General features: G+C 33.7%; 1 protein-coding gene and 1 long non-coding RNA gene across 2 annotated transcripts; one reads left to right on the top strand and one right to left on the bottom strand.

Annotated features, from left to right (window-relative positions):
• The first annotated feature begins 58,015 nt into the window (after positions 1–58,015).
• LOC124897756 lies at positions 58,016–58,895 on the top strand. The gene is made up of 2 exons (XR_007054700.1): positions 58,016–58,215; positions 58,487–58,895. It is a non-coding gene; the product is annotated as an uncharacterized LOC124897756 (long non-coding RNA).
• Positions 58,896–68,014: 9,119 nt separating this feature from the next.
• Positions 68,015–68,485, bottom strand: LOC107871042. The gene has a single exon (XM_016717836.2). It carries the CDS (start codon positions 68,483–68,485, stop codon positions 68,015–68,017), a length of 471 nt encoding a protein of 156 aa, XP_016573322.1.
• Positions 68,486–72,089: the final 3,604 nt, after the last annotated feature.

Here is a 72,089-nt window from a genome sequence, read left to right as displayed (position 1 = left end):
TTCTCACTCTTCTAACCCATTATTATTTTCTCTCTCTTAGCGATTTTTGTTGTTGATTGTTGCTGCTGCTTTATTCATCATCTTCTACATTATCATCTTCATCTTCTTCTTGTTGACCATTTGTTATTATTGTTGTTACCGCTACTGTTACTATTTGATCAATTTCTTAGGTCAAATTTTATTTCGAACATCACTTTCCACTTTGGCATTACTTCATAGGAGACCTTGGTAAGTCAAATTATGATTTTTAGTTGAATTTTTCATCTGGGTAACTGCTATTGTGTTGTTGCTTTTCCAACAATGGATAGAACCCAATCATGAATCCAACATAAGATCCATCTGTTTAAAAAGATAAATCATCTATTGTGACAGATGAGACATCTGTTTCAATGAAAGAATGATATGTTGGATTCATGTTTAAACAGATGGGTCATCTGTTGCAACATTTGATACATCTATTGCAACGATTAGTTATCTGGTGCGACATGATAAATATCTGGTAATAGATTAGTAACCTATTGCAACAGAACCTGAACATGATTTCAACAAAAGCGTTATTTATTGCAACAAGGTAAATATCTGTTATAATAGATTACTAACCTATTGCAACAGGTAAGTCATCTATCGCAACAGGTTAATTATCTATTGCAACATATCACTCATCTGTTGGAATCAGCTTTAAAGGTAATTTAGTACTGTAACATCAATCCCAACAGGCTCTTCATTTGTTGTAATAGATATTCAGGAGTGTAACATGAATCCCAACAGGTAAGTAATCTGTTACGACTGATCACTTACCTGTTGTAATAGATTATATGTCTATTGGGATTCATTCACGGCACTATGAAATCACTATCAACTTTTTTTAACAAATGACTTTATTTAGGTACCACTAATGGAGGGATCAATAACAATAGGGATGGATTGTTATGGTCAATGCATCGAGAAGAGTAATCGATATGTATGGCATTGGAAGGAGGGTGAAATTCTAGAGACGATAGCTGTGACAGTCCAAAGTGATATTTTGTATGATGATTTTGTGAACTTAATCATCAGCTTTTGTGGACTGAATTATCAACCGAAAGAACTTGTCATCAGCTACATGCACTACTCCTTTGAAAATCAGAGGGTGCTGCCTTTTAAGATAACTGATCAAGTTCGGTTGCGTGCTTATCTAAGTGATTTAACCAGGATGGTGTTAAGAGTGTACATGGTTGAAAAGACGTGAGAGAATAAGAACCAAAACGCAGAAGTAGAAGAACAAGAAGACTTCTTTAATAATAGGTTGGATGATCTAGTCATGAATATTCCATATGATGATCAAACACCTATGCCCATTGATGCGACCAATATGATGTGCAGTTCTTCTCAATCGACACAGTCTGGAAATCTTGAAGACGATGGGACCGGCTTTTTAATTGGAATGTCATTCAAGGACAAGAATAAACTATCTAACACTTTGTTTATTTCTTTCTTGAAAAAAGATTTCAGAATAAAGAAGGTGATTAATTCGAGCAGTGTCTTTTGCTTCAAATGTGCTAATTCGAACTACAAGTGGTGGTTAAGAGCGGTGAAGTATACAAGTTCTGATAAATTCGTCATTCATAAACATGAAAAGCATCACGCATGTGGTTCAGAGCACATCTCAAGCCAAAATCCTCACGCCACGGCAAAGGTCCTCGGTGAATATTTCAGGAGTAGTTTCCCCGATGGCAAAGTCCCTTTAACAAGAGTCATGGCTAATCAACTCCTTACGGATTTGGGTGTCTTGGTTAGTTATTAGAAGATATATACTGCTATGGGGATTGCCAAGGACGTGGTTAGGGGGACACTCGAGCATGGGTATGCTATCCTAGATGCTTACCATTACATGATTGAGTCCATAAATCCCGAAAGTAAGACGGCATTGCATCTAGATGAAAATGGAAGGTTCAAGTACTTTTTTGTATCCTATGGTGCTTGAATCAAGGTTTTTGACATTTGAGAAAAGTCATAGCCATCGACGGTACCTTTTTGAGGAGCAGGTATAATGGAGTTCTGCTAGCAGCGGTGGCACAGGATGTGGAGAATCACATCTTTTCTGTCGCTTTTTGTGTAGCGGACACGGAATGTGATGCCTCTTATGGATTTTTTTAACAATTGCGAAGCTGCGTCGAAGATACCAAAGAGTTGTGTTTTGTATCGGATAGGCATCCAAGTATTCCAAAGATGGATCACTTTTCTTCACTTTAGCTTACTTTAGTTGTTGTTTTAGGCATCTTAGAGAGAACATTCGAAACAACTATCACAACGAAAGGGTCGTCACCCTTTTTTATAGAAGAAGCTAAAGCATATAGTAGAGAGGAGTTTTTAGATCATTTAAATCAAATAACGGATGTGAATCCCAAGATAGTAGAATTTCTCGCACGTGTCGATTTCGAGAGATGGAGCTGGGCATTCTGTCCAATAGATAGGTACATTCTTATGAATTTAATGTCCTATTTGATTTACAAGTTTAGTATGATGTCGTACAAAGTGATTCTTTTCTATAGGTACAATATTATGATATCAAACATAGCTGAATCGGTGAATTCATTGTTTGGGAATGCAAGAGAATTTCCAATCAAGGATATGTTTGAAAAAATAAGCAAGAAGTATAGAAAATTTTTTAATGAAAGGCATGTGTAGTTCAAGTGCCCAGAAAAAAAAAACCCGATTTGTTCTCAAATTTGAAAAAAAAATATCAATGAACGTCAGTTTGAGGAATGGGTTATTCTCTCATAAAATAGCAAATTATATTCAATATCACCGGTGATGGTGATGTTGCCACGATCTATATTCAAACAAGATCTTGTACGTGTAGAGTTTTTGACTTGGACAAAATACCTTGTCCACATGCTATGGCAGCGCTTCGAGCCCAATACGGTCATAAATATGGACTTGAAGTTTATGAGCACTCCTCTCAATATTATTAGGTGGAAAATATGAAATGGAATATAGTGGGCATATTACTCTGGTTCCTCTCGAAGAATCCTGGGTTGTTCCTGCAGAGCTTATGGGGAGATTAATACCTCCTCCATATATTGACCCAAGCACTATCAAACTGGTAAGAAGTCCATATAAGAGGAGGCGTGGAGTTGGAGAATCATTTTCATCAAGAAGAAACAAGTGCTCCATATATAAGTGTGTTGGCCTCAAAAGAACTACATGTCTAAATCGTAATCCACCATGATCGTTGTAATTGCAGAAACTTGTGTTGTTGTTTGTTTGTTGTGGAATTTTATATATTTAACTCATTGTTGTGAACCTATTTTTATCATGTATTATATATGAAATATCTTTTTTAATAACTTGTGCATCAATAAAAAGAGGCAAAACATGAACTAAATAATACAACAGAGTACAATTATTCTCAACAGTTCTACAAACTGGAATAGTTTCCTCCAACAGATGAGAAATCTATCAAAACAGAGGGATAATCTGTTGATAGAAATCCAACAGATGACCAATCTGTTCCAACACACGGTCCATCTGTTGAAAGAACTCAAAAGCTAGCATTGCTAATGCTACTGGATTCAACATTGCTCCTTGCCTCCAACCGTCGACATGTTAACATGTATATATGTTTAGATTAGAAGAAATAGACCGAATGAAAATTGAATAAGAATTAAAATTCCAAAGTCAACTAAAATTAATTTTTTTATTAAACGAAAAATAAAATACTTTATGTATTGATCCGATATAGAAAAATTAAAATACAGATGCTAAAGAAAAATACATTCTAACTATTATAATCATAATCATCATTAATGACAGCCAACCAATCAACTCGCAGCAGCAGGGCTCTCATTAGCCGCTGCATCTCTCTGAACATCGTCTCTCTCACAGCGACCAACTCCCTCTGCAGGTCATTAACCTGCCTCTGAAGTTCCCGCACTGTGTTGCGTAGAATAGCAATGTCCGAAATAGGATCAACCATATCTAGAACATGCATGAATTGACAAATATAAAGAAAAAAGCACAAAATATAATACAACATATATGACCAACTGGTAAATTTACACCAGAAAAAACTTACCTCAACGAGAAAGGAATATGCTGTTTGAAGAGAAGTGGTAGAATATGTCACACAAAAAGAAAAATTGCAACAAATAAATAAAGTTTAGTAGAATGAAGATTAAGGAGGGACATATTTATAGAGGATTGAATCTGGACATGTCTGGACAAAATGCACAACTGTTTAGCTCCATTGTATTAATTACATTCAAACTAGTGGCATTTTGTTTTTTGTGAAAAGTCATGACTTTTTCTTTTACATTAATACTTCTCACCTTTTCAAAATAGTTTGAGACTCGATAACAACCGTTATTATTGAGCTGTTGCAACAGATGGATTGGATGTGCAATAGATGGTCTGTCAAAATAGATTTATCATCTATTGCAACAGATGGTTTGTATGTGCAACAGATGAGACATCTGATGCATCATATGTATTATCTGTTGTGATAGATGGACCACATGTTGGAGGAGATGTTTTGATTTCTTCTAACAGCTGATTCATCAATTTCAACAGATGGAGTATTCGGTTCATTAGCTGTTTTGAATGTGTTAGATAAAAAGTCACGACTCTTCACCTCTTTTTAATAGTCCCTCTATTTCATATTAGTTGGGCCCTATGGGCTTGGTACACCAATTAAACAAATATAAATTAGGTGATTATTTTACCAAATTGGCCTTATTAATTATGCTTTGAAAGTATAAATGTGAATATACTTTATGTAGTCATTTAATAATAGGGGTAATCTTGAAAGAATATAATAAAATTCTCTTGATTTTATAAATAGGACAACTAAATTGAAACAAATATTTTTAGGAATTAGTAATCACATGCGTGCAAATGAATAAACACAGTCTGGTCTATCGCAACAATTCACCATCTGTTGCAACGTATGGATTATTTGTTGTGATAGATGGACCCATATGTTGGAGGAGATGTTTTGATTTCCTCCAACAGCTGATTCGTTAGTTGCAATAGATGGAGATTTTAATTCATCAGCTGCTTTGAATGTGTTAAGATAAAAAGTCACGACTCTTCACACCTCTTTTTTAATAGTCATCACATGCATGTAGATGAATAAACAACACTGTCTGACATGTCCTGATGGGGTAGGAAGAATAAGGTGCGTGCAATGGATCCCATTTTCATGCGTGCGAGTTATATATATTATTGATCAGGCTACCGTGATAGACACACATAAAGTGCAACGATTTTGTGAATGCAATTTTTTACCGATTAGACACTGATCCTTTAAACAAGATCCTGCATTGTACAGTTTAGTTTGATAGGTATGAACTGATAAGGCCGAAGGGTTCCAAGACGGTGGTGTCGATACCCCATTACAATTTAATGCAGGTTTATGCTCATGTTTTTGTGTCAAGTTTGGGGAAGGGTTCAAGTTTTTGGTGGCAATATAAATATCTAACAGTGATTCGTCCAGTTTTAATGGTGCAATGGACTTCTTGAAAGGCCTCCGAAGCCTTGCAATGCAGCAAACAATGATGGAACCAACAGAAATTCCCCTAGTCCAAATTTCTATGGATGGATTGCTAACGAGACTTTTATACAGCAGAAGGTGCTTGGGAGAATACCTGCGCACGAAGGGGGAGGTGGAGAAGGCCATATATTATCTCAAACCTTGTTTAAGAAGAAACACATAGTAGGAAGGAAAGTGTAGCAAAATTGGCCAATGAAATTGACATGAGAAATGAAAAAATTGGATGAGCTTCTAATGTGAAAGTGTATCCAAATATAAAAATCCATCAGTCGATGAAAAAAAATGGTCAATAAGACTGAAGCTGGACACTTTGCTCGAGAATGCAACTAGTGAGCGTGGCCTCAATGAAGACTCGCACAAAGTGCAGGACCAGAACTCTAAGGAAAAAGCTTTGCGAGCATGGAAGGTGGTAAGATTGTCAGTCAGAATTGAAACCTGAATCAACAACTCCTGAATTAAAAATATGGAAAGCCAAGGTGTCAATTTCTGAAGTCTAACTTGCATTCCATGCCTTCTGTTTGTCGCTATGATAAGGTCAATGGTAGTAGAAATAAAAAATTCTGAAGTTTGGCCGAAATCCCATGCCTCATTTTTTCCACTGCCTTTGACTGACCAAAGCCATAAACAGGAGGCATGGGACGCAAGTTTAACTTAAGAAATTGCCTCCATGGCTTGATCCCGTATTTTTAATGCAGGAGTAGTTGGTTCAGGTTTTAATTCAGACCAAAAATCTTACCACCTTCTATTCTTGCGAAGCTGTTTCCTTAGAGTTTTGGTCCTACATTTTGTGGATCTTTGTTGAGGCCACGCTCGCTAGTTCCATTCTCTAGCAAAGTGACTACCTCCAGTCCTGTTGACCATTCTTCTTTTTTGTCATCGACTGATGGATTTTCATTTTTGAATACATTTCCACATTTGCAGCTCATCCAGTTTTTTCATTTATCATGTCAATTTCATTGGCCAATTTCACTACACTTTCCTTCCCACCCCGTGTTTCCTCTTAAACAAGGACTGAGATGATATATGGCCTTCTCAACCTCCCTCTTCCCGCACAGGTTTTCTCCCAAACACTTTCTATTGTATAATAGTCTCCTTCAATAACCCATCTATATAAATTTGGACGAGGGGAATTTCTATTAGTTCCATCGTTGTTTGTTGCAGTGCAAGGCTTTGGAGGCCTTTCAACAAGTCCATTGAGCCATTAAAACTGGTCCAATCACTATTGGATATTTACACTGCCACCAAAAACTTGAACCCTTCCCCAAACTTGACACAAAAATATGAGCATGAACCATCATTAAATTGTAACGGGGTATCGACACCACCGTCTTGGTCCTACATCCTTACCAGTTCAAACCTAACAATCTTAACTATAAAATACCATATCTTATTTGAAGGATTAACGCCTAATAGGTAAACAACAAACATTCACAAAATCATTGTACTGGATATGTATTTTCAAGATAGGTTGATCAGTAATATATACCTCCTACATGTGAAGTGGTTCCATCTGCAAGCAGCTTATTCCTCCGAACCTAACTTTACTTTAGCCTTTAATGTTGGTCGGGCAAAAGTGGATCCAGTTTCACTTCCTTTTGTCTGCAAACAAGAGAAATACATTTGATGTCAAATAAGAGAAGAACAAAAAGAAAAAAAAGAACATTACAAAAGGGTAACACAAAATTGAGTGAATCAACAGACGACCAATATGATGCAACAGATTACCCATCTATTCAACGATGAGGTATCGTTGCAACGGATGGATGACATATTGTAGCAGATGGGTCATCTATTGGAATAAATCAAACCATCCTTGCTACTAGTTTGATTTCTTCAAATAGTTGCTCCGCTGTTGCAATAGCTGATTCATCAGTTGCAATAGTTGAGGAAACTATTAATACAACAGACATCAACAACAAAGAAACAACACCATATGTTCCAATACTATCCACAACACAAAGTTCACATATTCCAACACAACCACCACCCCAACAACAGCACCGCCTACTGACAACAAGGCTTTTTAAGTTCTCCCAATAGATGACTTTTTTTACATATTTTAATAAAAACAATGGTTCGTTCATTCAAGACTTAAAAGTCATCTTTCCTTCAATTTTCTCAATAAATAGGAAACTGGTGAAGGGTAAATCATTAATAGCAACAAATATAAATATCCAATTTAAATGACATATAAAAAAAGAAGATGATATGGAAAGAGCAATAGTGAACCGTACCTACAATGTCAAAAAGCAAAGGGATCAGAACATCCAGTTCAGTCGAGAAAAGATATTGATTGGTTCAGATCCGAAAGGATCCTCATCTAAAAGAAAGAAAAGAGAGGAAAAAAGGAAACAAAGAGAAATGAAAATAAAGAAGAGTGATGAATTGAGTCTTACTTTATGGCTGAAGGAGACGGTGACATTGAAAAGACTAGATAAGACTACTCACTTAGGAGATTTTTGAGTTATCCAAGTAGTATCGGGTAATATTTTTTACCGCCTTAGTATTTTAAATTTTTTTATCTTGGATAGGAAATACCTAAATTTCTTTTTATAAAAAGGATCTTAAAACATTTAAGTGCAACAGATGGCAATTTTTGTTTGGAAATTTCCAATGCTCGGTCACCTGTCGCAACAAATGACGTAATCTCTTTGATAGTTTACAATAGATGCATAATATGTTTCAATAGATTACCTAATATGTTTGATTTAATCCAACAAAAAAGACATCTGTTGCAATAGGTTGAACATTTATTTATATTTAATTTTAATTGAGTTCATATGTTAGACTAATACCTTAATTGATTAATCTAGAACTAGGGGTGAGTTCTCATAGGGTATAATACAACTTCAATTGAGTTTTTTGGAAATTGGATGATGAGATGGTATTGTGTTCCTCCTGACCAGAGTCATTGATCGCGATTACTCTGAGCCGAACCGACTTTTACTACCTCATATGTTTAACTAATACCTTAATTGATTAATTTAGGACTAGGGTACTAATACCTTAATTGAATAATCTAGGACTAGGAGTGAGTTCTCATAGGGTCAACTACAACTTCAATTAATTCTTTTAATAATAGCATGATGAGACGGTATTGAGTTCCTCCCGACTAGAGTCATCGATCAATCACTCTGAGCCGAACCGATTCTTACTACATCATATGTTCAACTAATACCTTAATTTATTAATCTAGGACTAGGGGTGAGTTCTCATAATGTCAACTACAATAGATGACAGTGCCTATTTGATAATTCACAATAGATGGGTAATCTATTGTGACATATGACTTAATCCATTTGATAATTTACAACAGATGGGTAATCTGTTGTAACCTGTTGATAGTGTACAACAAATTCATGATATGTTGCAACAAATGACATAATTTGTTTGATAGTTTACAACAGATGCATAATATATTGCAACAGATTACCTAATCTATTTGATTTAATCCAACAAAAAATACATATGTTGCAACAGGTTGAACATTGTTTATAATAATTTCAACTGAGTTCATATGTTAGACTAATACCTAAATTGAATATGAGTTCTCATAGGGTAAACTACAACTTCAATTTAGTCTTTTGGCAATTGCATGATGAGACGGTATTGTGTTCCTCCCGACTAGAGTCGTCGATCGATCAATCTGAGCCGAACCGATTCTTACTACCTCATATGTTAGACTAATACTTTAATTGATTAATCTAGGACTATGGTACTAATACCTTAATTGAATAATCTAGGACTAGGGGTGAGTTCTCATATGGTCAACTACAACTTTAATTGAGTTTTTTGGCAATTGCATGATGAGACGGTATTGCATTCCTCCAGACCAGAGTCGTCGATCGATAACTCTAAGACGAACTGATTCTTACTACCTCATATATTATACTAATACCTTAATTGATTAACCTAGGACAGGGTACTAATACCTTAATTGAATAATCTAGGACTAGGGGTGAGTTCTCATATGGTCAACTATTGATTAATCTAGGACTAAGGGTGAGTTCTCATACGGTCAGCTACAACAGATGGCGACGCCTATTTGATAATTTACAATATATGGGTAATCTGTTGTTACCTAATATGATTGATAATTTACAATAGATGCGAAATCTGATGCAACATATTGAATATTTGTTTTTATACAATTTCAATTGAGTTCATATGTTAGACTAATAGTACCTAAATTGATTAATCTAGGACCAAGGGTGAGTTCATAGGGTCAACTAGAGTACTCGGTCAACTACAATTTTAATTATTTTTATATAATTTCAATTGAGTTCATATGTTAGACTAATAGTACCCTTTTGGCAATTGCATGATGAGAGGGTTAAAAATTACGCATATCTTTTATAATTTTAAAAATAATTAAGATCAATTCAGACCAAATTAACATTTTCAAAACTTGTCATTCTTTTTCATAATACAAATCAACCCATACAAAATGTTTCAACATTTTAAATCTCAAGTTCTAGCTCTTTCTCTCTCATTCTCACTTAACAATACAATACAGACAATAACTACTCAATAAATTTGCTCAACCCTTCACAACGTATCTCTATTCTTCTTATTTCAAACCACATAGGTGTTATTTTTGACTTTATTCTTGCTTGTATCAGTCATTTATTTTGTCTTCGTAAGCAACAGAGTTCGAGAAGAGTTCTATATTTGTTATTTTTTCCTCAAATATAAGGAATTTTAAGTTAATGATGAAAAATTAAACTTTTAGTTGTATTATCTTTGAGAATTAGTTTACAATTTTGAGTTTTGATGGTAACGTAGGAAGAACTCGAGAAAACCCTAGTTTATGTCACAGTGTTCCATTGACTAACGCGGTATTTTTGGATGGTGTTTGTGGTATTGGTGGTGGTGGTGGTGTGGTTGTAGTGATGGTACTGGTGGTGGCATTGGTTGGTGGTGTTTGTGGTGGTTGTTTGTGGTGTTGGTATTCATGGTGTTTGTGGCATTAGTTGGTTGTAACACCCCAATATTCTGAATCAGAATGCTACACGGTGCTCATGACCCCGAAGGACCACAAGCTAACTCATGACTGATATCTATACCTGTACACTGCATAATATAACATGAAAATATGGAAACATGTACTGAATGGCCATAAGGTTCAAATCTAAATAAAAACATCTGATAAGAATAATGTCTGAAAATGGTATAACAATACCAAAACAGATCTAAAATAACTGTCTGATATGCTATAGTCTGGAAAAACTCTAAACTGTCTGAATAAGGAGTTGATGGAACATGTCTCCAACTAACTTCGTCTAGCAAAACTGAACTGAAATAATAAATAAAATAAAATAATATCATCCTCGAATGGATGAGGACTCACTGTAACTCTGCGACTGGAATTCTACTGCTGATCGGGAACACGTGCCTCTAAATCTATGGTGTAACATAAGAGAAATCACCATAGCACAAATGCGTCAGTACATCTGACTGTACTGAGTATACGAGTGAGGTAGGCTAAATGAAAAGGGTTATATGCATGAACAATGTTGACTAATATGAATGTGAGAATGCATACATGCATACGTAACTGTAACTAAACTCGTGGAGATACTGACTACTGAGTCTGAATACTGACAACATGAGTGTACTGATACTGAGATACTGAATAGATGAATGGCTATTTCTGACAGTTCAAATTATGAAGAACTGGTCTTGACTATGTCTGATAGTCCTGAAGCTAAATACTGATATCATGAATTTTGATAACTGATTTGACTGATACATGAGTTCAAAAAATTGATATAACTGATAGCATAAGTGACTATATCTAACAATTTATAAATCTGAAGGAACTATCTGAGTTTCATTCTATTTCTGAGTTGACTGTATCTGAAAGTCTTAAAATCTGAAGTACTATCTGAGTTCTTTTACTGAGACTGGGTGACTATAGCTGACAGTCCAAAAATCAGTAACTAAAATTGTGGGAGGTAGTTGTTTAACCGTCATGCCCTATATATGCTATAACAGTTGAGTTGAGGTCCAATTTGTTCCCTGATTGGAAGGGTGTCAATACCGCGCCACTGGTAAGGACAGTTGTGAGTGACCCTTAGCTGGTAGGTACTCAAATGAGAATGGTGGGAACCCTAAACTAACAGGTTAAGCCACCTCATCAACCCTAATCTAACAAGTTAAGATGTCTCAACCTACGCTAGCTATGCAGTTCTGGAACACAAGGATGACTGCTAAGAATCACACCCTGAACTGGTAGGTGAGTTCCCATCCTTAGATTCACTCGGTGCTAACTTCTACTCCTATCTGAAGGACACTAAACTAAATAACTAAGCTAAACTGAATAACTAAACTGAATTGATACTGATTAACTAGACTGATACTAGTGGTATTGTTTAGCGGAGCTAAACTAAGTTTACTAGATTTTGATGACTGACGGAATGTATTAAGTTCTGAGGACTGGTTGAGAGTACTGAAGTTACTGAGATTAACTGTGAATACTGAGGTTGCTGAGTTTACTGAGCACTGAGATTACTAAGATTACTGGACTACTGAGATTACTGAGTTTTCCTGAGTCACATGACTGACTAAATTCTATAGATCATGGCTTGACTGAGAGTATCATGATAACATCACATGGCTCTAGGCACACAGCTACATTTTTTGGGTACAAGTACCCCCAGGACTCTATGGAAAGAAACTGACACAACTTGACTTTCTTGAGTACATGACCATCAATTACAATCCATAATATATGAGTGAGGGATTTCATAAAGTACATGGTCATCATAATATCTAACATGAATAGGAATGCTTATAATCAAGTCATAAATCTCATATTCTAATATCATGGGCATTGCGACAACATATACTATTCATAACAATGGCATGGAAACCATTTAAGCATAAAGGAATGGCAAACATGTAACATTTAGTTCATATCATAATAATTTGGGGATAACTCATGTGATACTTCAAAATCATGATCTTGTTCATAGCATGGAAGGCATATAGACACACTATGAATCCATTCCTTAATCATCATGTACATTCCATTAACACATATATTGCACAACAATGACAAGTGAGCTCTTTCAACATAATAGACTAGCACGAATTTATCATATAGTTCCTCCCTAAGTTATAATACATGATTTTTATCATTCTAGGTATTTTTTCAAACACCTTACATGCACAATATTGAGCATAGGTGTACTTAACAAATTTAGAAATCTTGAACCACCTAAATTCATGGGTTTCCAACTAACATGCCCATACACTTCTTGGAAACACATTTAGATACCATCTTGAAACATAATTAACAACCATCAATATGAACATAATCACACAACAACATAAAGATCATAATTTACTATTTAAAACATGGTTCTTGAGCTCCACGTATGAAAGGGATCCGTGGATGAACACTACACATACCTTAGTTATTGAATCTTGAAAGAGACCTAATGTTTATGAAGGTTCTTGAAGAAATCCTTAGACTTGCTCTTGAGGAGATGATCTTGAGAGAAAACCCTAATCTTATGGTTGAGAGGGTATGAGAGAGCTTTTTGAGATGTTTAACTAAAGAGAATGGAAGATAATATGTTTCTTAAGGGTTATAACTCATGGGAATTTAAGGAAAAAAACCAAAATACCCTTACTAAAATTTCCCTTAATTGCTGGGAAAAATAGCTGACGACATTCTTGACAAGCCGTCATACTGGTGATAGGTTGTCACGAATTATCGTCAGAAAAAGGTGAGATCTTGGTTTTCTGGTTAAGGTTGTCGACATTGGTGATAGGCCATCACGGGCGGGATGGCTTGTCACAAAATATCATCACTGGGGTGAAAATCTGTCCAGGGCTAACGTCATTGGTGATAGGCTATCACGGGCGTGACAGCTTGTCAGAAAATGTCGTCACTGGGTTTCCCAGTGTGACATGCCGGAGTAAAATGGGCATAACTCCTTGCTTTGATATTGGATTTAGGAGAAATTAGCATCGTTGGAAATATAATTCAAAGAGATTTCATTTGATATATAGTAAGCCACCCAGTTCATAATATTCAACAAGTTATGGTTAATTGAAGTTGATCCAAGTTTTGAAACTCACTAAAACTTGAATGATAGGAAAGATTTCAACTTGTACTTGAGTTAGGGTACCTCTATGATCTAAATTCATGATCAAATAGATTCTCACACTACATAATTGATTAACACACTAAATTTACATAGGATTTGAGGCTTTTGAAACGTTTACGCATAGAAATGATGGATTTTCATCCTATTCCAAAATGTGGGGTATTACAATATCTCCCCCTTGGAAACATTCGTCCTCGAATGAGACTGGCTGAGATGAGAGAAAAGACAACTGACATGGATATAGAGCATGAACGATTGATCATGATTTTATGGCTGACATGATTGATAATCTGAACATATCATACTGAACATGCATATCTGATGCATGCATAACTGATTTAAAAGTACATGAGGGAGAGTACTGATAAGTTGATCACGCATATCTGATGCGCGAATGTATGACTGAACTGGCTCATGATCATGCAAATGATTATGCAATGGTAAAGATACCAAGTTTGAATTGGGAACTGAGCATGGAGCAGAATACCAAGTTTGTACTGAAATTTGAACATGAGAATAAGTAAGCTCAAGGAAGACTGCTACCATGAATTGAAAATACCGATGAGTCTGAGATTGATTACTCAATATGCATGAGCGGAGATATAAGAACATAACTGAGTCTGGAACATGATACATGAACTGAACTGAGTCTCTAATACGTGACATGGACAGAGTATCGTATCGTGGCTACACTGAGCCATTGAGTACATGGCTTACTATTGATTTTTGAAGCTAGAGGGTCAGGTCATAAGTAACACTTCCTCTAAGATAGATTCATCAAAGAAAATGACATATCTAAATCAAGGAAGTTTAGGGGCTATAGTGTATCTCCCCCTTGGGACACTATGTCCCTTGAAGGATACTGGAATGATCTTGCTGAGATATTGGGGAAGTTGAGGTGATGCAAAAGGCACCTAGGTACGAAATTATGACTGATTATTTGAGATCTGAAATTAAAGTGTGATGCACGAATGCATAGACATACTAACTTATCTGATTAATTAAGTAACTGGTAACTGAATGCTGGGTATGCAAGCCTGAATTGTACTTAATCTGAGTAGCTGGGCTGAGGCTATAAAGTATTATGTATATGAGAAGGGACTGACTGAGTAACATGAGGTAACTGATCATGGATTTCATAAAAGCTATATTTTTTGAAAATACAGGACCAAGCGTATTACATGATTTAGAAATATTCCATAGATTGAGGTATTGGAATGCCTATAACTGAGTAGCTGATAACTGTATGCTATGGTCAAGCAAGTCTAAAACTAAACTGAATTTCTGAGCCGAATATAGATCTAAAGCTGACACTATAACTTAAGACTGTTACTGGGATCCATACTGGAACTAAATGCTGGGTCCCGATAACTGAATACTGAAACTGAGGTTTTGACTGATACTGAAGTGCTTAATTTTGAGACTAAGCACTAATTAACAAGTGTTGAGTACTGAAACTATAACTGAGATGGCAACTGAGTTATGATAGTCACATAATGAAGGCTGGCATAAGTCAAGGATCTGAATATACATTCACACTCTAATTTTTTTTTCAATTTCTAAGTACTACCTCTTGCTAGCCCTTTGCTTGCATATTAATAGGATATTCAAGACTATCTTCGTATCTACACCCTCATATAAAACAGGTATACAATAATCTGCTCTTAACATGAAACGTTAACTCTCTCCCATCTAAGAAATTTCTCAACACTACACTATTCTCATAAAGAGAGCTCATGAAAGATTAAATTAGGAGTACCTGAAACATGAATGTATACTGACTAAACTTGACACATGGCTGAAACCTGAGGAATAGAATATCAATAACATGGATTTACCAAAAAGGTCTGCACTGAGTATATACATGATATAGTCTGAATTTATTTGATCAGTGGGGGAGTAGCATGGGTCATGGAAACTGAGTATACTGGGGAGCATGACACGTGTACATGAGTCATGAGCTGCATGACCTGAGTCTGGAATTTTTGAGTTTATGGGACACAATTTGTAATGTTGAGTGATATAGAACTGAACTTCCTATACTAGGAACTAAAATGACACACAATTCTATGGAATAGAGTAAACATAAGCTATATCCATGGAATCTGAGACATAAAGCATGCATAGGCACTATGCTGATTGAAGTAAAAAGCTTTACACTGAGATGAGGATGGGTCGGGAATCGCCTAACCTAACTACTTTTTTGTACATACTAACACTACTACTGGAATCTGAGAGCCTAACTTTGGTACTTGATCTACCATCTCCCCCTTGGCTTTAAGCCATCATCATAAGTCTGTGAACACTAAACTAATCTCTGAACTACACTGAAATCATTATCACATACTTATACTCTAATCAACACATGCTTGCCTTACTACACACATCATCTGCCTCTGTTTCCTCACATACTACTAATATCACATCCGCACCTTCATGCCTAATTTCAAGTCAATAAACTTAAATTTCTAAATCCCACTGTTCAAGCCTACTAATTTATTCTGGAACAACTACCCCCACGAATACATAGTCTGTTCAATCTGGATACATTATCCTAACTTGTCTACTACTAAACTCCTGAGTTTATGCTTCTAACTCTGAGTCACATGCTATCATAGGATTCTAAGAAGGGATCTGATGGCATATCTTAATCTGGGTTCAAGAACGAGTTCTCATGATCATGAATGAGATTCGTACAACTTTGGAACATAACTTAACTGATGGGATACTGTCTGAAAAAGCCCTATATTTAGGACTTGAACTTCATAGTTTCTGTTACCTTAAAAGTAAGGTGGAATTAACTTGAGTAAAGCATGATCAAAATCCATATGAGTTTCTTAGAGAACCTTGCTATAGCATGATCTAAGACATGAAAGAAGGGACACTATTCCTAAAACACCTCATAGCCTCCTGCACATAAGTGTGATGCACAATACGCGCATGTACAAGACTCTACTAGATGCGGCTTTCAGACTTCCTAGGACTCTATTGAACCTTAGGCTATGATACCAAGTTTGTAACACCCCAATTTTCTGAACTGGAATGCTACCCGGTGCTCATTACCCCGACGGACCACAAGCTAACCCATGACAGATATCTATATCTGTACACTGCATAATATAACATGAAAATATGGAAACATATACTGAATGGACATAAGGTTCAAATCTAAATAAAAACATCTGATAAGAATAATGTCTGAAAAAGGTATAACAATACCAAAACAAATCTGAAATAACTGTCTGACATGCTATAGTCTAGAAAGCCTCTAAATTGTCTAAATAAGGAGTTGATGGAACATGTCTCCAACTAACTCCGTCTAGCAAAACTGAACTAAAATAATAAATAGAATAAAATAATATCATCATCGAATAGATGGGGACTCACTGCAACTCTGTGACTAGAATTTTACTACTGATCTGGAACACGTGCCACTGAACCTATGGTGTAACATAAGAGAAAGAACCATAGCGCAAATGCGTCAGTACGTCTGAATATACTGAGTATACGAGTGAGGTAGTCTAAATGCAAAGGGTTATATTCATGAACAATGCTGACTAATATGAACGTGAGAATGCATACATACATACATACGTAACTGTAACTGAACTCATGGAGATACTGACTATTGAGTTTGAGTACTGACAATGTGAGTGTATTGATACTGAGATACTCAATAGATGAATGACTATTTCTGACAGTCCTGACGCTGAATAATGATATCATGAATTCTGATAACTGATGTGATTGATACATGAGTTCATAGAACTAATATAACTGATAGCATAAGTGACTATATCTAATAGTCCATAAATCTGAAGAAACTATCTGAGTTTTATTTTATTTATGAGTTGACTGTATCTGACAGTGCTAAAATTTGAAGAACTATCTGAGTTCTTTTACTAAGACTGGGTGACTATAGTTGACAGTCCTGAAATCTATAACTGAAATTGTGGGAGGTAGTTATTTAACTGACATGCCCTATATATGCTATAATAACTGAGATGGGATCCAATCTGTGCCCTGGTTGGAAGGGTGTCAATACCGCACCACTAGTAAGGACAACTATGAGTGACCCTTATCTGGAAGGTACTCAAATAAGAATGGTGGGAACCCTAAACTGACAGGTTAAGCCACCTCATCAACCCTAATCTAACAGGTTAAGATGTCTCAACCTACGCTGTCTATGTAGTTCTAGAATACAAGGATGACTGATAAGAATCACACCCTGAACTGGTAGGTGAGTTCCCATCCTTAGGTTCACTCGGTGCTAACTTCTACTCCCATCTGAAATATACTGAACTGAATAACTAAGCTGAACTGAATAACTGAACTGAATTGATTAGATAAACTGATACTGATTAACTGGACTGATACTAGTGGTATTTTTTAGCGGAGCTAAACTAAGTTTACTGGATTTTGATGACTGACGGAATGTATTAAGTTGTGGGGACTGGTTGAGAGTACTGAAGTTACTGAGATTAACTGTGAATACTGAGGTTGCTAAGGTTACTGAGCACTGAGATTACTGAGATATACTAAGTTTTCCTGAGTCACATGACTGACTGAATTCTATAGACATGGCTTGACTGAGAGTATCGTGATAACATGACATGGCTCTAGGTACACAACTATATTTTTTGGTACAAGTACCCCGAGGACTCGATGGAAGGAAACTGACACAACTTGACTTTCTTAAGTATATGACCATCAATAACAATCCATAATATATGAGTGAGGGAGTTCATGAAGTACATAGTCTATCTAACATGTATAGGAACGCTTATAATCAAGTCATAAATCTCATATTCTAATATCATGGGCATTCCGAAAACATATACTATTCATAACAATAGCATGGAAACCATCTAAGCATAAGGGAATGGCAAACATGTAACATTTAGTTCATATCATAATAATTTGGGGATAACTCATGTGATACTTCAAAGTCATGATCTTGTTCATAGCATGGAAGGAATATAGACACACTATGAATCCATTCCTTAATCATCATGTACATTCCATTAACACATATATTGCACAACAATGACAAGTGAGCTCTTTCAACATAATAGACTAGCATGGATTTATCATATAGTTCCTCCCTAAGTTATAATACATGATTTTTATCATTCTAGGTATTTTTTTCAAACACCTTACATGCACAATACTGAACATAGGTGTACTTAACAAATTTAGAAATCTTGAACCCCCTAAATTCATGGGTTTCTGACTAACATGCCCATACACTTCTTGGAAACACATTTAGATACCATCTTGAAACACAATTAACAACCATCAACATGAACATAATCACACAAAAACATAAAGATCACAATTTACTATTTAAAACATGGTTCTTGAGCTCCACGAATGAAAGGGATCCGTGGATGAACACTACGCATACCTTAGTGATTGAATCTTGAAAGATATCTAATGTTTCTAAAGGTTCTTGAAGAAATCCTTAGGCTTGATCTTGAGGAGATGATCTTGAGAGAAAACCCTAATCTTGTGGTTGAGAGTGTATGAGAGAGCTTTTTGAGATGTTTAACTAAAGAAAATGGAAGATAATATGTTTCTTGAGGGTTATAAGTTGTGGGAAGTAAAGAAAAAAGACCAAAATACCCTTACTAAAACTTCCCTCAATTGCTAGGAAAAATTGCTGACGACATTCGTGACAAGCCGTCATACTGGTGATAGGTCGTCACGAATTGTCGTCACAAAAAGGTGAAATCTTGGTTTTCTGGTTAAGGTTAACGACATTGGTGATAGGCCATCATAGGAGTGACGGCTTGTCACAAAATATCATCACTGGGGGTAAAAATCTGTTCAGGGCTGATGACATTGGTGATAGGCCGTCACGGGCGTGACAGCTTGTCACAAAATATCGTCACTGGGTTTCCCAACGTGACATGCCAGAGAAAAGTGGGCATAACTCCTTGCTCCAATATTAGTTTTAGGAGATATTGGTATCGTTGGAAAGATAATTCAAAGAGATTTTATTTGATATATAGTAATCCACCCATTTCATCATATATAATGAGTTATGGTCTATTGAAGTTCTCCCAAGTTTTGACGCTTACTAAAACTTGAACGATAGGAAAGCTTTCAATTTGTACTTGAGTTAGGGGACCTCTATGATCTAAATTCATGCTCAAATAGATTCTCAGACTACATAATTGATTAACACAATAAATTTACATAGGATTTGAGGCTTTTGAAATGTCTACGCATAGTAATGATGGATTTTCATCCTAGTCCAAAATATGGGGTATTACATTGGTGGTATTTGTAGTGGTGGCTGTTGGTGTGTCAGTATTCATAGTGTTTGTAATGTATTTTTTAAAATTTATTCATACATAAATTGTAATGTAATTTTTGATTTTTCTGTTGTTTGTAGGTAAAACATGTCTCCTAAAAGAAATGAAAGTGAAAGTGGATCAACGTCTGACCACCCAAAAAAAAGGCTATAGTACAGAGAGATTCGGAGTAACTTCTTGAACAATCTCAGTCAGGAAAAAGTGAAGCCAAGGAGAGATATAAAAACAATGTTGAGGGAGGTCAACAAGGGTCTGTAGATGGTGATGAAGAAAATAAAAGTGAGAAAGAGGAGGAATTAGAGAGTGAGAAAGAGATAGATGATGATCATCAACATGATGATAATAGATCACCAATGGGGCGTGAATTAATATTGACATCCCAGCCTGATCTTGTTAAAACTTTTAGTATTGACAGGTTTCAAGTTGCGATGCTGATAAATGACCCAAAAGTAGAACTAACTGGTCAAATTGTACTTAAATGTCAAATGGGAATTTTTTTTGAATATTTTAGGAAAATTATGAAGAACGAAAACATAGACGGACTTTTTAAGAAGAGCTGCTTTGGATGCTTTCTTGAGCTGCCTTAGGACCTCCCTGCCTATTTTTGTTTCCCTATGACGATGGTATATGATCTTCTCAAGCGCAGGATCAAGTACGTGGAGGATGATAAAGATCCATAGGAGGGGGAAAAAAAGAAAATGGATGAAATTTAGAACAACTACTGTGACATGCCTGTTTGTTTTGGCTTGTAAGAGTTTTCCATAGTGAGAGGCTTGAGATGCCATCATCCAAAAGAACCACCACCCCGCAAAAGATTCAAGGCAAGAAAACACAAGGAAAAAATAGATGGGTTGTTTGACATTGCTTGATGTGGCTACAAAGCATCAGATTTGTTGATATATCTTGAGGATAAAACCATACCAGAGCAGTACAGGGAGTAATTATGCTTAGTTTGATTTGAACATTTGGTTATATTGGCAAGAGACGTCGACAAGATCATAGAAGATGATTTTTTGGCGCGTGCTGAGGATTTTGATAAATTCAATAATTATCCCTAGGGATATGACAGCTTCTACTTGACTGTCCAATATTTACTGACAAAGCTATCCTCAGGGACAACCACATTATACGGCTTTCCTTGGGCTTTCATGGTAAAATTAATCACTAATTTTACTCATCCATTAATTTATATTAAATATAGTTATTATGATTTTTTTTGCTTGCTTCCTGTTTATATTTTTTAGGCTTGGGCATTTGAAGCCATTCCTCCCCTCCAAAAGTAGGTAATTGATTACCCGGATGAGGTTTCTCATCCAAGGATGTTTAGGTAGTTAGCTGCAAAGAGCAACACCAATATTAAGGAGGTTGATCTCTTTAACCCTCTGGATGATATAGTACGTCTTCTTTAAGTAAAATAATTTTACTCAATGAAAGATATTGAACAGATGTTATATCTGGTGCAACAGATATTATATCTGATGCACCAGATGAGACATCTGTTGTGATAGGTTACCTGTCATGTGCTAATTGGTGCAATAGATGGATAATTTGTTGTGATAGACGATTGGTATCTTGCATCAGATTACCCATTTGCTTCTTTAGTTCTCTGAACTAGACTCCTAACAAATTAACCATCTACTACAAATTATGCAACATATGTGTAATCTGATGTAATATATTGTTAAACTATTACAACATACAAATCATATGTTGCATAATATATTACCCATCTTGTGCAACTGTTACAACAGATTGGTAATCTATTACGACAGATGATTGATATTTTGCATCAGATTATCCATGTGTTTCTCTGTTTCTCTGAACCCGACTCAAACGGATTTTAACCATATACTGCAAACTATGCAACAGATATGTTTTTTTAAATGTAACCCAACTGTGAAAATTATTATCTTATATGATTTAAATGTATCTGTCTTTTTTTTCTTTTTTATAGGTTATCCATCCATGGATCATGCCTACTGAGAAGGAGTCGATGATGACTTCTTATATTACTCTAGGTCATGTTGATACTATAGCAGATCCAACGGTGGAGTTAATAAAGAAGCAATTGCCTAGAGCAACAACCATAAGAAGAGCAGTTATGCAAGGTCAGCCTAATGTTGAGGCTCTTCATGACCAACCTACTAAGGCAGATCTGGGTGCTTCTTCTGGTGGAGTTGTTGGTGTTGGTCACAGGCATGCTGATACCTCTACCACTCATAATAATAAGCATATTGATGCTCAAGATAAAATAAATATGTTAGAAAACACCCCTTTCACCCTTACACAGGTCCCTCTCACCCCTCTTCACCCTCGTGTTCTCGTTGCGAATATGAAGAGTGCAAGGACAGCCAGGATAAACTTTTTGAAAAAGTAGAGGCTATCTCTAAAGCTGTCGAAGAATTTAAATCCAAGAGGTGTGTCATACCATCCAAGAAGGTAAGGGAGTCACACACTCCTACAGTGTTGGTTAGGAGAAAGAAAAGAGCAATTAGAGATGTACTCTCTGGTCGAAAATAAAAAAAATTATAATTCCTCCCTCTCCAAAAGCTGTCAAAGTTCAGGGGCCAGTTAAGAAGGTGGATATATACGTGGAACTTGGCGTCGAAGAGAAGAGGGATCTGCGACAGGCCAAGAATGCCAAGCCAGGCGCACCAGATTACCCCAGTCCTCCCCTTCTCCCCAAGACTTCCAGACTATGACTGATATGCGTATGCCGTACGAGGAAAGACAAGTTTACTTTTCCTAACCTAGCCTTCTAATCTACCCCATGAAGAAGAAGCTACGCAATAGATGTAAAATCTATTGCAACAATTGGGTATACTGGTGTAACTGGTAGTGGTTCTATTGCAACTTATTATCCATCTATTGCATAAATTGTGTTGGTTTCTTGATTCAGAGAACCCTATGCAATAGATGGACCATCCGTGGCATCTTTACAATTACTAATCTATTTAAAAATTGACTGCTTATATCTCATCATGTTGAAAAAATTCTTTGCCTCATGAGTAAAAGGCAATTAACGTACCGAAAAGCTTATGACGCTGCCGATAGGATAATGGACCTTGACTTCTACAAGAAACTCAAGGATAGGTACGATCAACTCAATGGGGAGGCGTCAGCCCTTGGCGTGGGACTTGATTTCATAGTTTCTACGTTGGACTTTTATGAAGAAGAAATAATAAAATATGTTAGAGGGAAGAGGCCAAATCGATATGAAAAGAGTTGGACCGAGGCAAAGAGGATTCTTGAAGTCATTAGCGTGAATGGTATGGATTATTGGGTTGTTGAGATACTACTCGAGGAGGGAAAGATCAACGGTAACAAACCTCTCATCGATGATTTCTATCTTTTTCTCCTCGTGGAGCCACTGATGGAGTTGTTGCCCATCTTGTTGAGGGAGAGTAAACTGATGAATCATTTTCCAAAGGAAGTGTTGATGAAGAAATCATGGGATTTTGAAGGTCGAAACAAGGGAATGATCCTTCCAAAATATGATGTCGGTTATGCGAGCGGCTCGCATGCTCTTGCACACATCAAATTTTGCTGACCGACACAGAAATAGCTGAGCCAATGACTTTTCTGTGCAACAACATTGTGGAAAACCTGCAAGAGGTCTGGGATAATGGGGTACTAACTGGACTCTTGGAGCCGTGTATATAGAAGAGCCTGTGAAATAGCAATTTTTAATTTCAAGTCACCCTTCACTTTATTACATGTACATGTAGTGGCAATAATTTTTTTCTGATGAAAGTTGAATTTTTTATAATGCAATAGATCGTCAATCTATTGTAAAATATATTAAATCTGTTCTGACAGATAGTTTATCTGCTGCAATAGGTTGGCCATTTGTTGCATTATGCCGATGTTATTTCTATGTAATCTAAGTCTGGTTTATTGCAACAGTGAGAAGACTTGTTTGATAATTTCCAATAGATGACCTAAATTGTACAACATATGCCTAAATCTTTTTGATATTGTTCAACACTTACGCTTAAATATCCATGTGCTCGACAACACTAAACCAATAGCAAATACACACACCACCATGAAAATTTCAGCAATTAGGCTTGAATATCCATGTACCCAACAACACCAAACCAGTAGCAATAAAGGCAACAATGTAGTATCTGCTTGCTCAATTTTATTTCTCTTCAGAAGCCTTGAGTTTGTTCAACAAACCCCAGATTACATGATTTGCTTGTGAAGGGTGTCGTTCTTCATACCAATCAAAGCAATTGCATCCACCCAATTTCTATAAAAAATAAGAACACAATTACAAAACAATTACAAATCAATAATTAATCAACTAATTAAATAAAAAAATATTACTTTTGAAATCTTACAAGTAAAAAACCTATGACCTAGATTTTATTGAGCCCAAGAAGTCTTTAACAGAGCTTCATGACCGCACTTACAATATCAAAAATCTTTATCACAAAAAATAGTGGAAGATGCGCTCGACATTGTTAAGCACAGTTGGAAAAAAAAATAAAGAAAAGAAAGACCAAATGCAAATAATTTGAAGAATTTGGATAGATAAAAGAAGATGACGATGAAGAAGAAGAATTGGGAATTTAAGTTTAAATTTTAGGAGGAACATGAATATATAAGACAATGGGGGGATGACTGTTGGGGGCCAAATGACGGCGAGTCAGAAAAAGTGCCAAACTGATACATTTGATGCCTATTTTATTTTACGTGTTTAAAATGAACACTATCTACTTGATGCCTATTTTATTTTTGGTGTTTGAACTGAACACCGTCAATGGGTTCTGACTTTTATATTTTAATTCACTTTAACTTTTTTACACGTAGTGACAATTTTTTATGTCCAACGAAATTTAAATTTTTATAATGCAACAGATTCTCCATCCATTGTAACAGTTACTCTACCTGTTCTGGCATATAGTTTATCTGTTGCAATAGGTTGGTCATCTGTTGCATTATCTCGATGTTTCTATCTAAGTCCATCTGTTGCAATTGTGGGAAGACCTGTTTGATAAATTCCAATAGATTACCTACCTGTTGCAACACATGTCTAAATCTGTTCAATTTTTTCCAATAGATATGTCGTCTGTTGTAACAGATACATTATCTATTACAATATTTGAATATAGTATTTCTTTTCAATTAATAAGTTCAAATCAAAGAAAAAAATAAAATTCATAGACAAAATAAAATAAATCAAAGCCTTCAGAAATTAGCTGAAATAAGTCAACGAATAAATGAAATGTAAAAAAATTATTATAGGTACAGATATAAACAAATACATCAACAACAATTTAAGTATGATTCCAAAGATTACTTTGACAAACTCAAGCTATAAAGATCTACTCAATATGGACAAGTTGTTCTTCATCTGGTGCTATGGAATTTGGGTTTGCTCGTCGTGGATCTTTATTGTCTCTTACGTATGGTTTCTGCACTTTCTGTTCTCTGTATTTTCATAAAATAGTAGCATATTGTCAATGTTGTTCAGTAGTAGCTTCTACATCCACCTGAAAATCCAGAATTGGTCAATACTAATCACAGAGATACAATAAAATAGAAAAGGATAACTATCTGTTCTAGCAAATCAAACAGGTCTTCCTTCTATTTTAAATTATCCCAAACAGATTATATTTTTGTTGCAAAAATAAATCAACTGTTGGGACAAATTTCTACATGAGGAAGACTTGCATGTTACTTTCAAACGGATGAACCATCTGTTGCAATGTATAAATCATCTATTGTAGCAGATAGGTCGTCTGCTGGTACAAATAAAAGTGGTACAAAGAGCTATTTGACTTGGTAAAACAGATAAGACATATGTCACAATAGATACTTTATCTGGTGCAACAAGTTAGTCAACTGTTGCAACAGATGTATATATCTGTTTGATAATTTTTAGCAGATGTGTCATCTATTGAAACAGATATGAATTTGTTTGCTTTGTTAGTTGGAAGATAGATATATTCACCTTTTTCAGCTCGTGCTTCTCTCCTTTGGACATTGTACATTGCTCAGTGCAACACACAGTTAGAGGAGTTGCAATTTTACTTTTTTGGATGCTTGATAATGCCTTGGAAATCACTTTCCTTCTCCTCTTAGCCTAATCTATAATTGAGCGGATGGAAATAAAATCCTCTTTGATGGAATGAGACCCCTCTTAGATGTCATTTCCTTTACAGAAGTAGTTAATGCATTAATAGCATTAATCACTACATCATATTTTGCCCTGCAGTCTTGACATTTGCATGCAGAACATTCGCTGGGAGAGGCAAAATCTATAAAACCAGTATGATCATACTCATAATGGTTCATTTTAAATACTGTAACAGGAGCATTATTAGCACCAACAATAGCACCACTACCACCACCAACAGCTCCATCACCACTAAGACCATCAACAACAACAAGCCCACCCTCAAAAATTATTTTTCTTGTAATGGTTATTGCACCAAATAATTCCATTTTTATTCTGTCACCTTTGGGTTCGATAAATTTGCACTAATTGTAAAATAAGAAAAAATGGCATCTTCAACTCTCGATTGGTCGGAACTAGCGACGGAGGCACAATCTAACATAAATCATTACATATATTAGAACGATGATTAGATCATTCAAAAAAATCATTAATTAAAAGAAAAAATTAATTATAATTTACTTACTGCATCCTTTAGGGGTTGAAGAGATCAACAAATTTTTCATTTTTATCAGTTTTGGCCGACAACCATCTCAAGATTCTAGGACAAGAAACTCCTTCCTGGTCGTTCACTTGTTGTCTCAAATAAGGAATGGCTTCAAAAGTCCAAGCCTATGAAATAACGTCGATAAATCAAAACCATTATTGAGTAAAAAAATGAATGATATCATAATAAAAGAAAGAAATATTTACCATGAAAACCTATGGGAAGCTATATAAGTTGACTGTCTTTGGCGCTAATGGAGTCAACAAATATTTGACAGTCATTTTGAAGCTTTCCTAACCCCAAGGATAGTTGTTAAATACCTCAAGATCCTCGGAGAGATTTATTAAACCGAGGCTTATGTTGTTGCTAACGTCTCTCACCCAAAGAACATTATGTACAAATCAAACCAAGCACAATGACTGTTTGTGCTTCTTTGAAAGTTCTTTTACCTTTCAAAGCTTCTATTAAATTTTTGTTTTTGAAGCTTGGACCGATAATGGACACCAGGTCATCACGATCACACGACTTGCCATTGCCTTTTTTGGGTGTGCGGGGTACTTTTTTGGGATTAGAATAGGTATAATTTGAGAAGGAGGATAATATTTTAGTCCAGTAACTATGAAAAACTCCTTCCAACCAAAACAAATAAGTATGACACAGTAATTTATCCACACCTCATCCATCTTATCTTTGTTTTCATACATAAACCTACGCTTGAGAAGTTCATATACCATTTTCATTTGAAAATGAGCATTGTTGTCCTCCGACAAATCAAGATATTTCCCAAAGTAGTTGTCCCTGTAATAAGAATCTAATTTTTATTCTCGAAGTATTTTTCTAAAGGCGTCAAAAGATTTTCCCATGGATGACTTAACCATGAAATCACCCGTTAAATCTGTGGCACCATCGCACTGCATTCTCATAGGATAACGATCAATGTTGAAGGCTTTAACCAACTCTTCGGTGGAAGGGCTATTAGAATTTGCATCATCTCTTTTGAAACATTCCTCCTCCCTATGTTCATCATATTCTACTCCCGATTGAGATAATGCTTGTAAAGCAAGCTCATAGAGTAGTGGATGTAGCCTAGCTGCTTCACTTATTCCTTTACTTGGACTTGATTCGATTTCAGTTCTTTTGGGAATCATATTATCTAAAATTAACAAAAATATAAAAAAAAATATATTATAGTTGATTAATGCATCATTAAAAAAGGATAATAGTAAATCAAACAAGCAAAACAGTGAAATAACAGTTGTAATAGATCACTAATCTATTGCACTAGGTAGTATATTTGTTATAGTATATTACCAACTTATTACAGTAGATGAGTAATTTGTTGCAATAATACAAAATATATCACTCATCTTTTAAGACAGATGAATGGTTAGTGCAACAGATCACATATTATTGTGACACATGAGTGATCCGTTGGAACAGTTAAATAATCTGTTGCAACGGATGAGTAATCTATTACGATAATACAAAATAAATCACTCATCTGTTGAGAAAAATAAATGGTCTGTGCAACAGGTCACACATCTGTTGCAACATCATCTTATGCAATATATGAGTGATCTGTTGGAAGAGTTAAATAACCTGTAGCAATGGTTGAGTAATCTGTTGCGATAATACAAAATATATCACTCATCTGTTGAGAAAGATAAATGGTCTGTGCAACAGATCATACATCTGTTGTGATATCATCTGTTACAATATATGAGTGATCTATTGGAATAGTTAAATAACCCATAGCAATCGCTAAGTAATCTGTTGCGATAATACAAAATATATCACTCATCTATTGAGAAAGATGAATGGTCTGTGCAATAGATCACACATCTGTTGCAACATATAAGTGATCTGTCGGAATAGGTAACTAACCTACAACAACAACTGAGTAATATGTTGCCACAATACAAAATATATCACTCATCTGTTGAGAAAGATGAATGGTATGTGCAATAGGTCACACATCTATTGCAATATATGAGTGATCTGTTTGAACTATTATCAATGATCAATATTATTTAGATTTCTTCCAACATAGGGTCATCTATCATGGCAGATGAATGATCAGTTGGAAAAATCAAGTCTTAGACATTTCCTATTGGAAGAGTTGATAGGATTTTATCCAATAGGAGGGTCATCTGTTGCATCGAATCATTAAGCTGATGGTTCTTCTGTTGCATCAGATGGTTAATTAGTTGCATTAGATTTTTTATATGATACTTTATCTGTTGCAACATATGGTTAATCTATTGCATAGATAGTTAATCTGTTACATCAGATGATTAATTTGTTGCATCAAAATTATAATCTAATGGTTCTTTTGGTGCATTAGATTGTTGATCTGTTGTATCATATGACAAATCTATTGCACCAGATGGATAATCTATTGGAGAATACAAAAAATAGTAGCACGATGATACGGGAATAATCATGACCTTAGATATTTTTTGAGAAACTTGAATACCAACTAAAGAATGCACAAGCCCATGTGTGGATGAGGCCCAAATCAGGTTTTGAATGTACTCCATGGGACGGCCTTGAGGCCTTTTTAATGGAAGGGCCCTTTTGTTATTTATCTATTATTTTGAATTGTAATATAAATATAATATGGTAGGGTTTATTGTCTTAGTTTATGCTTGATATTGAAGAACACTACTCTTGTGAGAGAGAGATCTCAAAACTGAAATTAGGGCATAGCATAAGGGTCGATTCTCTTGTGTGTTGCAAAGCTTAAGACTTTGGTGATTTGAGAGGTAGATGCCTCTCTTGTGTCATTGTAAGAGTTAGGTGTTTGTTGTATGAAGTGTTAAAGGTCCAAGAGTGGAATATGCTCTTGGGTTGTTAAGACTACATCAACACTTGTTAGCTATCTATCTTTGTTTCCTGTCCTAATCTTGTAGTTTGTGTTGTTGTTGTTCAAGCCGTTTGGTTATTATTATTGTAACATTGTTGTTCTGCATTTTTATTGTCATAATATAGTTTGGTTTGTTGCTGGAAAATAGGTGTTAAAAACCTCATTACATGGTCTTCTTATTGTGTTCTTGAATCCGAGAGAGGTCACCAAAAGAGGTCCATAGTTCCTTGAACTAGTGGACTATTTTGGTGTTTGTTTTCTTGAGTTATTGGGCTGTTTTGTATCATTTTGTATCAAATCCATCTTTGATTTTGTTACAACAAGATCTATCTTGGGCTTGAGACTTGAAAACTACAAAAAAAAATTGAAAACTAAAAAATTTCAGAAACAGTCAAATCTGTCCATCTTTGTGTTCTTGGCCAAAAATTGTATTGTGTTGTTGTCTGGGCCAATATTTTCTTGTTTTCTAGACTAGATATTGTAGTATTTTGCTTGTCTAGAGTGTTTCAAGTGTTGGTTTCTTTCTCACCAATACTACAAGTGTTTACATCTAAAGGTTGAGCTTATAATATTGACATTGTTGTTGTGAACTTGAGTTGGCTGTGTGTTGGGTATTGTTGTTGAAGATTGAAGGAATATTGGTGTTGTGTTGTGTTCTTGAAGGTTGTTGTGGTGTTCATCTAGTTCTGCATTTTTTATTACAACTTAAGACAATAAAAGGGGTGCAATATAGATTCAAAAAGTGAAGGTGAAAGTTGTAAAGCTTGTTTTGAGAAGACTTGAACCCAACACTCCCTAGACTTGACTTCTACTTTTAAGCTAAATTTCCTTGTTTCAAGAACTTTATTTTGTGGGACAAGCTATTTTCCTTTTTTCAAGAACCTTGGTTTGTGGGACAAGCTACTTTTCCTTGTTTCAAGAACCTTGTTTTGTGGGACTAGTACAAGACAAAAGTCATCCTTTTGAGAGTGGACTTGTGGAGATTCAAGACTTATGTTTTTCCTCCAAAACAAATTGTTATCCTTTCCAAATTGTGTGGAGATTTAAATTTCAGAATTTATGATTAAATTGTGTAGGACCAAGACCAACTGCATGCTGCCACATCACCCATTTGCTACTGTTCATGTCATTAATAAGCTCAAAGTTTAGATTTTTCTTAGTTTCCTATTATTGTTTCATAGTTTCGTTTGTTGACTCGACACTAATCGACACCCTAGTAATATCTTACTAGTTCGTAAGTTAGTTTTGTAACCATTCTTCATGTTTACTATCCTTCGTGTGTTCTTTTGTTATTGTTTCTATACTACTCCGTATGTTTCTAAGCTAGGAGACGAACCATTTTTTCCTACATATGAAATCTCCTATCCTGTGATTCATACTTGAGTACATGACTTACAATGAGTATTCTAGCGATAAGATAGCTTATGATACATTAAGCATGTTCATATGAGTCACTTAGGGTAATACAAGCTAAGAGTTTTTGAATCCACCAAGTTTTAGTGTTCGATTTCGTAAGGGTCATATTTGAATGAGTATAACTCGATGTTAATGTGGTATTTCTGCATCAACGATACCAATTTCGCCTTAATCCAATACCCGAGCAAAAAGTTATGCCCATTTTTGTGAGAGACAGTAAGGGTATGTGATTGGTTAGGCGTCGCCCAACCAAACTTAGGCGATTTGTTAGGCGCGGCCCAACCTGGCTTAGGCGATTACTTGGGCGCCGCCTAAGTCAGTTCCAAGTGCCATAAACACTCTGGTTTGAGTTATTTTGAGGGTAATTAAGTATTTTAACACTCCTTGCATGTCCCTAAACTTTATCCTACAAAATATATAGCTTCTAAACACATCATAACCCTATTATCATCTTAAGTTAATCATCCAAGAGCACTAAAAGATAAAAACAACTAGGGTTGCATAATTAAGCTTGAAGATCCAATTTCAAGGAGATTCCTCCGTCAATCATCAAGAATCTTCCTTCTAAGGTATGCGTAAGTTGATTCATGGACTCCTTTCATCCATGAAGCTCAAGAACCATCTTCTAAATTATGTATTATGATGTTTATGTTGTCGGTGGTTGATGTTCATGTGGTTGGAGTTTGATGATGCCTAAGATGGGATCTTTGTATGTTTTATGTGAGGATATGATGGTATTTAATGTATAAATATGTAAAATTGGTGGTTGAATATTTGTTATCTTGATGAATCCACCTATGCCTAAGATGTGCATGTAAGGTGTTTGTGAAAATACCTAAGGGAATAGAAATCATGCTTTTATGACAGAATAAGTCCTAAATGACTATTCCATGTTCTAAGTTTATGTTCAATGTGATTCCCATGCTATTGTCTTGAATTGAAGATGTTGTATGAGATGCTCATTATATTGTTGTGATATGGAATGACCATGATATTGAAGCCATGCAAGTGTATACATGTTGTGTGTATTCCGATCATGTGATAGTTTGTTGAGAACCATTTTTATTATGAAATCCTTACTTATGATATTGTGAATTGTGGACTCTACTCTTATGATCAAGTCAGTCATGTGTATCAGTTTCCTTCCATCGAGTCCTGGGGGTACTTGTACCCAAAAACTATAGCTGAGTTCCTAGAGCTAGTGTCATGTTTCAAGACATCCTCAGTCAAGCTATGCTTCATAGATTTCAGTTAGTCACGTTACTCAAAAAAACTCAGAAATCTCAGTAGTTCAGTAGTCCCAGTAGTTTCAGTACTCTCAGTCAGACCTTAGAACTCAAGTAGCTTTTTCGTCAGTTAACGGAACTCAGTGAATTCAGCTTAGTTCAGCTAAGAAAATATTATCAGCTCAGTTAATCAGTTTATAAATCAGTTCAGTTTAGTTAGGCAGTTCAACACATTTTAATCTTTTTTAGAGTCTTTCAGTTGGGAGTAGGGACTAGCATCAAGCGAGTGCAGGGACGACGGTTTTCTCGTTATAAAGGCAGATCCGTCAGAAGCAATCCCTATACTCCAGAACTGCGTAGCCAACGTAGGATAGGAGTCACCCATCAGATTAAAGCTATAATTAAATTTTATATTGCCTTAGGCTTGATTTCTTATTAGGGTCACCCGTCAGAGAGACTTGACCATAGTAGAGGTCTCTACCTGTGGCACGGTATTGATACCCTTCCAATCAGGGTAAATATTGGACCTCACCATTACAGTATTGGTTTATGTCAGTTAGGTTACTACCTCTCACAGTCACAGTTATAGTTTCAGTATCAGTCTTCAGAGAAGAAATTAGGAATCGAGACTGTCAGATACAATCATCGATCTCAGTAAGGAACTCGGATAGTTCCATTGATTCCTGGACCATCTCATCAGATAGGCTTGGTCCCATATTCAGATTCTTATTATTAGATCTAGAGGTCACCTGGTAGACAGGCTTGATCTCAATCTCAGATTTAGTCGAGTATTCTCATTATCAGTTTCAGAGGTCACTCATTAGCTAGGACTGATCTCAGACGTAGATGTTCAGATACAGTTTGGAACTCACATAGTTTTCCCCAGAATTAGGACTGTTAGATACAGTCATCCATGTTATCAGTCATTCCATATCTCAGTATCACGAAACTTATATTGTCAGAGTTCAAACTCAAGTAGTCAGTATCTCCACGAGTTTAGTAGCAGTTATGTATGTATGTATGTGTGTATGTATATATGTATTCTCACATCCATATTAGTCGGCATGTTCATGCATATAAACTCCATGCATTTAGCCTACCCTCACGTATACTCAGTACTTTAGTTGTACCGATGCATTTGCGCTATGGTGTTTTCTTTTATGTTATACCATAGGTTCTGAGGTGCAGATTCCAGATCAGCAGTAGCAGTTCAGTAAGTAGTGAGTCCTTATCTTTCGAGGAAATGATCGTTATATTCATTATTCCAGTATTTCAGTTTATTTTTAGTTTAGGGAGTTAGTTGGAGACATGTTCCTTCAACTCCTTATTCAGATAATTTAGAGGCTTTCAGAAGATTATAGAGTTTTAAAATTTAGACTTTAGTATTTTTAGTTTTGTTTTGGTACTGCGATACCACCTTATTTCAAATATTTTATTATTTAAGACTGAACCTTACACCCTCTTTGTTTATGTCATTTTATATGTATATTATGCAGTTACAGGTACAGATATCAATCATGGGTTAGCTTGTGGTCCTTCGGGGTCATGAGCATCGTGTAGCATTCCGATTCAAAAAATTGAGGCGTTACAATTTCCTTGAGCCATTGTAGAGTCTTGGTTCACCTCTCAAGTACGGGACTCCACCAATCTTGCACACTTGTAAGGTACATTTGCCAATGGAACCACCACACATGGAACCTGAAACTTCCAATGCACAAACTATGGATCATAATGTTATGAATGCCCTTGTAGCTAGTCTTGAGTCCTTGTCTCAGGACATGGCTAGAGTGAATGCTACGGTTGAGAAGTTGGGAGTGGAAGTGGCTTCTATTAGTGGCCGAATGGAAAGGGTAGAAAGTCAACGGAGTTCTTATCCCTTAAATCCCCAAAACACATACCCAAACATTACTCTCGAAGCCACACACCAACAAATGTACCTACCAAATGCCATACTTCAAGCACACTATTATTCATAAGGCCGAGGCCTTGAAGTACCTATCCATTCTACACATCACCAAGCCCCACATAACGGATTTGGAACCCAAATTCCATCCTTAAATTGGACTCCTCCAAACAAAAATCATCCAATCCAAAGACCTCCACCACTAAATGCCAATCCCCTATACCAAATTCTAAATATCCAAAACCCATCAATATAAGAAGAGAGAGTTGGGAGAGAGAATCAAAAGGGAGGGTATGGAATGTATGATGATCCTTATTTGATAGAAGATGAGATGAGAGGTAGAAGGGTAGAACCTAGGGATAACCAAGGGCTTGAAGGTAGGGGCAGCCAAGGTGTTCAGGAAAGGGATGTTTGCCTCAACACCATAAAAATAGGGCTTTCGATCTTTAAAGGAGAAAGTGATTCCGAAGAGTTTATTACATGGGAATCCACATGCGAGAGAGTCTTTCAAGTGATTGATCTAACAGAGGAGAAGAAGAGTTGCTACGCCAATACTTATTTTGAGGGATATGCTACCACGTGGTGGGAGTATGGCAAATATTTTGGTAATGTATTGATTGAGGGGCAACCCCCTCCTTGGTTTCGGTTAAGGTATATTATGAGGCAAAGGTACCTTCATGAAAGCTATCAACATGAACTCCTTTCAAAATTGTACAACTTGAAGCAAGGAAACAAAAACATGGCAGCCTACTATGACGAATTTCAACAACTCATCTTGAAACTTGATCATAGAGAAGAGCAAGTGAGCAACGACATCATCTGGTTCTAGGTTAGGTTAAACAAGGACATCTCCACTCACATGACGCTTCACAAATTCAACACCATAGAGGGCATCTTCGAAGCAGCTTTAGAGGTGGAGTGGGAGCTCAAAGAGGACTCTTTCGTGGCTTCCCAAACCGAAATCCCCAAGGCTGTCCAAAAACATCCTCCAAGGTATGAAGGTAAATTAAATTCTACTTCTAATCCCAAAGGGTTTCAATTCTTCAAGTGTCAAGGGTGGGGGCACAAGGCTAGTGAGTGTCCAAATTAGAGGAATATGATCCTAAGAGAGGGAAAGTTATACTACCTAGGAGAGAAAGTGGTGATTGAATCGGCTAAGGTTGATGGAAATCCTCAATATGGAGAGAACGAAGAGGTTGGGATTCAAGTAGAGGAGGAAGTATAAGATGTACGGCCATGTGAGGGGCTGTGTGAAATACCTCTCTAAAGAGGTGAGGTCGTGAATTTGTGGACAAATTCCTCTCAAGATGGAGAGGATGATATGGGAATGATCATGCCCTTAGATATTTTTTGAGCAACTTGAAGACCAACTAAATAATGCACAAGCCCAAGTGTGGATGAGGCCCAAATCAGTTTTTGAATGCACTCCATGGGGCGGCCTTGAGGCCTTTTTGATGGAAGGGCCCTTTTGTTATTTATCTATTATTTTGCATTGTAATATAAATATAATATGGTAGGGTTTATTAACTTATTTTATGCTTGATATTGAAGAACACTACTCTTGTGAGAGAGAGCTCTCAAAACTGAAATTAGGGCATAGCATAAGGGTGGATTCTCTTGTGTGTTGCAAAGCTTAAGACTTTAGTACTTTGAGATATGGATGCCCCTCTTGTGTCATTGTAAGAGTTAGGTGTTTGTTGTATGAAGTGTTAAAGGTCCAAGAGTGGAATATGCTCTTGGATTTTTAAGACTACATCAACACTTGTCTAACTATCTATCTTTGTTTCTTGTCCTAATCTTGTAGTTTGTGTTGTTGTTGTTCAAGCTGTTTGGTTATTTTTGTTGTAACATTGTTGTTCTTCATTTTATTGTCATAATATAGTTTGGTTTGTTTCTGGAAAATAGATGTTAAACACCTCATTACATGGCCTTCTTTTTGTGTTCTTGAATTCGAGAGAGGTCACCAAAAGAGGTCCATAGTTCCTTAAACTAGTGGACTATTTTGGTATTTGTTTTCTTGTGTTCTTGGGCTGTTTTGTATCACACGATTTTGTTCAACAAAAAAATAGCACTATCACAATTTTTACCAAGAACAAGAACAGAACAAATTTACCCAAATTGTTGTTTTGTTTTTATAAACACAAACAATAAAAATCAAACTTCAAAAAATGTAACAAATAATAAAAAAACATAGTTCACTTCAAAAAGAGAAGAGAAGAAATACCAGAAATTAGGATTTTATTTAGACCGCATTTCAAATTAATACAACAAATATTAAAATTATTAACCAATACTATAAGAAAAGTTGGCTCAAGTTCCTCGTTTTCTTCAAAACTAAAAAGGCCATAAATTTTTACCTGTGAAATAAGAAAAGAAATGATGAAGAATTTGAAGTAGTTGTGGACGGAGAGCAAGGTTGTCATGTCGTTTGAAGGTTTAAGTCAAAAAGGAACTAAAAACCCAACTATTTATAGTCTGATGTTGAAGTCACCGAGGATTAAAATGAGAAATTTGCAGAACAGTTGGTTGGGAAAGAGTTGAGAGAAGTTGTCGAGAGAGAGATGAGAGACAGGTTGATTTGAAGTGAAGAGGAGAACTCGAAGCCCAACTATTTGTCGCCGAAGGTGGAATTCGCCGGGGGTTAAAGGAAGAAATTTTGTAGTACTGTCAGTTGGAAGAGAGTTGAGAGAAGCTGTCGAGAGAGATGAGAGAGTGGTTGATCTGGATTGAAGAGGAGTGTGGGTTGATTTGTATTTTTGAAAAGATTAGAAAGTTTTGAAAATATTAATCAAGTCCACAATTAACTTAATCAAGTTTTCTAATGATGTTTGACCCTTTAAGTTGGTCAATGTCACCAATCCTTTATTCAAGACTTAAAAGACACCTTTCCTTCAATTTTCTCTACTAAGTATTTACTTGTGTACATTCAAAGTTATATGATGTTGATGTCAGTTGAGACCAAGTTGAAGGACATATTATTCTTAAAAATGAAATATTAAATATTCATGATAATTATCATTAATGTCATACACACAATAAATATCAATTATGAATATCTAAAAGAAGAAAAATTGTATTTAAATGATGCCATTCAATTATAGTCATAATTTCATAAGAAAATGCTATTAATGTTTGTCTTTTTTTACATTCATTTTTTTCTACTTTTTGATTAAATTGATTAACAAATTCATTCTTCTTTTGGTACACAAAATATTTGAACTAATTTTCTTCAAAAGTTATTTATAACAACTAAATGAGATTTATATGTCAACTATTAACGTACATGTATAACAACACCTTATTGTAGCAATCATAAAATTTTTATACAAACATCTGTCACTATAATAAGGTTCGTTCGTATATTATGATGGAAATAAAACATAGATTGGTGACATTAATAACAAAGACATTTTCTATAATGAGGTTTGATTGATTTTGAGAGAGGATTTTGGAAAAAAAATTGTGGGGTTTGTCCAAAACAAACAATATCACACTTTGTCAAGAGTATATGTGAATTATTGTAGCTCAACTTATGATCTGAGCTCAATTTCAATGGGACAAGTATGACATAGGCAGATAATAGCATGGGGTTGATTTATTTCCCTTTTGCGAACTAAGAAACACATACAATTAGAAGCTACTTAAGGGCTTCGGTTGTCATAACATACTTATATGATGTGGATAGCATGTAGAAAGAGAATAGCAGAAGAGAGGTATGACTAGGAAAATCTTCTGCTAATCAAGAGCGTTAACTAAGATCGAAAATTTGAATTAAAGAAGAGGAAGCTATGAAAGGAGAAGGAGAATTTTAGATTAAAAAAAATCTTTTTCTATGAAAGAAGGTTTTTAGAGTTGAATTTATTTTGTGCTTAATTGGGTTGACTGCAAATCATGGTTCTAGATGTTATTCTAGATCTATCTACAAGAACAATTCGGTTAAGTTTATCTTTTAGCTATCTAAGAAAAATTTATATATTATACTAGAGTATTCTTAGAATTTTACTAGAAAATTTATGATATTCAAAAAATCAACTTTAATATTTTCACATAGCTGAGTTTATTGAGAAACTACAATACTCGGTAGTGGTGTACAAAAATTAAATCAAAAAAATGTTATTGGGTTATTGGTAGGGGTGGGCATGGTATGGTATGATATGGTATTTGAAACTTCGATACGGTAATTTTGGTATTTGGTTTTTAAAAAAATTATAACATTACCATACCATATTAATTTGATATGATTTGGTATTTTGACATTTGATTTCAGTATTTTGCAGTATGGTAATTGGTAAACACAGCTTATTTAATTTTGACAATATATACCCGTATACTAGAGTATTATTACTTCGACTTTTCAAAAACATGTTTTAATTGTATCATAAAAATGCATTACACATGTATAAATATTGAAAAAGAAGTACAAACAATTTCTTTTATTAACCAATTACACCAAAAAGACATTTCAATCAAGATAGAGTAGCGAAAGTTTCAAAGTCTAAATATTTTTATAGTAATACTAATTTTTTTTTTGTATATAAATATATATATATATATATATATATATATATATAAGTTACTTATGTAACTATATATACTTCGGTATGGTATTCGATATTTGGGTATGTCATTTGTAAATATCGAATACCATACCATATACCAAAAAAATTTAAAATGTATACTAGATTCCTGTAATACCCCGTACTTCTACCTAACTTAAAATCATCCCAGAAATATTAAAGACTTCTTTCGAAGATGAATCCACTTTATACATGTGGTATTTTCAATATTTTCACTTTTATCATGTTGAAAATTGAATAAGCTTTTCATCGATATCAAATTCGCCCAAATCTGACACCCGGACGAAGAGTTAGAGTTATTTTAGTAAGACAGTGTGCCACTTGAACCATCAACGAATTGCAGAGCCAGCCAAAATGGCAATCGTCAAAATGCAGTGAGCTTCCATGAAAATGACGCATCACGCCAAGGCTCAAATTTAGAGTTGTCAAATTTCAGTGACACGACGCGATAGCGCTGCGTCGCACCAGGGGTCCAGGTCTGGAAATTTTTATAGAATTAAAATACGCATTCAAGGGTTAAAAGAGTCAATTTCTCACCCCTATATATACCCAATAACACATTATTCAGCCATAATTCACCAAAAATATATTGTTTCTCTCAAGAACAAGCTAGGGTTTTCAATTGGGAATTCAAATCCAAGACTCAAATTCAAGAATCTCTCCGTCAATCTTCGTAGAATTAGGAACTAAGGTATGCACAGTGTTCATTCATGGATTACTTTCATCCATGAAGCCTAAGAATCAAGTTTTAAATCTTGTATTGTGAATATTTTATTGTGGGTTGATTATGTTCATGTGATTATAGTTGTATGATTCCCAAGTTGGAATCTTTATGTGTTGTTCATGAACCTATGCGAGTATGTGGTCCGAAACATGTGAAATTGAGTTGAAATATGAAGTTTTTTGTATTAATTTGATGTTCATGCCTATGCCCTAAGTCATGCATCCTAGGTGTTTGATAAAATGCCTAAGAGAATAGAAATTATGCATTATAGCTTAATTATGACCCAAGTGATAAGTGTGTGCTTTACCCTATGACTAAGAATGACTTCCATGATATTGTGTGCATTATGAATGGTGGAGAGAATGTCCATGAGATTAGGTTGATGAAAGTATGACATGTTTATATGCAATTCCATTCATGTACAAGACTATGATAACCATGTGGTTCATGAAATCCCCAAATTAATGTATTATGAATTGTTGATATTGGTCATATGTTCAAGAAGTGTCATGTCCTGTTAGTTTCATGCTATCGAGACCTGGGGGTACTTGTACCCAACAATTTAGTTGTATGCCTAGAGCCAGTGTCATATTTTCACTATACTTTCAGTCAAGCCATGATCCTTAGAATTCAATAAGTCTCATGACTCAGGAAAACTCAGTAAATTCAGTATCAGTCTAGTCCTACTCAGTAATCTCAGCGACCTGAGTGGTCTCAGTAGCATCATTACTCAGTAATCTCGGTAACCTCAGTATTCCCAAAAATCTCAGTAACTTCAGTACTCTCCGTCAGTGCTCAGATCTCAGTAGCATTCCATCAGTCAACGAAACTCAGTGAACTCAGTTTAGCTCCGCTAAAAAATACCATTAATCTCAGTTTATTTCACTTAATCAGTTTAGTGTCTATTCAGTTGGGAGTAGGATTCAGCATCGAGTAGCCAGTAGAGGATGTGATCCTTAGTAGAAATCCCCGGATTCTAAAACTACGTAGCCAGCGTAGGTTGAGATGTACCCCTACGAGTATAGGGACTATACATATCCTTTGAGTTTTCCTTATAGGATGGGTTTATGGAAGAGCTTTCTATCAGAGAGCGTTTACTCACAGTTTGTCTTTACCTGAGGCACGATACTGATACCCTTCCAGTTGGGATAACAGGTTGGACCCCACCAATTTAGTTTCAGGGCATGTCGGTTAGATGATTACCTCCTACAGTCTCAATTTCAGATCCAGTTTCCGTAATAGAACTCAGTCCAGTTCTACAAACATCTAGGACTATCAGATACAGTCAAATTAGTATAGTGCAAAACCCAGCTAGTTCCATCAATATCAGGACTGTCAGATAATAGTATAATAATAATACGAAACCCATGTTATCAGTATTCAATTTTAGGACTGTCAGATACAGTCAATCAGACCAGTTTTTCATAATCAGAACTGTCAAAAATAGTCATTCCTTTATTAGTACTATGACATTAGTTCCTCAGTTTAGTAGACTCAGTTATTCAGTATCCCAGTATCAGTACTCAGATATCAGTAAATCCACGTTATCAAAATTCATGAGTCAGTGTTATCATGATCTCAGTTATAGTTACGTATTCATGCATGTATTTTCACGTTCATGTTATACAGTCAATTATTATTATTCATGCATATGAACCCTTGCATTTATCCTACCTCCATAGATTTAGAAGCACGAGCTCCTGAGCATCCTTAGTAGATCAGACGTTTAGCAGCCAGACTAATAGTGAGTCCTCATCATTTGAGGATAACATGATTCTTTTATTACTTTATTTTTTCACTAGTTCGGAGTTACTTGGGGACATGTCTCATCAACTCCACAGTTTGTCAGACAGTTTAGAGGCTTTCAAACTATAGCATGTATTCAGACAGTTTATTTTAGTTTTGGGTATTGTCATACCCCAGTACAGACATTATTTTATATTCAATATTAGTTCAGTTTTGAACCTTATGGCCTTACAGATTATAGTTAGCATATTTACAATGTATTATTTAGTGCTCAGTTACAGATATCAGTCATGGATTAGCTTGTAGTCCTTTGGGGTCATAAGCACCGTGTAGCATTTCGAATACTAGATTCGGGGCATTACAGTACCATACCAAATACCATAATATCAAAAATCATGTATTGCAGAAAACTCACTCAATAATTAGATGATTATGCGGAGTATATTTTTAGAAAACAAGAAGAGTTTTATTGCAGAAAAATTTTCGTTCCTAAACCTATAGATAAATGCAGGTTTGTATAGCCATCAAGTGCCCCTTTCAAAAGGTGACAATGGTTCATCTGAAAAGGTGTATCCTTTGGAAGAGTCATGTCTATTCATTCGAAACATTGTGTCTTTTTCTGAATAGACACAACTATTTGAACAGTCACTCCTTTTTCAAAACAATGTCTTTTTCTCAAAGGTTGTGTCTATCAATTTTTCATTCACACCAATTGAACCCAACAATCCCCCACATGAATGGGAAATGTCTATTCTTTGTAAAACTTTGCGGACAAGTATGTGATCATCAAGCAAACATAGATTGCATCTGGATAAGTGGGTTTCCCTTTAAACTTTTCATAGTGAACATACATCGGATGCACTTGGTCAATTGGTATATTTGATATCTTTGAACTTTCGAGCATTAATGTACACCTACACAAGACATGTCATACAACCAGCCTTTTACTATTTATGGTTCTCACGATTTTGTTTGTTTCAGCCATGAACACGTCTCGGTCTCATGAGAGCTTAGAGAATAGGCCTTTACTAACATTCTCCTTGAAGTGGCTTCGACTTCACCCTCACATAGGTTATTTCTTGACGTTTAATCCTATAAATTAAACTATTTGATCAAATATGCCAAATTTAGATAATTATTAAAAGACTTTTCCCCTTAAGTCGTATCATTGTTTACTAAACATTGTCTACATCATGAGAATGGGTTGGGTATATTGACAATGTTTAACCTGTCAGACACAACTTTGTTTGATCTCCTTGAACTTGGCTCTTTGGATCTCCAGTCTTCTAGGTAGAGTTACCGCCATGCTGACTTGTCCTAGGCCGTAAACCTATTCCCTTAGATGTCCTCTCAACTCCTTCTCTAGATATGCCTTTTGTAAATGGATTCGACATATTATACTTTGACTTCACATAGTCAACAGTGATAATTCCACAAGAGAGAATTCTCTAATGGTATTATGTCTCCGTCTTATGTGATAAGATTTATCGCTGTACATTATGCTCCCTACCCTACCTATTGCCGCTTGGGTATCACAGTGTATACATACTGGTGCTATTGGTTTGGGCTAATAAGGAATATCTTTCAAGAGATTTTGGAGCCATTCTGCTTCTTCACCATCTTTATCCAATGCAATAAATTCAGATTCCATTGTAGAGCGAGCAATACATGTCTATTTTGATGATTTCTAAGAGACCGTTCCTCCGTCGATAATAAATACATATCCACTTGTGGATTTCACTTCGTTCGATCTGGTGATCTTATTTGTATCGCTATACCCTTCAAGTACCACGAGATATTTATTATAATGCAAATCATAGTCTTGAGTGTATTTAAGATACCCCAAAACTCTTTTCATTATCTTCCAATGAGTTTTGTTGGGATTACTCGTGTACCAACTCAACTTTTTAATAGTGTATGCTATGTCTGGTCATGTATAATTCATTATATACATTAAACATCCCAATACTCTTGCGTACTCCAACATTGAGTCACTTTCACCCTCATTCTTTTGAAGTGTGAAACTCACGTCCAAAGGAGTCTTGGCAATACCAAATTCTAAATACTTGAATTTATCAAGTACCTTTTCTATGTAATGAGATTGTGACAATGCCAACCCTTGTAGAGTTCTATGGATTCTTATTCCCAAGATCACATCCTTAACTCCAAGGTCTTTCATATCAAACTTGCTTTTAAGCATTCGTTTAGTAGTATTTATGTTTGAAATGTCTCTACTGATGATCAACATATCATCCACATACAAACAAATAATGACTTGGTGATTTCAAGTGTCTTCAATGTAAATACATTTGTCATATTCATTAATCTTGAACCCATTTGCCAACATAGTTTGGTCAAACTTTGCGTTCTATTGTTTAGGGGCTTATTTTAATTCATAAAGTGACTTAACAAGTTTACACTCCTTATTTTCTTTTCCAAAAACCACAAAACCCTTAGGTTGTTCCATGTAAATTTCTTTCTCTAATTCTCCATTTAGGAATGTTGGTTTCATATCCGTTTGATGGATTTCAAGACCATATACTACCACCAAGGCAATTAGCATCCGAATTGATGTTATCTTCATTACTGGCAAGTATGTATCAAAGTAATCAAGGCCTTCTTTTTGTTTGAAGCCTTTTACGACAGTATTGCCTTGTATTTGTCAATAGTACCATCAGCTTTCATTTTTCTTTTGAAGATATATTTAGAACCTAAAAATTTATTTCCTGGAGGAAGATCAACCAACTCCCACATATGGTTGCTTAAGATTGAATCAATCTCACTATTGACCGCCTCTTTCCAAAAGGATGAGTCCGAAGACGTCATTGCTTCCTTAAATATTTGAGGCTCATTTTCTAAGAGAAATGTTACAAAATTGGATCTAAATGAAGTTGACATTCTTTGACGTGTACTACATCTTGGATTCGCATCATTACGTACATCCTCACTTGATTTATCTCGAGGTATTTTAGATCCCCCCAATAGACTGTTCATGCCTAGTTTTATACGAATAAATATATTCAAAGAATTCAGTATTATCTGATTCAATTAGCGTATTTTCATTAATATCCAAATGTTCGAATTTATGAACCAAAAATCGACATGCTTTACTACTTTTAGCATATCTTGTGAACACGTAGTCCATCGTCTTAGGTCCTATCTTTACCCTTTTTTGTATAGGTACTTGGACCTTCGCTAGACACTCCCACACTTTAAAATATTTCAAGTTGGGTTTCCTTTCTTTTCATTTTTCATAAGGAATTGATTGTGTCTTACTATGGAAAACTCTATTAAGTATACGGTTAGCTGTAAAGATAGCCTCCCTCACAAGGTTTATGATAAACCTGAACTTATAAGTAAGGCATTCATCATTTTCTTCAAATTTCAATTTTTCCTTTCTACAATTCCATTAGACTGAGGTGAATATGGGGTTGTAGTTTGATGGACAATTTCATTCTCTACACATATTTCAGCGAAGGGAAATTCATATTCTCCACCCCGTCACTTCTTATCATTTTTATCTTTTTCTCTAACTAATTTTCAATTTTAGTTTTATATTGCCTAAACACATTTATTGCTTCATCCTTACAATTTAGAAAATAGACATAACAGTATCTAGTGCAATCATCAATAAAAGTTATAAAATACTTTTTCTCACCGCGAGATGGTGTTGACTTCATATCACAAATATCACTGTGGATTAAGTCTAAGGGATTAAAATTTCTTTCAACAGACTTATACGGATGATTAGCATACTTTGATTCCACACACGTTTGACAATTTGATTTATTGCACTCATAGTTTAGCAAAACTTCTAAGTTAATTAGTTTTCACAATGTATTGTAATTAACACGGCCTAATCATTCATGCCATAAATCATAAGACTCAAGCTAGTAATAAGAAGAACTTCTTTTGATTTCAATAGTCATACAGTTCTTCTTTGTTGATTAAAACTTTTTTGGAAACAGTTACACAATTGTATCTATTTTTATCTAGAACTAATACAGAAACCAAGTTCTTTCTCAACTCTGGCACGTACAGGGCATTGTTGAGTGCCAACACTTTGCCTGAAGTCATTTTCAAGCATACTTTTCCTATTCCTTCTACTTTTCCTGTAGCAAAGTTAACCATAAAGATATTTTTTTCTCCTTGATTCGGAGCGAACGTTGAAAACAACTCCTTATTAGCACAAACATGGTGGGTGGCATCAGAATCTAACCACCATTCTCGTAGATTTTCCACCAAGTTGCATTCGGAAAGCATGGCACACAGATCATCTATTTCTTTTTTGGACTCAGCCACATTTGCTTGGTCCTTTTTATTGCCTTTCTTAGGGACCTGACAATCTATTGATTTGTGGCCAATCTTGCCACAGTTGAAGCACTTTCCCTTGAATTTCTTCTTGGGTTGATTGCTTTCATTTCCAACTTTCTTGCGCTTTTTGGAGCTATGGTCGTCTTCTATAAAATTTTCTCCATTCATTGTAGAATTTCCTCTTGACCTTCTTTCCACAACCTTATTGTCTTCTTCATTACGCAATCTGATGATTAGATCTTCGACAAATATCTCCTTACGTTTGTGTTTCAAATAGTTCTGGAAATCCTTCCATGTGCGTGGTAGCTTCTCTATTGTTGCTGCTACTTGAAACATTTAATATATGATCAAACCTACAATACAGTTTATGTGAATATTAAGAACGTTTTTCAATTGTTCAATAAAGGTATTTGTCAAAATCATACCTTCCGCAAGGAGATCATGGATGATCACTTGCAGTTCCTGCACTTGGGAGACAACCGAATTGTTGTCTATCATCTTATATTCCAGGAATCTTGCAACGAAGAAATTTTTAGTTCCGACATCCTCTGTCTTGTACTTTTGTTCTAGCGCTCCCTACAATTCTTTGGCAGTCTTTGTTCTAATGTACACATTAAAGAGGTCATCTTGGAGACCACTCAAGATTAGGGGTGTTCATGGATCGGTTTGGGTCGGTTATTGGTCAAAACCATAACCAAACCAACTTAGTCGGTTTTAAAATTTCTAAAACCAAACCAAATAAAAAAATAACCATCAGTTTGGTTCTTGTCAGTTTAGTTCAGTTTGGTTTGGTTTTTTTGGTTTATAACTTTAGCTAATGATAAAAGCTGAAAATTTAGAAAACAAATCTAATTTAACATATGAGATGTCAACTGAGTGTTGTATATCAACCTTGAAACTATGATGTCAACTGAGTGTTATACTTCGGCAAAGCCATGACAACACTATATCAACACTTCTAAGAAAATATTAAAAAATAATATTTAACAGAATGATATTATAAACCCCCCAAAAGGTGAACACATAAACTTCTTGCTCAATAAGGTTCAAAAAGAAAGTTATAATTAGTGATTGTCTATAGTCTAATGAATCTCAGCTGTAAAATTCAATATACAACAAGATATTATTTTCATAATTAGTATCATTTGTTATTCAAATGAGAAATTCATTTAGAATCTCATAAGGTACTGTCAATTGGATGAAGACATATGACTGAATGTGTTACGACTAAAGTTAAATCATGATTAAAATATAAAATGTAACAAATATTTAGATTGTGTTTATGAATGATATATAAATAATTATAATATATATATATCGGTTTTATTTGGTTATTTTGTCGGTTTTTTTAGAGTAAAACCAAACCAAACCAAATTAGTATCAGTTTTTTAAAATTTAAAATCAAACCAAACCAAACCTAACCAAATATCGATTTTTTTAATCGGTTTGGTTTGGATCGCGGTTCGGTTTGGTTAAAAACCAAACCATGAACACCCCTACTCAAGATGTAGTTCCTGCAAAGGAAATTGGAGTGTTTTCAAGCCTCCACAATCACAAATCGCTTTTGTTCAGAGGTTTCCTCGGGCACCTCTGGAGGTTTCTCAAATGTGAACCTTTGAAGATAAAAAGTGGTGAGGTAGAAAAACATTTTCTGCTTCCATCTTTTGAAGTCAATACCCGCGAACTTTCCGGGTTTCTCCGTTGGTGTCATAGCTTGTGAAATATTATTATAACTTGTTGTGGCCATACTAGTTGCCGCCAAAGTCATTGCAGTATCATGTACTTGACTATCATTAGTCATTTTCTTGTCACAACAAGACAAAAAGTTTAGTATATCAAAATACTAATCAATAAAGTTGCAGCAACTTTAAACACTAATTATTTTTAGTTTAACGATGAAGTTTTTATGACTTTCAATCGTCAACCGAATGCTATTTAACTTGTGATGAACATTTTATTTCTTCAAATCACTAGTTAAGTTCAAATGGAGTAGAAAGATAAAAGCTTCAATCTCTAGAAACCAAGCTATATAGATTCTGAAAAGGAAAAAAAACTTTAGTGAAAAGAAAATTTCACCAAACAAGCAAAAAAAAAATTTCAAATTTATTTCTTTAAGATTGTTGTTTGCAATATTTTCGGATACAAGAATTTGTATTTAGGCACAACAACTTCAACACAAGTTCAAGTCTAAAAATAAGAACACCTATGAAGTTATATAACACCCTCAATACGAGATCAAAAAAACCTTCCAAAGAAGTGTTTTTTTTAGAAATTTAGATGAAACAAAAAAGGTCAAGTCCTTCGACTTCACGAAGTGTCCTTAAGGAAATAATTCCCGAGGTTGCAGAATTTCCCTCCCAGGATAAAACGGCCTAACAATCCAACTGTAGTGGTACCTCAAACGATTGGATTCTTTTCAAACTCAATCAACGATTAGATGATCACACAGAATATATTTTCAGAAAACAAGAAGAGTTTTATTGCAAAAAAATTTTTGTTCCTAAACCTATGGATAACTGCAGGTTTATATAGCCATCAAGTGCCCCTTCCGAAAGGTTGCAATGGTTCATCCGTAAAGGTGTATCCTTTGAAAGAGTCATGTCTGTTCATTCAAAACATTGTGTCTTTTTCGAACAGACATAACTATCTGAACAGTCACTCCTTTTCCAGAACAATATGTCTTTTCCTCAAAGGTTGTGTCCCTCCATTTTTCATTCACACCAATTGAACCTAATAAAATCACAGACTCAGCTATCCCTTTTAAGTGGTTGATACAACAATGTTCATTTTTCTTTTTTTTCACTCAGCATTTGATATTCACATTGAAGCCTCGAATAATTCGAACGCACAGTGCAGGGTCTGGAGATGGCAATCCCAATAGAATTTTAACCATACCCAGGGCTCAAACCCGAGACCTCTGATTATGTAAGACCCCACAAAATTTCTAAGCTTCACTCAGTCCTTTAAGCTTGTCAAGGGGTCCCAGACTTAGAAAACTCTAGCTAAGTTCCCGGACTTAGTTTATTTTTTGCCTTTGAAAGTTGGCAATCTCATTTTTCTACCTTAATGTCCTTTAATGGTCCGTATGTTTGTTAATTCATGATCATAGAGGTCAATAGATGTTCCCGGACAAGTTTTAGATTTTTTGAACCTCGATTAGACCACGTTTGGTATCCCAAATTAGTAGACCAATGTGATCTTGGCGCACCGCGTCGCCCATCGTGTTGGTTAACATTGTTGCAGGGACTACCAGTGAAACTACTGAGGATCATAGAGGTCAATAGATGTTCCCGGACAAGTTTTAGATTTTTTGAACCTCGATTAGACCACGTTTGGTATCCCAAATTAGTAGACCAATGTGATCTTGGCGCGCCGCGTCGCCCATCGTGTTGGTTAACATTGTTGCAGGGACTACCAATGAAACTACTGAGGCTTGGTGCGATCATGGCGTGATGCATTGGGTATCGTGTAGATGCCTAATTTCAGTCATTAAATGTCTGCATTTTAAGGAAAAAGGGTCAATTTTTCATCCCTATATAAGTCCAAAAATATGAGATTTAGCCCTTATTTCACCAAAATATTGTTGTTTCTCTCAAATACTCTCAAGAACAAGTCTAGGGTTTTCATAGGAGCTCCAAATTCAAAAGATTCTACCGTTAATTTTCAAGAATCTTCCATCCAAGGTATTCATAGTGTTCATTCATGGATTCCTTTCATCCATGAAGTCCAAGAATTAAGTTTTAAACTATGAATTTTGGTATTTATACTATGGGTTGATTATGTTCATGTGGTTGTTGTTGTATGATTCCCAAGTTGGAACCTTTATGTGTTTTTATGAAAATATGTTGGCATGTGAGTTGAAAATCATGAATTTTAGTTGGTTATGATATATTAATTTGATGATTATGATATGCCCTAAGTCATGCAACCTAAGTGTTTGATAAAATGCCTAAGAGATTAGAAATTATGTAATATAGCTCAATTGTGACTTAAGTGATGGATTCATGTTTTACCCTTATATTCAAATTACTTCCATGCTATTGATGTGCAATGTAGATGTTTGTTGAAATGCTCATGATGCTAGAATATGGAATTATGGCATTGATTATATGCATTCCTACCATGCACAAGATTATGATAACCATGTACTTCATGAAATCCCCAACTCATTGTATTATCGATTATTGGTGTTGGTTATTTATTCAAGAGTGTCATATCTTGTCAGTTTCATAATATCGAGTCCTGGGGGTACTTGTACCCAAAAATTTAGTTGTAAGCCTAGACCCAGTGTCAGTTTTAAAGATACTCTCAGTCAAGCCATGCTCAGTAGAATTCAGTTAGATTCATGACTCAGGAAAACTCAAAAATCCTAGTAATCTCAGAAATCTCAGTAATCTCAATAGTATTCTGTCAACCACAGAACACAAGGAACTCAGTCCAGTTCAGTTCAATTAAGTTAATCATGTTTAGTTCTATTCAGATGGGAGTAGGATTCAGCACCGAGTGAGCCCAAGGATGGGAACTCACCTGTTTTTAGAGGGTGTTATTCTTAGAAGCAGTCCTTGTGCTCGAAAACTATATAGCCAGCATAGGTTGAGACATCAAACCTGCTATTTTGAGGGTAGATGAGGTGGCTTAACTTGTTACATCAGGGTCCCACCATTCTTCTTTGAGCACCTGCTATATGAGGGATCACTCACAGCTTGTCCTTACCAGTGGCGCGGTATTGACACCCTTCCAATCAAGGTTACAGATTGGACCCCAACTCAGTTATATTGCTTTATTTGGGGCCTGTCGAATAGATGACTACTTCCCACAGTTACAGTTTCAGTCTCAATCTCAGTAATAGAACTCAGATAGTTCTACAGCCTTCAGGACTGTCAGATACAGTCAACTCAGAACAGTACAGAACTCAGCTAATTCCATCAGACCCTAGACAATCAGACACAGTCGCTCAGTATTAGTTATATCAGTTATCAGTAACTCATGGTATCAGTATTTAGACTCAGTATTCAGTGATCTCACGAACTCAGTTACAGTCAATTATTCATGCATACACCCTCGCATTCATGTTATATGGTCTGTTAGATTTGTTCATGCATTTGAACCCTTTGCATTCAGCCTACCTCACTTGCATACCAGTACATTCAATCGTACTGGCACATTTGCGCTATGGTATTTTATACCATAGGTTCAGAAGCATGAGCTCCAGAGCATCAGTAGCATTCCAGATTTCAGCAGCCAGATTTAGCAGTGAGTCGTCATCATTCGAGGACGATATGATTATTTATTTCATTATTTACGCTTAGTTTTCAATAGATGGAGTTAGTTGGGAACATGTCCCATCAACTCCTTATTCAGATAGTTCAGTCAGTTAAAGGCTTTTGGACTAGATTCAGACTTCAGTATTTTCAGATATTTACTTTAATTTTGGTATTGTGATACCACATTATTTGGAGATGGTTTTATCAGATGTTTTATTTAGTTTTTGAACCTTATGGCATGTTTCAGCCTACTATTTTCGCATTTATACAGTATATTATGCAGTGCTCAGGTACAGATATCAGTCATGGATTAGCTTGTGGTCCTTCGGGGTCATGATCACCGTGTGGTGACTAAGGGGTAGTCCCGAGTCATTACAGATTAAGGATGAAGTAGTTTCACCACTAAACCACAACCCATGTTGGTACAACGATGTTCGGTTCTATTACTGATTCGATATATGAGTTTCAAGTCTGAAAAAAATATTTTAATCAATTTTAAATTATTTTGTTTTGGCTCATAATTTTTTTAATTATCTTTTAAGTTCTTGTTTTGGCTAAAAGAGAGTTTATTTTTTACTTAATATGCATCATACCTAGTACAAAGCTGCGGATATGACCCTATCGGATCATCGACTAAGTTGTTAATATCACACACAGTACACATATTAGGAACTACTGGCACACAGTGCCTTACAAAAGGGAGTTTATCAGACAACACCGTAGTAGGTTTAGAGTCAATAATCTGCCAATCAAAGAAGTTCCCTCTTTGTCTATCGCAATAGTTTTACAAACAAACAAAGGTGGAACTACCCATTCTTCAAAAAACTGAGGTACTTCCTTCTTCATACCCTCCTTAGCTAAGGTATCCGCAGCTCCGTTAGACCTCCTATCTTCATGGCATATCGACATGATCCCCAACCCCTGTAGAAGATCCCTGCACATAATGAGTAAGTTGTTATCAGGTACCACAGCTTCATTAATAGTTGAGGACAATGTAATGGAATCCGTGGCTATGATAATATTAGTACATTGCATTTTTTTTGTCATTTAAAGTCCCAAGTACAAAGCTAATGCTTCAGAGTGTAGAGGGGATAGAGCAGTAAACTATCTTTTGAGTTAAATATATGTTCAAGTATAATTTAAAATTTTAAAGATCTACTTTTATGTTCAAAAGCGTACTAAATATTTCAGAGCAAGATAAGTCGAGGAATAAGCAAAACAAGAATTATTATATATTTTTGGACGCCATAAGGATGGCGCTTTGACGCTGAATGAAGGATATATTAGTTCATTTTAGGGAAAAGAACATGGCTGGTTCTTTTCAAAATAATTAACCCATGTTTGAGTCATTGAATATTCATGAGCAGTTAGCCCAAATAAATTTATATTATGGTCATTTTATAATTTAGGACAAATTTCATATTATGGTCATTTTATAATTTGGGTATTTTAATCCAAGTAGTTCAGATACAGTTCATCTATTATATTGATATAATTTATATACTGTATTGACACAGTTCTTGAAAAAATAGAGCAGCAAATTTATGAATAAAAATTGTATTATTATTATATAGAATATGGATCTTTAGATATGATGTATATAGAATTTATATAATTTTTGTATAATATATATATGTGTTTGTTTGTGTGTGTATAAGATGCATATTGAAACTATATCTTCATTTTAGAGAATGCATATCTATATAAGATATGTATCAAATTTGTATCAATATTATATAAAGTTGTCAGCAAATGACTAGAAAATAAAATTAAATTCAATGGTCGTTTTTGTATTAATAATTTTATCTGAAATATTATTTATGTCCTTTCACTCTTTATTTTAGGATAACTTACATAAATCTCAGAATGTTTAATGGTTATAATATTTTGTCCCAATAATTTGTTAAATTACATCATATCTCGAATATTTAAATTTATGATACGTATCTTCAGCCTTGATACATATACATTGTGATACATTTATAATTTAGTGGTTAGTTAAATAAGAAAGTAAGTAATTTTCAATTATTATGGGAAGTAAAATTAAGCACAATTCGTGAAAATGATATATCTAGTTCCAGGTGTATCATAATGATACATTTCATAAAATAACTCACTATCATTAAAAAATCAATCTCACAGCAAAATAAGTAATTTATATTTGTCAAACATATGTTAAATGTATCAAACATTTATAAATAAATTAAAATTATGAATCACTATCACAAAGTATATGTCACCATCACTCCTCTTTCCCTTAATGGGCACTACTTAAAAGTTGAAAAAGAATTCAAAATTGATAGAAGAAAAGTTAATAAAAAGAAAAAGAAAAGATAATGAAATTGGTGGAGAAGTTGAGTAAAGGAAATGCAAGTTGTATCAATTGATGATAATTTGAATAAGATTTTAGGGGATGAAATATTTGAAAAAAAAAAATCTTCAAAGAAAAATAGATTGAATGCATTAATTGTGGAGTGAAAGTAGAGTGGATTTTTATTCATATGTACCAAAAGTAAATATAAAATTTGGGGGTATGGAGAAAACTCTGTTGGGAGCGCTGCCACCTTAATAGGCCCTGCAACGCGCGATCCGGATTAGTCGGGGCTCCAATTCGAGCAGCAAACACTGGATGGAAAACTAAAAAAAAAATTGAGATTTTAAGCAATTGTTTAAAAAATAAGGAATTTTGAATAATAAAATCTCTTAGGTTTGTGGTTTTGTGCCATTTAAGCTAGGAAAAATTACATATATACACAAGGTAACTTTACCTTATTACATAAAATCTCATATTGGAAAAGAAATTACAAAAATTCCAAAATAATTACTTAAATCTCTTAAATTCACTCTTTCTGTCTCATCCCTCTCATACATATCAAAATATCATATTTTGCTCCTATTTTAGTGCGGCGATATTTGCTCCATCTATGTGCTCCTTTATTCATGTCTACAATCAAGCTAATGTAATGTTACAATAACACTTGAATATACAAAACAATTCGAGTTGGCCCATTCCCCTTCGACCGGTCGTAAAAGGAGAAGAACTGAGCGATTGATGTACACTTTCAATTCACGTAATAAAGAAAATTGAATCATTCTTTTTCCTTATTATCATGTAGCCAATGTAATGTTACAATAACACTAATTTTTCCTTAAAATTATTATAATCCTGTGGATAATTAATGTATATGGTGAATATTTTATATGTATAGTGTGATATTATCCATTTTGAAAGATCATATTTTAATGTATAAGTTATAATATATCAGGCATTATACATTAGTTATTTTGGAAGACTAATGTATAATATAATTCTTATGCTATATATTTCATTATGTTATACATTAAGAAGTTCTTATTACATTTAGGATAAATAATTAGAAAAATACCTGAACTTGACCGGATTTGCAGTTGAGCATACTAAACTTTGCGGGGGGTCCTATTACCCCCTAGACTTTTTTAAAGTGGATTTAATTTTCCCGAAATGCTATACCCAGTTTTGACAGCTGGCAGTGTAATACACGCGTCAACCTCATTTTTACACGTGTTTTTTTAAAAAAAATAATTTGTATTTAATTTCTTCTCCATTCTTATTTTTTTTATCACTTTTCGTCAATTTTTTCACCAAAATCTTGATTCTTAATTTATGAAATTTGGTTACCCCATTCCCAATTTTGCTCCATTTTCTTCTTCAGCAGCAACCACACTTTTGTAAGTCAAATTTATGCTTGGCATTTCATCAAACGTGTGGTGGACAGTAACAGGACAGTGATTTTCTTCTCCATTTTCAATAGCAATGGCTCTTTCAGGTTCCATGGTGAATTACCATGAGAAGAAAATGGAAAATTGAAAATGAGGTTGTGTTGAAGATGGCTCATTCGGAAACTTTCTTAAAAAAGATTGCATACCATCGACTTACATTGAGTTTGGTCGATTTCGACACCAAAAAGTTCATCACCGGAGTTCTGTGACGTTGCGACAGCGTTTCCAGAGTGTGAGCCATTCGATTTTTATTTTGAATTGTGCCAGAATTAAATTGCAATTTATCAATTACGCAACTGGAGTATTGAAATTCTTGAGATTTTGAGCAAAAATAATTTTTTCACCCGCCACATGATTCAAAATCATTCCAACAGCCCCAGAATCATTTGAAATTTCACCAAAATATTGTATTAATAAATAAGTGATTTTTTAGCACAATAAATTAATATATGAAAACAAGAAATAACACATTTTTTAAAATAAAATATCGTCATCTTTACTGTTTCCAATTGAATCAAATGCAAAAATTTTCCAGCTACCAATGTTCAAACTTTTCTATGGAGTTGAAACATTTCCAGTTTTCCTCTGGAATTGAAAAACTCAAAAGGTCCCAAAAATGCATTGCGAGATTGAATCAAACTAAGGTGCTATGAGCCATTTGATGTATATGGTGGCAATGGTGGAATAATTTTGCTATTTTGATGGAATTAAAGATGACCCATTTGATGTATGTGTGTGTGTTGAAATTGAGTCAAATTGATGGAAATGAATTGGGTGTGTTATTTGAAGTTTTGTGTGTATGTGATGAAATTGGGTTCAATTCAATTTCAATTCAACAATGGAACACCAATGGAGCACCACTGAAGAGAAGAAAGAAAGAAAAGAGAAGAGAAAGAAGAACACCAATGGAGCACCATTGAAGAGAAGAAAGAAAAAAGCTGGAAGAGAAAGAAGATATAAATGAAAAAATAAATAAAAAACATAAAATTTATAAAAATCAAAAAATTGAGGAACTATTTGACCAAAAAAAAGTTTTTTGATGATTTTTTAGCACTTTCATGCGATCAATGCGGTTGAATTACAGGCAATGGTCCAAATGTGCATATATATGTCATTAAAATGTAAAAAAAAAAAGTCCAGGGGGTAATATGACCTCTGCATAGTGCAGTATGCTCAACTGCAAATTTGGTCAAAGTTCAGGTATTTTTCTGAGTATTTTTCCTTACATTTAAGAGGCATTTTATGTATTATTTGATATTGTACAATTAGAAAGTATTACTATAGTATAAAGTTACATTATAATTTATATCTTCTGATAAGGATACAGAAATATACATGTTTAATGTTAATACTTAAATGTATAGTATGACATTATACGTTACTGCAAATTATTTTTTAAATATATAATATGCCCACATACATTGCAACTACTGTATAATGTTATCTTTAATACGTATCAGTTTGTTGCTATCTTTTTCTCACTTAATTTGAGTCAGCCCTTTTTTTTCAGGGAATGAAATACCGTATTGACAAATCCCGAAAATTATTTCAACTCCATGTAAATCCTCACTCCATTGTGATTACTTATGATAATTGAAGAAAAATTACCTTCAACAATGTATTTTACTTTAATTTTTTTACGAACTTCATCAATATTCAATTTCATCGCGATCGTAGCAATTAATTTCAAGAAGGTTATACTTTCCGCAATAATAATTGCATTATTTTTGTAGGATTGATAAATAATTTTCGACTCCCAAATACCCAAATGACGTAATAATATGGGGATGTTCATATGATATTTTTGAGAATTGAAGAAAGCAGTTGATGACCTTTTTTTTTCAAAACATAATACAACAAAGAAGAAAATTTACAAATATGTTTAAGAATTCTTTTGAATTTGTATTTCTGTTACTATATTTAATCATACACCACATAATAATAGGTAATTAATAGCGTTAACTAAGGAAAAGAAAGATAGCATCAGATTTCTCTTTCTATAAATATAGGCTAATCAGTTTTCTCATACATTCCAGCAATGTATGTCATAAATATAGTCTAATCAGTTTTATCTCATACATTCCAGCAATGTATGAGGGACGACCTAATGTATAAGTATATTTCTCAATTTCGGGAGAGAGAAAGGCAACCGAAATTTTAAGTGATTACTTTCACTAGGGAAGGAATTTATGTGGTTTCTACTTGAAAAAACCACATGGATATACAATTTAAGCATCACTATTACAAAAACTACCACTTTTTATTTACAAAAAGTAGTTTTTATTTACAAAATCTATCAACTACTAAAAACATTTTTTTATAGCTAGCACATTCATGTGGGGTCCCCATTGGCATTTTAATGTGGACATGCTATGAATAATTTTAGGGATTAACTTTAATTAAAGACATTTTCCTTTCTAGTAACATTGACGCGGCGGCTGGTCATCAAAACAAAAAAAAAAATACTACGAGTATTTGATTAGAGAATTTTAAAGTTGGAATGAGAATTTTATAATTTTATGGTGCATGAATTGTATAGAAATTGGTGTATGCATTGCATAGAAATTGGTGTATCATTAGTTTTATGGTGTCTAAATTATATAAAAATTGATGTATCAACTGTTTTATGGTGTCTGAATTGTATAAAAATTGGTATATTAATAATTTTATGATTTTTAAAATAGTTAGAAATAGATATATTAATGATTTCATGGTGTCTGAATTATATAGAGATTGGTATGTCATCAATTTAATTTTAAGGTATCTTAGAAATTGGTGTATCAATAATTTTATAGCGTTTAAAATCTTTAGAAATAGGTGTATCAATAATAACAATTTTATAGTGTCTGAAATATATAGAAATTGGTGTATCAATAATTTTATGGTGTCTAAAATGTGTAGAAATTGATCTATTTTTATGGTGTTTGATCGATATAAAAATAAATGTATTAATAATTTTATGGTGTATGAAATTTGTATAAGATGTGGTTTGAATCAATCGGAGAATTTACTATCATTAATAATGTTTTTTCTTAAAAGTATTAAAAATTAATGTTCATTGAATTAAATAAATTAAATTTAAAAACATACAAAAAATATCAAATAAATGTGTTGTTTTTTGATTATTTTATTTACTATTTAAAAAAAATAGTTGAAAATAAAGTAGAAAAATTTATAAGATAAAATATCAATCATTAAATTGTCTCTTTAAATCATGCTATTTTAACTGGGGGGGTTTCTTACCTTTGCTAGATTTTGTTATATTTTGAAAATTAAAAATTAGTGATAATTTTTGTAATATTGACTCTTACATTGTATAATTATGTGATTTGCCCTTTATACTTTATACTAAATAAATCATCTTTTAAGCACGTTCAGATTGGACCCATTCATTTGGGTATTTATTTGGTAAAAAATCACATATAGACAACTTATAACTCTTATAACTAACTTTCTAGTCTAAGTTTCATAATTACATTTTATAGATAAAAATAGTTGGTGGTTAATTGTATATATTGAAGAATTACACAAAAAAGAGAAGCAAAAAATCCAACAGCAATTAGAGATAAACAAGGAATGTTAAATGTAATCAATTGCTTTAAATTCCTCCAATGCAATCAATTTCCTTAAATTCCTCCAACTTGTCCACATATTTATCCTTCATAACTAAATATTAAATCTTATTTTTATAGATCTGCCAAAAATGGAGAAAAATATTTTCTTAAGATTTGAAATAAGCAGTAGAAGATCTCAATTCATACAATTGATAACAGGTAAAATCTCTATTAAAAAATATGTAAAAGAAAATTCATGAAATACTTTTTTCTGAAAAATATGTTTTTGAATTCATTCTCGAATTTGTATATGTTTTTTTGAATTTGAATAACTATTACGATTATGAATTCGTTCAGATTGTTGAATTTTTATATTTTTGATTACTGAGTGTATAATAAAATTAATTTGTATTTTTTCTCACAAATCATTAAATGTTTGAAAATCTTATTGGAGTTGATGTTGATGACACAAATGACCAAATTGATGCAGGTCCTATTGAACAGATTGAAGTAATTGCTATAAATGAGTAATTTCAAGTAAATTTTTCAAGACCAAATCATAATGAAGTTTTGATTGTCAGGTGTTTACAAAGAAAGCTATTTTGAAGTCGGCAATGACGTAGTACTCAATCAGACACAAATTTTAATTCAATAAGATAAAGTCAAATGTAAACAGATAAGTAAAATTTATTTAAAATTGTGTAGGTCAGCATATTTGTATAAGTATGTAATTTTGTACACGTTTGTATACTTATACAAGTATATGTATGATTGTATATTTGTATATGTAAGTATATTTGTATAAGTTTTCTTAATGTTTGGACATTTGTATATGTAATTGTATTTGTATTTGTATAAGTATGTGATTTGAAAGTATTAAATGCATACGTTTTTGTGTATTTTGATGTTTCATTTTTCTGTTATACGTGTTTACCATTATATGTTCAGTTAAATATTTTGTGTTTATATAAATTAGTGTTAAGCGATAAGTTATTTATACAAATATTTGTTATTCATTATAAAATATTCTATTCACTGGTGGATGCATGTTACATGGTAATGTTATTTAGTTAATTTGTATATAAGTTGAAATGTATTTTTTTTATATTTATATTATTGTATGTTAATATAAAAATATAACGTGTATTATGAATATATGCATGTGTAATATGTATCTCGGTAGCTACTCTTTTTATATGAATATAAGTATATATTCATGTGAATACATTATATGAACATAAATATATACATTCAGAACTTTTCGCACATTATATAAAAGTACAAATACATAAACTTTCTATATATTTTCATCATACGATAATATTGGTGAAGAACACATAAACTTTTAAAAAAGCATTCATCATATGTGACTAATGTTAGTTGAAACCAAAAAATTGTATATATATAAAAACAACTTCGTATAAATACTACGATGTTTCAAAAAAAATTAACCAAGTCACATAACTGTTACATAAACCAGCTTCAAAAATACCTTCCTATATCATAATTAAATTTTAAATCAACTTGCTATTTCAAAAGCTGAATATAAAACAGGTTGCTATACCTAAAAAAAATTGATAAGGTATTCTAATAATAACAATTAAACTGTCTATGGAATAACAATCACTTTTGTATTATTACAACCAAACTGTAGTCTCATTGGCCTGTTCAAACTCTCATCATCACTCACGATATTTTTCTCAATCTTCTGAGTCCCATGACATCATAAAAGGGCAGCATATCGAGTGCGTAAAGCTTTAACGTCAAACACTCCTGGTGGTACACTTTTTGATATAAGCACGATCATGAAGATGAACGTTTTTTAGTATTTTGGATGTAACCTCGGAGGTGTACGAGTTGAAGTGTTAAAAAAGGGCTCCAAACCGCCCCTAAAAACACTCCATGGGTACTTAGTCATTAAAGGACCTTTTTGTCATTTTATCTTTTTATTTGTAAAGTACTATAAATAGAACAATATAGGGTTTTAGCTTATTAGTTTTCATTGGATATTATTGAAAGATTACATCTCTTGAGAGAGAGGGTCTCTAGGCCTAAACTAGGACATGAACAAGTGTGGATTCACTTGTGATTGTGTATTGCTTGAAAACGTTGATGCTTGAGTGGTGGAATCCCTCTTGTGTCACGTAAGAGTGTGGTGTTGCTATTGTAAGTCTTAGGGGTCCTTAGATTTAATACATCTTTGGGTTCTTAACCTTGTAATAGTGTATGTCTCACTTTCTATCTTTACATATCTGTACTAGTTGTGTAGTCTAGTGAACCGGTTGGTTCTTGTTGTTCTTGTAATCTTATAACCGTTGGATTGTTGTTATTGTAGTGTTGTTCCTCTCGTTATTGTTGTTTATCTCTTGTTGTTGTTAGTGCTTTTGGTGTCATTTATACCTTGTTTCTTGATGTTGTTGGAACCGAGATTTGGTGTTTGTTGAGCTCTCGGGTTTCCCTTTGTTTGTGGACTATTTTTGGCTTATTTTTTATACGTACCAAATTTGTATCGTATCATTTGGTATCAAAGTTTTTGGTTGATTTTTTTCCAACAAAATCAATCTTGGGCTTGCTAGAAAATCAAAAAAAAAGTGTTCTTGTTCTTGTTCTTGTTCTTGTTCTTGTTCTTGTTCTTGTTCTTGTTCTTGTTTTTGTTCTTGCTCATGGCCGAGAAACTTTTAGTGTTCTTGTTGTAGTCTTGGTCAAAATTTGTGGAGTCTAGGTCTAAGATTCTTTGTTGTTATTGTTGTTTCTTGATTCACTAATACTAAAGGTATCTATATTTGAGCTTAAAAACTTATTAAAGTTGTGTTGTGAACAAAGACCTAGACTGAAATTTGTGGACTTGTTGTAGAGGTTGAAGTGCGCGTTGAACGTGTTGTTATTGTTGTTCTTGAAAAGTTATTGTGTTCTTGTTGTTCTTCATCACTTCTCTTATCTTTACCAACTTAAAGTAGTTAAAAGATCTAGAAAAGGTGAAGACAAAGTTGGAAGACTTGTTGGTGAAAGGACTAGCTCACATCACTCTTGACTTGACAACAACTTTTTCAACCACTTTTCTTGTTTCTAGGAGCCTTGTTTTGTGGAAACTAGTACAAGTCTAATCTCACCTTTTTGAGTTGAATTTGAAAAGAGTTACAAGACTTGTGTTTTTTCCTCCAAATACTAATTGTTTTCCCTTCCAAAAGTATAAGGACTAAAAATTCCAAGAATGGTGATTAAAACTTGTGTGGCCCCATAACCAATTAGGGGGTAACACATCACCAGTTACTGTTCACATGATAAATTTTAAGCTGAAATTTGATCTTCTAGTTTCGTTTTGTTGTTTCTTTTGTTGATTTCAATACTAACTTACAAGCTAGTAACCACTTACTAGATTGTGAGTTAGTTTGAAACCATTCTTTGTGTTTACGTCCTTGTGTATTTTTTTCTATTTTGGAGTCGTTGTAAACATTGAAATTCACTTCTCAACACCCCACGGAATACAAGCAAGCATACAACACTTGTGAGATTAAGTGTGAGGAATTCGAGAACAAAGAAATAAAGAGAGAGTGTGAGGACCTTTCTTTTACAACTAATCCGTTTGTTGTTTTGTAGCGAAACTTCTTGGCTAAACTCAATTGAGACGGATGAGATTGAAGGCAAATCTCAAGATGGAGAGAAAGCCAAGGTACAAAATAAAAATGTTGGCCGAGACTTGAAATTATTGTGTTCTCGATTTTTTCTTATTTTATGGATTGTTTTGGAGCCATTTTCATTTGGCTAGTGCCATGAATTTGAGGTCAAATTCCTCTCAAGATGGAGAGGATGATACAAGCACGATCATGAAGATGAACATTTTTGAGTATTTTGGATGTAACCTCTGAGGTGTATGAGTTGAAGTGTTAAAAAAGGGCTCCAATCCGTCCCTAAAAACACTCCATGGGTGCCTATTTGCCTACTTGGTCATTAAAGGACCTTTTTGTCATTTTATCTTTTTATTTGTAAAGTACTATAAATGGAACAAGATAGGGTTTTAGTTCATTAGTTTTCGTTGGATATTATTGAAAGAACACATCTCTTGAGAGAGAGGGTCTCTAGGCCTAAACTAGGACATGAACAAGTGTGGATTCACTTGTGATTGTGTATTGCTTGAAAACGTTGATGCTTGAGTGGTGGAATCCCTCTTGTGTCACGTAAGAGTGTGGTGTTGCTATTGTAAGTCTTAGGGGTCCTTAGATTTAATACATCTTTGGGTTCTTAATCTTGTAATAGTGTATGTCTCACTTCCTATCTTTATATATCATGTACTAGTTGTGCAGTCTAGTGAACCGGTTGGTTCTTGTTGTTCTTTTAATCTTGTAACCGTTAGATTGTTATTTTAGTGTTGTTCCTCTCGTTATTGATGTTTATCACTTGTAGTTGTTTGTGCTTTTGGTGTCATTTACACCTTGTTTCTTGATGTTGTTGGAACCGAGATTTGGTGTTTGTTGAGCTCTCGGGTTTCCCTTTGTTTGTGGACTATTTTTGGCTTGTTTTTTATACGTACCAACTATGTATCATATCATTTGGTATCAAAGCTTGTGGTTGATTTTTTTCCAACAAAATCAATCTTGGGCTTGCTAGAAAATTAAAAAAAAGTGTTCTTGTTTTTGTTTTTGTTCTTGTTCTTGTTCTTGTTCTTGTTCTTGTTCTTGTTCATGGCCGAGAAACTTGTAGTGTTCTTTTTGTAGTCTTGGTCGAAATTTGTGGAGTCTAGGTCTAGGATTTCTTTGTTGTTATTGTTGTTTCTTAATTCACTAATACTAAAGGTATCTATATTTGAGCTTAAAAACTTATTAAAGTTGTGTTGTGGACAAAGACCTAGACTGAAATTTGTGGACTTATTGTAGAGGTTGAAGTGCGCGTTGAAGGTGTTGTTATTGTTGTTCTTGAAAAGTTGTTGTGTTCTTGTTGTTCTTCATCACTTCTCTTATCTTTACCAACTTAAAGTAGTTAAAAGATCTAGAAAAGGTGAAGACAAAGTTGGAAGACTTGTTGGTTAAAGGACTAGCTCACATCACTCTTGACTTGACAACAACTTTTTCAACCACTTTCCTTGTTTCTCGGAGCCTTGTTTTGTGGAAACTAGTACAAGTCTAATCTCACCTTTTTGAGTTGAATTTGAAAAGAGTTACAGGACTTGTGTTTTTTCCTCTAAATACTAATTGTTTTCCATTCCAAAAGTATAAGGACTAAAAATTCCAAGAATGGTGATTAAAACTTGTGTGACCCCATAACCAATTAGGGGGTAACACGTCACCAATTACTGTTCACATGATAAATTTTAAGCTCAAATTTGATCTTCTAGTTTTGTTTTGTTGTTTCTTTTGTTGATTCCAATACTAACTTACAAGCTAGTAACCACTTACTAGATTGTGAGTTGGTTTGAAACCATTCTTTGTGTTTACGTCCTTGAGTATTTTTTTCTATTTTGGAGTCTTTGTAAACATTGAAATTCACCTCTCAACACCTCACAGAGTACAAGCAAGCATACAACACTTGTGAGATTAAGTGTGAGGAATCCGAGAACAAAGAAATAAAGAGAGAGTGTGAGGACCTTTCTTTTACAACTAATCCGTTTGTTGTTTTGTAGTGAAACTTCTTGGCTAAACTCAATTGAGACGGATGAGATTGAAGGCAAATCTCAAGATGGAGAGGAAACCAAGGTGCAAAATGAAAACGTTGGCCGAGACTTGAAATTATTGTGTTCTCGATTTTTCTTATTTTGTGGATTGTTTTAGAGCCATTTTCATTTGGCTAGTGCCATGAATTTAAGGTCAAATTCCTCTTGAGATGGGGAGGATGATACAAGCACGATCATGAATATGAACGTTTTTGAGTATTCTGGATGTAACCTCGGAGGTGTACAAGTTGAAGTGTTAAAAAAGGGCTCCAACCCGCCCCTAAAAACACTCCATGGGTGCCTATTTGCCTAATTGGTCATTAAAGGGCCTTTTAATCATTTTATCTTTTTATTTGTAAAATACTATAAATAGAACAATATAGGATTTTAGTTCATTAGTTTTCGTTGGATATTATTGAAAGAACACATCTCTTGAGAGAAAGGGTCTCTAGGCCTAAACTAGGACATGAACAAGTGTGGATTCACTTGTGATTGTGTATTGCTTGAAAACGTTGGTGCTTGAGCGGTGGAATCCCTCTTGTGTCACGTAAGAGTGTGGTGTTGCTATTGTAAGTCTTAGGGGTCCTTAGATTTAATACATCTTTGGGTTCTTAATCTTGTAATAGTGTATGTCTCACTTCCTATCTTTACATATCATGTACTAGTTGTGTAGTCTAGTGAACCGGTTGGTTCTTGTTGTTCTTGTAATCTTGTAACCGTTGGATTGTTGTTATTGTAGTGTTGTTCCTCTCGTTATTGTTGTTTATCTCTTGTTGTTGTTTGTGCTTTTGGTGTCATTTACACCTTATTTCTTGATGTTGTTGGAACCGAGACTTGGTGTTTGTTGAGCTCTCGAATTTTCCTTTGTTTGTGGACTATTTTTGGCTTGTTTTTGATACGTACCAAATTTGTATCGTATCACCTTTTTCATAGCTAATATACTATGCATATGCAGCAACATATACTCCACAATCCCTGCATAATCATATTTTTGGGAAGTAGTTAGTAAACTGAAATGAAAAATATGTGTTTGTGATGATATTAAATATATTTATATATGAATCAAACAAAATTAGAGATCTACTCTTACTAATATGATTTTGTCCTTAAATTGTATGTATATATATATATATATATATATATATATATATATATATATATTAAATAAAATACTAATCAAATCTATTATTAATCAAGCACATTTTTATCCCAAAAATATATGAAATAATTGCATCACAAAGAAAAATTTGTTTGTTATCGCAGCATGTTCAGCAAATGCTCTCAGAAATACTATCCAAAATTAAAGCATAGACACAAAAACTTTCAAATGCAATTCAAGCCAGACATATTTGTACAAGTTCACTCTATATACATAAATGCAAACTGTATATACATATATGCACTCTCTCTAAATATATGCAAATTATATATACATATATGTACTCTAAAATTGTATATGTATGCATATGCATTCATTATTATACAAAAAGTATATGTGTAAATTCACTATATATACATATATGCAACACTGTATATACATATATCCAAATGCAAACTTTATATACATATATTTTTGTAGAATATGTATATACTATTCTTCATACGATAAAATTCACATATATGTCCAGCAAACTTTATATACATATGTTCTACGAAAAAAGTATATGAATATATGTATATTGAAACAAAAGTGTAAATTGAACAATAATTCTGTTTCATGAAAATATATACAAAACTACCTCGCAATTAATCATGGATATATGTTCAATACCTCTTGTCAATCTCCTATTAGGGGTTTCTCTACCAAAAAAGTATATGAATATATGTATATTGAAAGAAAAGTGTAAATTGAACAATAATTCTGTTTCATGAAAATATATACAAAACTACCTCGCAATTAATCATGGATATATGTTCAATACCTCTTGTCAATCTCCTATTAGGGGTTTCTTCATCCATTTGAAACAACAAGTTATTGGTAACTTGAAACCCTACAAAAAATGCAAAATAGATGAACAACGAAGAAATTTATAGACTCAAATGGATAATATATAAAAAAAATCAAAAAAAATCCAATCTAATATCAAAAATACCAAGAGATTGCCTCAAATCTTCAATAAATATAAAAAAAAATTCAATTCAATATGAAAAATACTAAAAGATTACCTCAAATCTTCAATAATTCTAATATATGTTATCAAAAATACTAAAAGATTACCTCACTAACATAATATATAAAAAATCAAAAAAAAATTCAATCTAATAATAAAAATATTAAAAGATTACCTCAAATCTTCAATAAATATCATAAACTGATTTTATGTGGTGAAATCCGTCAAAACGATTTTTCAAAGAAAAATCTAGGATAATAGTCTGTGATATTAGATTGATTTTGAGCTCAAAATAAGGAGAAAAAAGTTGAAGAAGATATTTTAAAGAATTGTGTATTATGACGTTGCCAAGGTTATTGTTTCTTCAATGTAAAATCAAGGAGACTAAATGTAATTTTGAGAGAAAATTAAGGGAAAAAAAGTTGAAGAACATATCTTCAATAATCTTGTGTTTTGATATGCGTGTTGTTGTCATTTCTTTTGCCAATAGAATAGAGAGAGAGAAAAAAAAATACCAAAAATAAATCACAGAAAGAGAAAATAAGTAAATAAAAATCTTCATATATTTGTATATAGGGTCCCACAAAAACTGATTTTAAACTACCAAATGACTATGAATTGTAATTTTTTAAAACATTAATCATATCATGTAAATAATATAGTATTTTGCATATAATATGTAATTTTTCCTATTTAAAGCTCATAAGATTCACAAAGCCCAGAAGCCTCGTGGGTCAATATGGCGAGCACAAACAAAGGCGAAATATATGGTTAAAATTGTGTAAATTATTGCAAATGTTAAACCGCAGCCGATATGATTGAACAAACATTAAACGTGAGTGAGTTTAATGTTGTCGGAATGAGTAATTTTGCAAAAGCTATATTTGTTGAACTTTTAAAAATACGTAACAAAATCTAAAAAAAATGATGTTTTTTGTTGTTCGTGAAGATCATTCGTTTGACGAATAAAATGCGCCTAAAATGATGATTTATAAAGCAGCCCAAACAAAGTCTACAGACCATAAATGGATTATTTCACTTTGTCATGGGCCCAAGCAACCATTCATAACCTCAAACAATATCATAACTCATATAAATTTAACACCATATTTACTCCTCAGGTGGAGAACCAAGCCTTTTTTGCCATAATTTTGCCCATCTCTACTCAACCCTTAATTCAGAAAGTTAATTCATATGGTGAGGATCGTCCCCAATTATATAAAGAGAATAAATTACACCTCTAGGTATCATATATTAGGCATCATGTATCGAGCATTCATTGGGGAACTCATGAATATGTGTCAATTTTGACCTAATTCTGCCTCAAAAACTAACATACATGGTGAAGATCATTCAAAAATTATATAAAGAAATCAATTAGACCTTCCACACTCATGTGAGACTCAACAGAGTCCTCCATTTCCACCTTCATTATGGCATCATAGCATATGAAGTGTGAAAATTGGAATATGACAGACACTAAACAACCTTAATGAGACAAACAAGAAATTCCTATTAAACAAGATGAATACAGTGACTATAGTTACATTCTCATACCTATCTTAGAAAAGATCAAGAAAAAATCATCGTCCTCCAAAATTCTCCAAGAAGTAATCAAATTTTCCCATATAACCCAAATCCACCTACGCCCTCTCCCCATACCAATTTATACATCACATTTGGAATTTCAAGATTCAAAATTTAAAAGTTTGATCGTGAATTCAAATATAGAAACTTTAAGTTTCTTGAAACAACAATTTTTCTATTTAAAAACTAAATCACAATACTTAACAACTTAAAGTATTCAATATATATATATATATATATATAAAGAAATTTCGATCAAAGAAAAACCTGATTAACTCATTAAACTTCAATTGTGCCACGTAAATTAAGACAGAGAGTAATAAAATCGTTGTTTCAAAAGACATGAACATTGCTAGTCTTTGAAACAGCATGACTCCTACTCCTAGGATACTTCAAATCATTCTTCATTGACATAATCGAAACATCAACACCTTGATCTCCTAATACACAAGGCTTATCTTCATCAATTCTCCCCATGCCAACACTAGCACTTTTTGATGGCATTTGTTGTTGCAAATGCTGTCGAATCCGTTGTTGTATCAGTAATTGACACTTCGACATATTAAAAAGATATATGAAAAAATTACGACCAAAGAAAGACTTGTTTGAATCTTGAAATCTAAAAGGTGCGACATAAATTGATACAGACAGCTAGAGTAAAAAAATTCATCTTGTTTCAAAAGACATGAACATTGCTAGTCTTTGAAACAGTATGACTCCTACTCCTAGGATACTTCAAATCATTCTTCATTGACATAATCGAAACATCAACACCTTGATCTCCTAATACATAAGGCTTATCTTCATCAATTCTCCCCATGCCAACACTAACACTTCTTGGCACTCTTCTTGATGGCATCTGTTGTTGCAACTGCTGTCGAATCTGTTGTTGAATCAATAAATTCAGCTCAAAATTCTCTCCCATGCTCCTTGCGGACGCTGCTCTGACAAGTTCTCTAAAATCTTCACTATTATCAGACCTTGTCGATGTCACACTGTAACTCTTAGGCAAACTATAACGATTTACAGCTGCATAATTTGTCATTGTACCTACGTAACAATCTCTAGCTTTTATTAATGCCTTCCATGGTAATGCAAGAATTCTAATGAATCTGTTTTGACCATGATGACCTCCTTTGCTCTTCATATTTGTTTTGTTTTGAGAAATTTAAATAGGAAACTAAGAAGGTGAATTTGTGTGTAGGAAGCTTAGCAGATTTTTAAAAAAATTGAGGATGAAATTATGAATGGATGTTATATTTGTGATGCTTATATTTGAAGGAGTTTTTTTTGTAGGAAAAGTAAGAAAGTGACAAATTGTCTTGGTTGGACTTTGGACTTATTCAATAGCCCACAGGATAAGAATATATAATACACGTAAGTAAACTCCAAGGTGAATTAATGAAAATATATATTTATTTATATTTAAATACTCTATTCATTCCAATTTATTTATCTTAATTTTTTTTAATTTCATTTCATAAAAGAATACTTCTTTTCTTTTTTTGCTACTCTTCCATTCTAAAACAAATTTAATATTACAAAATTAAAAGATATTTACTATGTATAAATATTATAAATATTTTGGTTTATAAACATAAAATTTAAGAGTCTTTTATTTTTTTAAGATTTCGTATCAAGTTTGAAACTTAACAAATAAATTAAAATGGAGAAAATAATTAATAAAGGATAAGAATTATTGACGCGTCGAGAATAAGTTTGGCTACACATGGTTGACAGGACTATACGTAATTTTGTTTTTTCCCAATTTTAAGCATTGAATTATCTTGTTTTGTTCAATTAAGTATCTTGACAATTGTGGAACACAGTTCAGATAATTGAATCGTCTGGTGGCAAATTATTGAGTTAGGTAAAGAAAAATGATACTTCCTCCGTCCCATTTTACTTGTCTCAAATTGAGATGGCTCAAAAATTAAGAAAAATAATAAATAACATGGCTAGTTTATCAAATTACCCCTATTAAATAATGTTTATATTTTAATTTAAAGAAAATGTAATTAATGCAAAGGGTAAAACATGAAAAAAAAAAAATTATCTTATCTTGATAAGTAAAATGGGACATCAACTTAACCAATTTGGGATGGGTAAAATGGGACAGAGGGAGTACTTACAAACTCAAGTTTGAAAAAGAAAGAAATAATTAGAGTTACAACTTGTTTCTTTTTACCTTCTTTTGTTTAATTATTAATTATTATTGTTCGACTCTTTCAAACTTTTCATTGTACTTAGAAACTCAAGTTTGAAAAAGAAAGAAATAATTAGAGTTACAACTTGTTTCTTTTTACCTTCTTTTGTTTAATTATTAATTATTATTGTTCGACTCTTTCAAACTTTTCATTCTGTTGAAGCATAAGGCAGTTTATATGTACACCTAATTACTATTCTAATACATTCTTCTATCATAAATTAATCACGTGAAAAAAAAATCCAATAATAGATAAAGAGGACTTCAATTCAAAATATTTGACCATATAAAATAATCGAACATACAATTCATAGCCTTAATACAATGAATGTAGTAGCCTAAGGACTATGTAAATACCTTGCAAAAATAACACACATACTGTTAAATTTCATGAATAAAACTATTCCTTTAATTTGTTTTGAATGTTCCTACACCCTTAATCAAGTGTCAAACAGGGATAATTACTGGAAAGAAAAGAAAATGGAGAACTGAATTTTTAGGTTATTTGTAATTTTTTTTTAGTTTTCTATTTAATTTGTAAGAGATTTTCATTTTACCACGTAAGAAAAAAATCATTTTTTCTATTTGAGTAGAAGGTTGGCGGTTGTCAGTGCATTAAAACTTCTGCTATGTATAGGTTCCGGAAAGGGTCTGACCTCAAGAGTCTATTGTATGGAACTTTACCTTGCATTTCTATCGGAGACTGTTATCAAAACTTAAATTCGTGACCTCCTGATTACATGACAAAACTCTACCAGCTTCATGACAACTATCTTTTGGAGTAATTAATTGTTGAATACAGATACAGTGGACTGTGAATTATTCCAGCTTAGCGCCTAACGTTTCTAAACTTATATAAACGACGGGCGCCCACCAATTAGGCTCTACGTTTTAATTGATGGACCAAATTCAAAGATTAGGTAAATTATATCCAAGAGCCATGAAGTGCCGGATGTTTGGTAAGTTGGATCAGATGAAATATTTCGAATTTAATTATGAATATTTTGTTTGATTCTATTTAATTTGACATTATGTTATCTCATTGCAGATAGATCAATTAGGATTATAATTTTACAATACTTTAATTCACATACCGAATAATTTATGAGGTAAAATAAGTTTTACATTAAAGATGCATGTGTTCGATAGGAAAGAAGATATTATTTATAAATATCATTTTTATTCTTGAGGATAAAGTAAACAGGGTTATAAGCTAATATCTTGATCATCTTGAAATTAAGTATGAATGAATACTTTAGCTTATTTAGGCTAATATGTAGGGTTTTTATTTTTTATTTTGTGTGTTTCATATGTGAGTAAGAAATATCAATCTAAAACGAGGCATACATAATCTACTCATATGTTTCTAAATAATTTGTGTTTGTCTTTTATTTTGTTACTAAATAAAATAAGTTTGTTTAGATAATCAAAAAGACAATAATAATAATCTTTCAATTTACCCTTAATTTCTTAAATAAGAATAGTATATTTAACGTTGATATAGTCTATAAATAGTATAAAAAATATATTCTACACAATAAACCAGAAATATGCATTTTAATTAATTAAAAATAAAGTATACTAAATGTATAAAAAATAAAATGAGCCAATAAAATAAGGGCTAATAAGAATGACCAAATGTGCTAAATTTCTATACAAAATAGCGGTTTTTAACACTGAACATACACACAATTATTTAATCAAATACTTCATTTGGTCACTTGTGATTTATAATTTCAAATTTTGACTAGAAACAATAGCAACAATAAATATAGTATGCGTATAAATTGACCACGAAAATTAACAATAAACAACAATTTCAAAATGGGAGTAGCTTTTGCTTTAGTAAACTTCAACGTTTGAATAATTTTTTGTTGATTACAGTCCAAGTGTGCGGCTGTATGGCGTTTTAGATAATTCAATTATTTAAAAATTGAAAAATATCATCACACAAATTTTTTTTTTAATATTGTTAAATCAGAGATAGAAAGAAATTTTAGTATCTCAGTTGATTGATTATTTAAATTTTTATTTTATTGGTGAGATTCAATTCTCACCTCGTAATTTCCTTTAAAAAAAATGAAAGTAGAATAAATGACAAAGAATTCATGTAGCTAACCAAATATGCTACTAAGATCTCCGATTATCAACCACCTTACTCCATTATATTCGACGTATTCTTACGTCAGGAATATCATAAAATAAGGGGTCTAATATTCAATGAAATCAATTATTCTTCTAACTTTTGAAGTCAAATTATTGTTTTTAAAAATTTTAGAGTATTATGCAATCACATTTATAAACGACCAAGAATAAGAAAATAGGTTTTCAATTATAACTCCATTAAAAAAGAATGTCAAAAAAGATTAGATTCCGTGTATACCTTTCAGAATTGAGATAACGTGAAGAAAAAGTTGAAAAATAAATTAAAAGTCATACCATTAGGATGAAGCTATCTTTTAATCTATTGTGATGTTATTTAAAAAATTATTTAATGTAAATAATCTATTAATAAATGCACTAAGCAAAAAAAAAAAAAAAGATA

The sequence above is a fragment of the Capsicum annuum genome, chromosome 4, assembly GCF_002878395.1.
Source record: "Capsicum annuum cultivar UCD-10X-F1 chromosome 4, UCD10Xv1.1, whole genome shotgun sequence".
Lineage (NCBI taxonomy): Eukaryota > Viridiplantae > Streptophyta > Magnoliopsida > Solanales > Solanaceae > Capsicum > Capsicum annuum.
Note: the sequence above shows the minus strand (reverse complement) of the source record. Positions and strands in the feature narration are given on the sequence as shown.

Bases quoted from the DNA above. Each gene is read 5' to 3' on its own strand.
- LOC107871042 (XM_016717836.2), bottom strand. From the start codon at position 68,485: ATGAAGAGCAAAGGAGGTCATCATGGTCAAAACAGATTCATTAGAATT.